The sequence below is a fragment of the Meriones unguiculatus genome, chromosome 1 (genome assembly GCF_030254825.1).
Source record: "Meriones unguiculatus strain TT.TT164.6M chromosome 1, Bangor_MerUng_6.1, whole genome shotgun sequence".
In the NCBI taxonomy this organism is placed as follows: domain Eukaryota; kingdom Metazoa; phylum Chordata; class Mammalia; order Rodentia; family Muridae; genus Meriones; species Meriones unguiculatus.
Genome location: NC_083349.1, coordinates 17,229,894 through 17,299,858, shown reverse-complemented (window position 1 = coordinate 17,299,858; position 69,965 = coordinate 17,229,894). Strand labels below are relative to the sequence as shown.

Genomic DNA, 69,965 nt, shown 5'->3' with positions numbered 1-69,965 from the left:
GTCAAGCCTGGAAGCCAGCAAAGTCCAGCCTCGGGATTACGGAATCATCCAGAGACACCGCTATCACTGAGCACTGCAGGTGCAGGAGGAGGCGTGCCCTTCTCCCCGGACAAGCAGTTCTCCCCCATGTGCATTCTCCAGGCCCCTGACGAAAGCAAGAGATAAAAGTGTTGAGGGGAAGCTGGCCAGGACTGGCCCTATCCCAGTTCCTGAGACAGCAGCCCCCTACCCCGAGGGCCCCACCTCCAAAAGACCTACTTGTTCACAGCAGGTCTTTGTGCCCCGACCTCGTGAGTTCGGGGGTGGGACGGGGTCCTTGGCACGGAACAGCTCTCTGACCACATGGGACTGCACTGACCAAGGTCTCAGCCATGCATAAATGAGGTGCCCGGGCTGCAAGCAACAGGACTCCACTGAGCAGCAGTCAAGTCCTCCACCGCTCCTTCCAAGCTCTGCATGGCTCTCAGGCCACTAAGGACCCAGTGCCCAGGCAGTCTGGACCCAGGTAAGGCCGGGTTGCCTCTGGGGACACATCTTGGGCTTAGCTGGGCTCCTTTATCATACTCACAGGATGGCAGTGCCTGCTGCTCCTGGCCTTAGTCCTAAGCTTTTCCTGGTTGTCTTTTGCAGGGGACTGACCTTCTGGCGGCTGCTGCTGCCGGCAAACAGACTCGCTGGCTGTTCCTTTTTCCTATGCATATACTTCTTTGTGGATCTGGCCTAAAGAGGTATAGTGCATGGGAAAATGGAGCAGTGAGGTCTTCTCTGCCAGAACAACGTCCTTCGTCCTTCACACCTGCTTCCTGAGCTGGCTACTTCTTCCCTCCCGCTGGACCCAGGGCTGGGCTCTTCCCTGTCCGCTCCTGGGCACTGTAAGAGAAGAAGAGCCAAACTGCCTTTCCTGTGCCCTTGAGAGAACAATGCTGCCACAGCAGATCTTAGGGACCAGGGTGGGGGAACTCTGGGGCTGATCCGACTAATTCAAGGTTTTCCAGAAGGTGCCAGAACAGGAGCTGAGGCAGATCCACGTGAGTTTGTGCTTAGGCAGTCCTGGGCTCTGGGGACCTAAGAGGTGGTGGCTGGGCTCAGGGCTTGAGCTTTGACATTTTCTTTACAGGTATGAGATCAGCGTATGAGCACAGTTCCACATTAGTGGGTGGCCTCGGGTCTGATGTTACAGGAGGTATGAGGGCCAGCCAAGGGTTTGGTGGCCTCTGGGTCTAGTCTGCGTGGTTTCTTGTCACCATCATTGCTTTTTTTTATAACGATGAGAGTGAGCTGAAGTTCTAGAGAAGCACCCAGTGGCAGGATGCTTGCCATTGATGAGTGAGATCTTGGGTTTAATTTCTAGATCTGAGGGAAAATGAAAATCAGGAAAGCTGACAAAAATAAAGCGTTTGGACCAAGCTGCTCTGTTATACTGTGCTTTTTTCCCCCTCCATGAATGTGGTCTAAGGGGGGGGGAGAAAGAGGGGTGATCACACTGTGGGGAGCGACACCACTGGTGCCACATTGAGAGTGTCACATCAAGGAAGGTATATCAGAGGTATCACATGGGAGTGTCACAACTGGAGACATCACGCCAAGGGAAGGACATGAGGGAATCACATTCAGGGGATGGACATTGGTTAGTGTCACATTGAGGGAGTCACACTGGATGGTGTCACACTGATGTGAAGGATACTGGGGGCGTATACCATCAAGGGGTGGGGCATCAAGAGAGCACACTGGGAGATCTGATCAAGATGCACAAACAGAAAATGAGGGTTCTTAGGTTCCTTGGGGGAGCTCTGGGGCTGGTACAGGTTGGCCCACTCTTTTAAAGGGAATGCACTCAGCCAGGTAACAGGGACAGAAGAACCTGGGAAACTTGTGAGTATAGGGCAGGGTCTTTATGAACAAGGAACAAGGAACAAGCCTTTGTGGGCTGAGCTACCAAGCCCTTCCACCCCTTGAAGTTTGAACCACTGGTCTTAAAGGTGTGGGACCTTTACCCTGTCAGTTTCAAATTGGGCTCAACAAAGCTCTGTCCAATAGCAACCCCTCCACCCCAATCTACCCCAGACTGTGTGTGCCTCACCTGTTCCTCTTTTTTTTTTTTTTTTTTTTTTTTGAGACAGGGTTTCTCTGTGTAGCCTTGGCTGTCCTGGACTCACTTTGTAGACCATGCTGGCCTTGAACTCACAGAGATCCGCCTGCCTCTGCCTCCTGAAGTGCTGGGATTACAGGCACCTCCTTTCAGAGCCACTGACTGAATACGGGGAAGGGAAAGAGGAGAGGACACTGTTGAAGGGCTTCCCAGTAGAAAAGCTCCTTGCTTTTTTCTTCCCAGATGCTAGCTACCCAGTAGGAGAAAGAGATTGGGGGGGGGGGGGGAGATGATCAGGACAGAGTATGCTAGAATAAGTCCTCACCCACTGAGGGAAGGTGTGGGAACTCTGGCGACCCTCAGGGCTGAGTCCTTACTTGGTATAATAAGCAAACTGTAAAATCCTGGACAGCTCCCTTCCCACCCCCATTCCTCCAGTCAGCTTATCTCTAGACTCCCACAGTCCTCAGGGGCTTTGTTTAGACATCAGTCACTACACATCTCAATGCAGATCTGATATAAGGCAAGGGCTCACTGTAAACATTCCCACAGCACAAGCACCAAGAAAGGGAAGTCTAGGTGTCCCAAGGTTGGCTTGCTGAGAACGCAGAACCTTGGAATAGGCTCCTATTCCCTCTTTCACTGTTTGGTACATGTGGGCGTGGCTCCAAAGGTCAGCTTCACCTGCCTGAAGACTGAGCAGGGTCCTGGGAATGAGCGTCCCCTGCCGCATGTTCCGGTAACTCACAGCCCCGCTGCCCACGTGCAGGCCCTCAGTGTAGGACTGGCAAGGAGAAGTTCGTCCCAGATCAGGGCACACTGGCACAGGTTGGTACCACATTCTTCCCTGCAGGAAGCCAGGGGGCCTTGGCCATTGTGCTCATGGAGGCTGCGGGAAGGTTCTGTCAGCTCTTCCTGCAGAGAGGAGTCTCACGCAGGGAGACTCATACACAAGCCTTAGTCCAGGAAGCCTCAGGTCCTCAGCTTATGCTCTGTTCCAGAAGAGCTGCTGAGTGCTGTTCCTGGCCGCTCACACCATCATGGCCATTGGCTAGGACCTTCTGTTAGAGCGCTTTTAGAGACTCACGTCTAAGCTGATAAACACGACATCTACCTCTCCTTCCATGGCTTTTTCTTACCTGGGAGGCTGATAATTTTTTTTTTTCAGTAGGAAAACCAGTTTGGACAACACTTTTTATTGAATAAATTATCCTTGCAGATTATGGTAAAAATCTTCACACACAGGCCTGGTGTGGTGGCACATACCTTTAATGCCAGCACTCAGGAGACAGAGGCAGGAGGATCTCTGTGAGTTCTAGGCCAGCCTACTTATTAGGTCTATATATTAAGTTTCAGGACAGCCAAGACTACATAGAGAAATCATTTCTTAAAAAATGAAAGCAACAACAAAAAGAGAGCTTTACACTTAACAAGCCCATACTTGGCTTTTGAATCCATATACTCACCTATCAATTACTTTCCAAATTTACCCTTTCAGTGACTCTCAGTGAAAGAATAGCTTTAAAACTTCTTCAGCTAGGCCGGGCAGTGGTGGTGGACACCTTTAATCCCAGCACTCCTGAGGCAGAGGCAGATGGATCCCTGAGTTCAAGGCCAGCCTTATCTTCAGAGAGCCAGAACAGCCAGAACTACACAGAGAAGTTGTCTTGGAAAAACAAACAAACAAACAAACCCCAACATTTCTTCAGCTGAGCTGGGCATAGTGTTGCATGCCTTTGATCTCAGTACTGAGTTTAAAGCCAGTCTGGTCTGCAGATAAAGTTCCAGGACAGTCAGGGACACACAGCAAAACCCTGTCTTGAAAAACCAACAAAACAGGATCAGAGAAATGGCTCAGTGGTTAAGAGTCCTGGCTGTTCTTCCAGAGGACCTGAGTTCATTTCCCGGCACCCATACAGCACCTCACAACCCTCTGTCACTCCAGTTCCAGGGAATCCAACACCCTCACACAGACATAACAATGCACAAAATAAATAAATATGAATACATAAATCATTAAAAAAATCAACAAGCCAAACAAACAAAAACAGCCATAAAATCCCATCCATGGACTGGTAGAGCTATAGGATGAGGTAGCTACCATGTCATGAATATAAAAATGAAGGCATGTCTTTGTAAACTCTGCCAGTGGAAGGCCATAGAATGAAGTGTTTCCTCAATTGTCACAAATCCCAGGGACCCACAGACAAAGCTGATCCCCATGTGTGTACCTGTGGTATGTCAGAGATTATCCTGGAAGCACATGCAGAGGCTTGGGAATTTGACAACTTGACAGAAACCCCAGGAGGAATCAGAAGACAGTGTGAAAGCCTGGAGCCAGGGCAAAGGTGTCTAAGGGTATAGTAGCTGTGAGTCATGGTACCCGGTGGGGGACAGAGAGAAAGCCAAGGGTATATGTTGAAGCCCCCAGAAACTCCCAGTGGGGAGTCCTGAGTTTGAACTTGGCTTCACTATATGATGTTTATCTGCAGAAATAAATAAGCCCAGAGTAGGCATGAAAACCTCAAAATACTTGTGCCTAGGTGAGGTGAGGGGCAATGGTGTAGGGCTCTTGTTTAACCCTAGAGGGGAGGAGGGAACACTGGGTACATGTGTCTTAAATGTGTACACAGGGCGTGTCTCCTAACTCGTAAGGGCCAAAGGCTTGGGGCCTGCAGGTGGTTTGTAGATGAAGAAGGACGGAGTGGCCGAGACGCCAAATTCCCATTAGCTTCCCACCCCTGTTCCATGCATTACTGTCAAATAGTCCGTAAGAAAGGTAAGAAAGTTCTCCTGGTTTCCCAGTTCTCAAATGAAGCAGAGCCCAGAGTTCTTCAGCTCAGATGACCAAGGAACTGAAGATTCAGAAGTATCCTCAAGCAGTTTTGTTTAATGCATCTTATAGTGCTCTTCCTATGTACACAGACAAGGTTCAGACTCATCTGCACCTCAGGTACCCACCGGGGATCTGGGAAGGAAGCCCCTGCTGATTCTGGAAAGACTGTACTGCGGCAATCACCCACTCGTTCAATACTAGAGCGAATCAGTGCAATCGTTGAATGCTGCAATTCTATACAAGTTGTTAAGGAACTGAAGCCACCAAGGCAGCACACAGTAGAGTGAGTTCAGGAGTAAATAAAGCCACCCTTCATGACTTCTGCTGCTGCTAAAGGCTCTGTGCTTCCTGGCATCTGCCTCCAGAGTGTCACCACAGTCCATGTCAGGTTCTGAGTGATCAGGTTGGTCTGGAAGGCTGCTAGGGAAATCTAGAGAGAGATGGTGTTTTGCTGTTTCCCAGTTTTTATTCTGTGGTTGGTAGAAAAAAATCAGTGTTGAGTACTATAACATTCTGAGGTGGCTGCACTTTGGGGATATAATGGGTTTTTAGATGATGTAGCTTACACTGGCTCAGAACTCGAGTCAATCCTTCTGCCTCAGCCTCTTAAATGTTATGATTCTAGGTGTACATCTATCTCCACAGGTGGCTCTAACTGCACTTTTTATGACATGATTCCAACATTTGTAAGTCATTTTCATTTCTTTGTGTGTGTGTGTATGTGTGTTTTGTTTGTTTTTCAAGGTAGGGTTGCTCTGTGTAGCCCTGCCTATCCTAAAACTCACTTTGCAAACCAGGCTGGCCTCAAACCCAGAGATCCACCTATCCTGCCTCCAGAGTGTTAGGATTAAAGACATGTGCTACCACTGTCCAGCTTTTTAGATTTACTTATTTTATGTGCTTGAGTATTTTGCTTGAATGTATTTGCACCGCATGAGTGCCTACAGATAGACATGAGCCAATATGTGGGTGCTGGGAACTGAACCCAGGTCCCCCATAAGAGCAAGTGCTCTTAATGCTGAAGCACCTCTCCAGGCGCTATTTCTTTCTTTCTTTCTTTCTTTCTTTCTTTCTTTCTTTCTTTCTTTCTTTCTTTCCTTTCTTTCTTTCTTTCTTCTTTCTTTCTTTCTTTCTTTCTTTCTTTCTTTCTTTCTTTCTTTCTTTCTTTCTTTTTTCCTTCCTTCCTTTTATGTGTGTGTCTGAGACAGAGTTTCACTGTGTAGCTTTGTCTGTCCTGGAATTCACTCTGCTGACCAGGCTGGCTTTGAACATCTGCCTGTCTCTGCCTTGTAGGTGCTAGGATTAAAGGCGTGCACCATTACCACCCAGTTTGTTTCATTTCTTTTTCTTTTTTCTTCTCTCTTTAGGACCCAGGGATCAAAGTCAAGTTGTTGGGCTTAGAGGCAAGACCCTCACTGAACCCCCTCACTGAGCACCTTCCAGCAGGGTGCACTAGTACCACAGGGGTCACACTGGCAGGAGTGCTGTCAGGAACCCTAAGCCTTCCCAAAGAACCTGCCCTCAGAGATAGCAGGCAGACTACGGGGCCCTAGTTTGGACAAAATGGTGTCTCCTTAAAACCATTACAAGGAAACCTCAGTTTCCACTATGGTAATATCTGAAGACAGGACCTTCAAGATGGTAATTAAAGTTGAAAGAGGTTTGGGGTTGGTTTGCCAATATCAATTTAAGCAGAGTCCTCACTGGAGAGAAACAGCTGGGCAACCAGGGAGAGTCAAGGCCACGGTGAAGTCACAGAGTGGCTGTCAGGCAGCCCCAGAGAGGCCTTGGGAGACTAGGGCTGTGTGCTGAAGGCATCCAGTCTGTGGGGTTTTGTTTTGGCAACCCTGTCAACCAAAAGCACCTCTGTCTAGTTCCGTCTAGTCACCTAGAAGGTTCAGGCTCAGTTGGCAGACAAAAAGAGATGGGAAAGTCTCGCTTTCAGGGAACTAACAGCTGAAAATAGGAAGAAGTCAGCGGAGGAAACTCCCATTAAAAAAAAACAAAACAAAACTCATGTACAAAGCCACACATGGCTCATGCTGGTAATCCCGGCATGCAGGACGTTGAAGAAGAGGGACTATGACAAATTCCCAGCCAGACTTAGCTCAAAAACCACAGAAACAAAGCAAAAACCGAGCTTGCAGGATGGCTCAGAGGGTGACCTGAGTTCCATCCTCAAACCCAGGAGGAGAGAACCTTTTCCATAAAGTTGTCTTCTGACTTCCAGTGGTTGCTGTGCATGGCATGAGTTCTTTGCACATACACGGAACACGATAAAATCACGTTTTGTTCGTTACAGGCTGAGGATGTAATTCAGCTGGTAGAATGCTTACCTAGCATACCTGGATTTGATCCCCAGCACCACATAAAGCAGGCATCACGGAAGCTAACCATCAAGTAACTCGAGCTTGGAAATGGAGACAGTGCGGTTGTCTCCTCGGATGATGGGGTTCCCTAGGGCTCCTCACCCAAACCCAGCCACTTAATGCTCAGAAAAGACTAGTCCATTCCTCAAGAAAACAGGCTTCTGAGGAATCACTAGTCCTTGTGCCCGAAGCTTTAACAAATGAAATCTAAAGTCACCAACGCTGAAATGTACCTGTTGTGTTTATTCATTTTTTAATTGTCGGTGGTCTCCAGGCCCTGCACAGACACCCCCTCCCCCAAGGTTTTTGCCGGGCTGACCTCCCATCAAGCAGAGCCACACGCTTTCTCCCTTTAAAGTCTTTAAGTGGGGTAGGGGTGGTCCCCTTCACTCCGGGGCTGGTCTCCCGGCTTAAGCGCAGTGGTCCTCGCCTTCCCGCCCCTCGCTCCTGCAGCCAACACCCTTCTCCGTTCCCCGCGGCAGTCCCAGACATCTTCTTGCTTCCAAAGCCCTTCAAGGGAACTTGTGAACCCCTATAGGCACCGTCTGCAGGCCCATGAAGCAGCCCCAACACTCCTCCAAGAAGGGAGCGCCGACTCGGAGGAGCCCAGCTGTTAAAGGGGAGCAAGCCGCAAGTTCAAGTGCTTGTCCCGAACAAAAAGACCTGGCAGTTCCCGCCCTCACATCAGGGGCCTCTGGCCCAGCTAGCCTGCTCTTCCACTCACGTGATCAGCTCCTCCTTCCTACCCTCTACCTGCTCCCGCAAGGTATCTCCACTCTCTTCCCCCACCCTTTCCCTACGGATCCTCTACCTCTTTCGCCTTCCACATTTGACTCATCCTCACACTCACCCCTGTGAGTGACCGCTTTCCGCGTCCTTCTTCCTTCTTGCCCCAAACCCGCATTCTGTTTGTGCTCCTAGTGGAGATCAGAAGGGGTGAATGTGGGGGTTGTGTGGACGTCGCCACGTTCTCACTGGGCCAGCCTCGGGAAAGACCCCCTGTGAATGAAGATTTCTAGAGGTTGAGTCCTAGTGCTCAGCTAGGGAGAGGACACCCTCTGTCCGAGCCTCTCAGTCCTTGGAGGGTGGGGGTGGGGCTGAACCCTGAGCCGAGGACTTTTCCCTGTAAGTTTAGGAAGGGGCCTGCAGAAGCCCACCGCCTACGGTTCCCCAGAGCTGTCAGGAGGGCTCGGTGGGAAGGGAATACGTGAACTTGGGGCCAAGTTTGAAAAACGTCCCCACCCACACTTGGAAGCTGTTGGACGGGCCAGCGAGGCCAGGTCCCAGCGGGTGACTAATTCCGAAGACGGCGAGAGGGAACCTGCAGATGCATTGTGCTTGTAATGAGCGCTGCGGGCAGTCAGCCCCCTGCTGGAACTCTTAAGATGAGAGCGCCACCTCCCGGGAGGGATCTAGTTACCGCTTTGTGTCAGTCTTGGCCTGCGTCACTAGCTATGCCGGTGCTAGGAAAGCTTTGGCTGTTAGCTCAGTCCTGGCCGGCCCCTGGCATCCAAGCATCTTGCCAACCCCTCTTAATGCTGGTGCTTAATGCTGGGGGCCCTGGTTACCCGCTGCTCCGGGGCACCCTCATGTCCCTTGCCGTGTGACTTTCGCGTGTGTGACTTCCAGGATGGCATGCTCTTGCTTCGCATAGTACAGAGACAGTCTATGGGTACTGGCATTTAGGATCGGCTCATAGCCTGACAGAAGGGGCCTTTCCGCTCTTCAGATGCTCCCCAGAGATCGAAGTAACAGGAGTGGGTGCTGAAGGTGAATTTGATCTTTAAGGGCTGGGTTGTTGCTTTGAGGCAGATGACTCGTTAAGGAGCCCTGGCCTGTGCTCCTCTGTTTCAGCTTTAGCCTCAGCTTGTACCCTGTGATGGAAAGACTAGAATTTTGTCTTGGAACAAATTTGAATCTAAGGTGCAGAAAACACAGACAGGAATAGAATTATAACCCCAGAGGCACATGTGGGTAGTGCCTTGAGTTAAAGAAAAGTAAAAAAAAATCTGTTCTAGCTTGGTTTGGTACACATCTGTAGTAAGCATTTAGGAGACAGAGACAGGCAGATGTCTGTGAGTTCGAGGCAAGTCTGTTCTATACAGGGAGTTCAAGTACAGCCCAGACTACACAGTGAGATCCTATCTCAAATAAAATAAAATTTAGTTCTGTAGTTATTATACTGGCCACAGTCCAAGGGCTCAGGTGAGTTCTAGAACACTCTGCTTCCCGGGGAATATTGCTTAGCACTACACAGCAAATTACTGTTGCTCTGAGAAAGCCAGACACATCAAAGATTGAGAGACAGTATGGTTTTTTCTTTTGTTTTGTTTGTTTTTAAAAAAGACAGGATTTCTCTATGTAGCTGCAGCTGTCTTGAAACTTTCCCTGAAGACCAGGCTGGCCTCAAACTCATGCAATCCACCTGTCTCTACCTCTTGAGTACTGGCATTAAAGGCATGCACCACTACTGCCTCGCTGACATGGCACATCTTTAAACATGATAAGGTTCAAGATCTCGTCCTGAAAACAAATGACAGAGGTGATGAGTTGCCAGTGGGTACAGGTCAGTCTGAGAAAAGAGAACTCACTTAAGCTTAGGCAGCATATCCCAGGATAGAGTCACACAAAGGGACACACAAAGGGTGCTGTCAGGGTTGAGGAAACCAGAGTAACCAGCTATGAGCTGGGACACAGGAAGCACCAGAGAAGCAGAAGCATGGGGCCAGAGAGGGATATGGAATGTGGGCCTCATCAGATGCTTCGCCAAGCCCTGTTTAAAGGGAGGCCCTGCATGGACAACCATGTAGGTAACTGAACATTGGTGAGAAATGATACAACTGGAGTCAGTCAGTCACAATCAGAACCAATCATGGTAAAACCCTGTTAGCATGGGCAGCCTAAAGAATGAAGGCCGCAAGTGCCCACAGCTTAGCTTGAATGGAAAGGAAATAACTAGACTATGTAACAGGACATTTCCAAGGAAGGTGTAGCCGCCTGAAATCAGGCTGCCAGTAGAGGAAAAGGATTGTGATGCCCACGGCTTGAGGAAAGCCATGAGCTGGCATGGTTATGCTGTGTTACAAATAGAAGATGAAGCTGGATTAACTGGGCATGGAGATGATGCTGAGACATGCCAACAGGTGAACAAGAATAAGATAGCCCCACGGAGGACCTGGAGGTCAGCAGGACCAGCCAGTGACTGACTGGACAGCTAGCTTGAGGATGTTGGGGTGAGAGCTGTGGGGAAGAGGGAGTCTCCATGCCCCCTAAGTTGTACAAAGAGGGAACACAGGTTTTCCAAAAACTTAAGATGTGTTTGTTCTTTTGCTATGCACTAGACCAAAAATCAATGTTTTGGTTGTAAAGCCAATAGTCCCAGGGCTGTGAACGGAGTTGAAGATTCACAAGATGAACAGTCACACATGCCTGACATAATTCAGAGACATTACACATGCTAATTCAGACAGATGAGAGCCAGGAGATGGGAAATTTTGAACTTGAAACTGTAAAAGATTTATTTATGGACTGGTGCTGTTAGGGTAAGAGCTATGTATATCATTTATATTTGCTAATGATTAGGAAGAACAGAGATAGGGACACAGTTCCACTACCTCTATCATAGAAAAAAACAAAACCAAAAAGCAACCAAACCAAAACCCATAAAACCCACAGAGCCATCTACTCCTGGGATAAAGAGCCCCAAACTGACAAGGTCGTTTAAGTATAATAAAACATATAAGTATTTCTTTATCCTGTGGTTCTGAACCACAGGAAGAGCTGACTTTACTGAGGCCCAGATCCCATTAGGCATAAACTTGAGGAAGCATTAGGATGCTGGTACTTTCGGAGCATCCTAATAGATTTTGGGTGGGATGGAAGTCCAGAGAGCATGACCAATGAAGAAGGGAATAGCCTGGTCCTCAGAGTGGAAGGCTCATATACTAAGCCTTTGCCTCAGGGACAGCCCAATCAATAGTAGAAGGCAGCACCCAAAGACTCACCCCAATTTCTTATAGGAGCCTGCTCCCCACTCAGGGTATTAGTCAATACTCAACAACCCGCTTAGGTGCTTGGTTAGGTTACTTGGCTCAGAAACCGGAAAGGCTACCCAATCTGTCCTACCTGGTGTACAGACTCTATATTGACAAGCTACAGCACAGAACTTTCAGGAAGCACAGTTCACTGGGATGAGGGAGAAAATAAAACATTCAATCCTGACAAGGGCATTTCCATAAATGAATAGCTGTAAAATAAGGTGTGAACCTCATATCCTTTGGGGTGGTGACAAATAAATTTAAAGACTTAAGAAACCGTTGGATTATGCTGGGTGTGGTGGCACATGCCTTTAATTCCAGTGCTCCCGAGGCAAAGGCAGGAGGATCTTTGAATTCAAGGCCAGCCTGTTTTACAGATTGAGTTCTAGTACAAACATGGCTAAACAAAAAAGTCCTGTCTCTAAAAACAAACAAACAAAACAACAACAAAGCCAGGTGATGGTGGCCACATGCCTTTAAGACCAGCACTTGGGAGGATCTCTGTGTCTTTGAGGCCAGCCTGGTCTACAGAGTGATTTCCAGGGCAGCCAAGGCTACGCAGAGAAACCCTGTTTCAAAAAACCAAAAAGAAAGAAGCCATTGGGCGGAGTGGTTGGTTTATACCTTTAATACAACACTTGAGAGGCAGGCAGATCTCTGAGAGGTCGGCCTGGTCTACATAGGGAGCTCAAGGCCAACTAGAAATACACAGCAAGACCTCGTTTCAAAACAAAAATCCAGAAACCAGAGCAGGTCAGCTAAAGTATCGGCCCTAGTATCATACACAAAAAAACTAAGCATTTCATATCCCTAAGACAATTAAAAATAGACAAACTCGTCTCCAAGTTTGAAGACTGAGGCAGGTTTTTGATTCATTCCTCCAGTGGTCTCCTTGGGCTCCCAAGTAGCTCAGGCCACTCATGTGAGTCTGTTCCAAGCCCAGGGACCAGCTTTTCCAGGAGCAAGATTCCCACCTTACTGTGAGTACAACTGCTAGGAAACAAAAGCTTTTTTTTTTTTTTTTTGAGACTGGGATTCTCTGGGTACCCTTAGGTGTCCTGGAACTCATTCTGTAGACTGGTCTCAGACCCAGAGATCAGACAGCCTCTGCCTCCTGAGTGCTGGGATTAAAGGTGCAGGCACCACTATCACCCATCCTTGCAAAGGGAAACACTATCTTTGAGACTTGTAGAGCAACCTGGGCTGTATCTGAGGCCCTCACCTCCAGTGTCCCCATCCCATGACTCTGAACTGCCAGGTGTGCTTGCTGGGGAGGCACTGGTTAGCTCATCCAGGTTTTAAGGGAGTTAGGCGATTCTCACCGTAGAGGGGTGTCCTTCCCAAGTTTGTGTCTCACACCAGGGGCCCAATGCCTGGCTGGAGACCCACTCCAGCAGTCAGTACACAAAGGTCTATCTCAAGTCTTCAGGAGGGGGTGGAATTGTAACATTGGGACCACCTGGGCACACTCTTCGGGACTTCCCTTGAACAAGACTGAACCAGTTCTTGGGGTAGCAGTGTAGCCGGATGGGCCCAGAATTTGTAAACCGGAGCAGGCATTGTTATGTTAGTGAATTGCCAGCAGCCGCCTTTTCTCTAACTGCCCCCAGGCCCTCCCCCCACTAGTCCCCGAGCGCCTTGGAATTTCGGCTTTGAAAATTCTATCAGGGAAGCTTGGTTTTGCTATGTCCTATGGGGGTGGAGGTACTCAGGCCCCAGCATCTCTACAGACTAAACACCTACCTCCAGGGCAGGGCAATCCTCCTGGGAGCCATGCTCTTGACATACCCGTTCACAAGGACCAAGAGTACAGTCTGAGTTTGACATAGGGTAGGCTAGGACTTTAGGGGGATACTCCACTCAATAGCGTGAGGCCTGGAGAGAGCCCTACCTCGTCATCCACATTACTGCCCAGCCAGACACTCGGCTTTAGGCACTGCCGACCCCGAACATGGGGCTGCACCTCCAGGCTCTTAGCTTTCTTCCACCCTCTACCCGCAGGGGGTCCGTCCTTACCTAGACGTAGAACCCGAACTTACTCACAGGACTAAGCACAAAACACAATCTTTATTTTAATAAGAACCTAGGTTTGGGGTGGGGGCGGGGGACACTAACCGGGGGGTCGGATCTGGAGGGAAAGACTAGTAACAACAGGCTCTATTGGCGCAGGTCCCCGAGGATGCCTCGCTCGGAAGCCGCACTGCCCAGAATGAAGCCCACGGCCAGGGAGACGGTTTGGTCGAAGGAACCTCGCAGGTGCTCCACGTGCTGGTTCAGAGTCGACAGCTGGTCGCGCAGAGGGCCCAGAACTGTGGAGATGTCGCCCAAGTGCGTCAGGGTCTGCAGCAGTGCAGTGTTCAACGACTGGGGAGCAATCTGCGGGGTCGCACGGTCCTGGGAATGGCCAGGGGGCTCGCTGTGCTCCTCCGAGTCGTGGTCGTGGGTTGGCCGCGGGGAGGTTCCGAGGGCACGGCCCGGCTCTGGAGCCAGAGTGTCGAAGGCCGGGGGAGCCGAGTTGGCAAGACGACGGGGAGCTGCGGACCTCGTCGTGGAGGAGCTGAACCTGAGCGCGGAGGCAGGGTCGGCGTCCCCTGCAGCCAGCTGAAGCGCAGCCCCTGTGAGAGAAACGCGTGTAGTCCGTTTAGTTCGTAGTCCGTGATTTAAAAAAAAAAAAAAAAAAAAAATCCCACCTCGGGATTCCGCCCCGCCCCGGGAGACCCAGACCACTCCTGTCCGCATGGCGGCGCCTACCTGGCTCGACCGGTATGGGTGCCTGCGCTGACACTGTGGGGACAGAGCGCCCGCGGCGCTGGGTTCGCCCCGTAGAGCGGCGGCGGGTCCTGGGCTGCCCGTCGTCGCCCAGCAGCCCCATGAGCTCGCGGATCTGGTCGTCGAAAGGCCCGGACGGCTGGCCTTGGGAGTCTCGGAGTTTGTCCTTGAGGAACTTGTAGCGTCGGCGGCACTGGGCGGGCGTGCGCCGAACTTGCTGACGGGCCAGCGCGGCGGACACGCGGCGGTAGGTGGGCAGGGCCTGCCGGCGGTCGAGCAGCAGCGAGCGCCACATGGCCGGCTGCAGCAGCGTGCCCAGAAGTAGCTCCGTCTCCCGGGCGCTCCAGGGCGTGCGCTGCGCCGAGCCGGGGGACACGGGAGCCCTGGGCGAGCCGGGTTCCGCCATCCCGCCCAGGGTGGCTAAGGCATCAGACGTAGTCACCTGGATGTCCCCCGCCGGCCGCAGCTCGGCGTCGGGGCTAGGAGGTGACGGAGGCGAGAACGGGGCAGGCCTCCGGGGACGAAGCAGCATCCTGAAGCCAGGTGGAGGGGTGCTTGTATTCCGAGGCGTGGCCTCAACAGAGCAGAGAGTTCCTCCAGAGACGCCCACACACGCTCTAAGGACCCCGCGCCGCCCTCTGCGTCTGACCCCGGTCAGATACGACCCTCCCATCGTCTAACCTCCTCGCCCCTCCTCGCTCCGCCCCTCTCTCCTGCCGAGTTCCTCTTGGTTTGTGCCTTGCTTTATCTAGCCCCTAGCTTTTCTAGGGATCCAGGCTCTGGGAACAGTTTTGCTCTGTTACACAAAACAGAACGGGTAAAAGTTCTTCCTTTTTTTAAAAAACAAACAAACAAACATTTGATTAAGGTACAGTATAATAAGACCTATTGAAAAGGACGGGTAAGAATCAGCTTGGCGTTTTTGTTTGTTTGTTTAGTTTCTACACGTGTGCTACGCCCAATAATTACCACTCATAAACAGCAGCCCACAGATACCTCCAGAAACGGAACTCCGGCACCTTTTTTTGTCTGGTGCACGGGCACCTGTTTGCTTGTACGTGCAGTTAATGCTGCCACTCCACTCCTACCTGGCTATGGGCTTTGGAAGATGCTCACGTGTTGTATCTAGCTAACACTGGGATGCCTGTTTCTCTAAGGAGACCACTCGGATACTAGATTTGATACAGCGGCTGCTGGGATTGGAGTCTTAGGCCAAAATACACCACAAAAAGGAATCTCTTTAGTAGAGTAAGATGTAGCTACTGTATCTACTTGATACTATATGTATTCACCATGTAGCTACTCATGAAGATGACAAAACATCACCTCTTCTCCCAAGGTTAAGATCAGGAAAATGGTGCTCAAAGTTAGTCTTAGGCCAACGCAGTAAGACAAGAAAAAGAAATGTCCAGCCACTGGTTACCTGTGGGCTAGCTATACAAGCCCTACTTTGACAGCTATCAGTGAAATTCAAGGAAGTACCCGACTGCCGTCTTACCTCTGGGGCTGTGGTAATCTGCTGTGGGAAGAACTGCTACAGAGCAGCCACAAATATTAGCTGCTGTCTTTTTAGTGATTTGTGACCAGGGGCTTGAACAAAGACCAAGGATCATTGACCACGTCCCTCATGACTAGGGTAGGTCAGGGTTGCCTCTAGCCGGCCATACCAAGCCCAGGACAGTATTCTGAGTTACAACCTGTTGTTTTCCCGGTCTTCATCACCTGGTTCCAGCCCCATGTGAGGCTATCTAGTGGCTCTAGGGCTAGGCAGCTAGCTGGTGGTGTTGGGGCATCTTTGTCCATGCAACACACCATTCGGCCATTTTGAGTTTCTTTTCTGTATGATGGTCTTAGGGTAGTTACACTTCATCTGTGTTGGAAGTTTCCATCAGACACAGTATGGTGTTCAGGACTAGGCTCCTGGCTCAGCACTGGGAGAGGACCTGACAGGTGAGGTTTACTGAGCCTTGAGGGCCATTGACTTTCACTTCTTTTCTCTGCATCACTGCCTTGAGGGCCACTCGCTTTCACTCCTTTTCTCTGCATCACCACCAGGCAGCTAGTTCTATTGTCCTTATGGGAACACCCCTAAGTACCTGCAAGCTTTCATTAGCAACAACAAAAATCCAGTTAAGATGCTTAAGAGCCCCTGGCCTTAAGCCTGTTTCTTCATTCTGTCCTGAATGGGCACATTGAGATACCATTCACTCCCTGTCAGCTTCATGTCTCTGAGACATGGAAGCTCAGGAGGGGACCCAATGGCTGGGCCAAGGGAACCAGCTAGCTCCGTCCTGTCCTCAGGCTGATCAGTAGAAACTGGTTGAGATGAAGAGGTTACAGCAGGTTGCCCCTCCCCTCCCCCCTCTCCTGTTGTCGGTGCTCTGGTAGCATGAGCTGTAGCCATTGAAGTCTTGGTTTTGGAGTGGACAGCTGAATTAGAGGCGAGTCTGCCAGACCTGCTCCCTGTGATAATAAGGTGTGAAGGTCATGCAGAGTGTGGTATGATCTGGATGTCTGGCTTTCAGTCCCAGGCTGGGCTTACGTCCTGTTGAAGCCCTTGGAGATCCTGGGTGAGGTGTCCTTGCCCAGCCAAGAAGGACTTCCTTTAATTTCACAGTAGGTGTTGCTTTTGAAACCTACAAAATGGACCCTATGGCAGTAGCTTGGTAGAAATGACTTTATTTAGAAATCTGTACCTTGTGACATCAGGGCGCCATGCAAACAGTGCTGAAGCCAAAAGCCTGTTCACTTCCCCACGCAATAAGTCAGCACCATTGGGATGCTGGCTTGCGCTGGACACCTCCTGCACTAGATACAAAATCTGAAAATGTAGGCGTTGATCAACAGAGCATAATCCTTATAGAAAAGTCCCCAAACAGTGAGTTGTGAGTGCATCGCCAGGACTTCCAGTCCCGCTTACATCCAGTGTAAGCAGGGGTCTGGAGTCCCCAGCAAATTCAGGTGAGGAAACACATTTCAGCATTAAAAATCCAGCATTTGGTCACAAGTCACAGCTTCCTAGAAATAACCACTAGCTGCTCCACTACAAAATCCCTACTTCTAAAATACAGAACAGTCTTGGTCTTGTTGCAGGCAGGGCATGGGTTGCTGCCAGTTGCCTAAGGCATCTGAACAGAGTTTTTCCCGCCTTCCGCACTCCATCATATTCCCAACCCTCCTGGCCAGACGACCCCCTCCCGCTGAGCCAAAGCACAGCACCAGCTGTTGAGGATCCGGAAATCGAGGTGTCTGATGCCACTGAGGCAGCAAGCTTCACTCACATCTTTGCCTGTCTAACAAAGCGCTAGTGGTGTGCAGAGCCAAGGGAACACAGTGGACGGGTGTGCGCATGCGCAGCTGCTGAAGGCTGGTAGGTAGCCGTTCTCCGGGGCCCAGTGGCAGTAAAGGGACTTTGCTCCCAGAGGCCCCAGGAAGGCGAACCTGCATTGCTGCTGCTGTTAGTTAGTTTGCAGTGTTCTTCCCTCCTCTTTTCCGTGGGGCAGAGGCTCTGCCCAGCATCCCTGTCAACTGCAACTGTTCTAAGCTGGGAACAGGGGCAACAGGCCGTGGGGGAGGGTCAACTGCTGAGGCAGAAGGCCCAGCTGGGATAGAGTCTGTTTCTCCCACTGTCTGGGAGCTGAGAGGACCAGGGGGCACTTGGCAGGATAGGCTGAGAGTGGGGTGGGAGTAGAAACCTGGCCAAGACAGTTTGCCAGAAACCTGGGGCTCCAGTGGAAGGTTCCAGACCCTTTGGAGCTGCTGAGTGCAAAAGACAGTTTTGGTCCTTCTTGCTGAGTGGAAACAAAGACACTGATCAGCAAGCAGCTAAGTTTGGGCTCTTTTGGAGTCAGATGTGGGCATGTGTTGGGCTTTGGAGGGGTCAATGAAAAATTGGTGGGAACCCCAGGTTCAGGGGAAGGTCTGAAGCTCCGGAGGGGAGAGCTGAATCTATTCCCTTTTCATTTCTAAATTTGGTGGGTTTTTTTTTTTGTTTGTTTGTTTGTTTTTTTATTCTGGTAGAAACAGGCCCACTGAAAGCTGTTTCCACCCTGCCTTGGGGATAGGGATAGGCTGAAATTGGCTCAGCCCCTCCCTGTGCATAGCCTCAGGCGAGTCCCCCCGCAGCTTCCGCTTCAGTGCAGGGAAGTAAAAACCTGTCTTCCCCGGGGCACTCAGTGGGTCTGAGCCTCCCTCCGCCAGCAGCCCTGGGGGTTCCTTCCATCAGACCCATCTTGCTCGGTTTGGTCCCTTTTGGAGCTTACACCCTGGTAGAGCGCCTGGCTACTGGAACGTGGCTTTCATTCTCCTAAGTTTGTCTTGAATCTTCCGGGAGTGCTTTTCGCCTGGGATCTGGTGGAAGTTGGCCCTGTTGTCAGCTGCTAAGATGGAAACATCAGCTCCACTAAAACGGGCGATTCTTTGCTTGAGGTGCGCCTGCAGCTTGGGGTCAGGGCTGAATGTGTAGGGGTTTTCCTGGAACGCGTGCACCTGGCTTGCCACCTTGGCGATGTTTCTTTTGTGGGGAAAGAAGAGGTTCATTAGTTTGTACAGGCCACGGGGGAGCCGTGCTCCTTGGCCAGCCAATCTTACTGTCTTCTCCGGAATGGCTCAAACCAGCACCAAAGGTGCGAGTTTTCTGTACTCATTCACAGGAATGTACTTCATGACAGTTCCCTCACCCCACCCCCAACCCCACTTCACAAATAGTCATTAAAAACCTGTGTCAGGTTTTTTCAGTTGAGGTCATGGAAAAACAAAACCTCCCAAAACCATGCTGATTGCTTTAGTTCTGCTTGGGGCTTCTGGCTCTGTACTGGGAACTCTCTTCTTCTTTAACACGCAGGCAGACAGGCCTCTGGTGGTTACTGGGCACTGGGGAACTCAGAAGCTCCTACTCCTGCTTGGGGGACAATAGACCTGCAGACAGGCCTGTCCACCAGAGCTCGACAATAATACTTTCATTGCTTTGGTTCTTTAAAGGACAGTCATATCTGTGCATACAAAGTTGTGGAGAGTGGACAAGAGCTCTTCACCCACTCGTGTGGCATTACCTCCAGGGTTTAATTTCCTTTTTGACGACATGGCTTTTTTTCTTTCTCAACAAGCATGTACTTCTAGTTTATTTTCATTATTATTATTAACTTGGAGGCTATCTAAAGACTGGATTTTAGGGCTGGGAGATAACTCAGTTGGTAAAGTGCTTGCTATACAGCTGTGAGAACCTGAGTTGACCCCTAACATTCGTGTAAGTGAAAAATGCCAGATGTAATGGCAAGTGCTTGCACTCTTAGTGCTGCGGAGATGGAGCTATTCAGTACCCTGGATCTTGCTGGCCCGATAGCCTACTCTACAGAGAGCCTCATGTCCCAGTGAGAACTCCGTCTCAAAAACCAAAGGTGAGTGACTTCTAAGGGATCACACCTTGGGCCCCACATACTTATCTGCACATTAAGTATACACACACAGATGCACACAGATCCCCTGATCTTTCACTGGGCAGGTTGTAGCCACTGTTCCCAAGATCCCCTGGATCTCATCTACCTAGCAAGGCCATTCTCTGTTCATGGTGGACAATGAGAGGAGATGGGAGAGTGGGAGGTGAGAAGAGAGGAAACATACCTACGGTAGGCTGAGGCCATGATGGCCCTGGGCAGAAGAGGCCAAAGAAAATGTGAGGAGCAGATACCAGAGGGGATGTGCTCTTGACTATGCTCACCTGTGGGACCAATTGGGTCCAGCCCCCTTACCTCTGCTGGCTTTGTCTGTGGGCTCCTTTGGTCACAGTGAAGCCCCCTCACCTCAGCTTGCTCCACTCGTGGGCTCTGCTAGGCGGGATGAAGTCTCCTTACCTCAGCTTACTCCACCTGTGGGCTCCATTGGTCATGGTGAAGCCCCCTGTCTCTAGCTGCTGGATGTGCATGGCCAGCAGGTGGGCAGAGGGTAGTGTAGGTTGGGCCCGGAAGCGCCGTCCTTCCATCAGACACAGGCTGTCACTCTTCAGGAATACCTGGGGGATAAACCAGGGAAGTGAAGAGTCCTCCTGGGGCTTGAGAGTTACCTAATACCTCATTGGACATCCAGGCCAAAATAAACCTGAGGTTCCCCGATTGCAGGTCAAAAGCCCAAACCAACATCGTAAGCTTGCTGCCATAGAACACTGATAGCCACAGAAAGCTTTTGCTGTTCAAACAGTCAATTCCTTACTTGTTACTCACCCTTCCCAAATGGAGCCTGCGGGAGCTACTGCAGGACCTGAGTATATGTGTGCCGTGAATCTACATCAGGTCTCGCCTTCCAATCCTTGGCAGCCGAGGCTGGGCCTTGAGCTCAGGGACAGCACAGGCTGTCTACTCTGGGCCCTCTGCCTCAGGCTAATGTCTGTGAGGCTCCTGGTGCCGCACTGGGAAATGCACAATCATTTGTGTTTCTTGAATGTCAACTCACGAGGCCACCTCTGTGCCACGGGGACAGACCTCCTACTTGCTCTGGTCTCGGATCTGTCTGTAGACCAGAATCCCTTCTAAGGGCACCTGTAGCCTAGGCTGGGATGTCAGACCAGTGGGGCTAGGTAAAAGCAAGCAGCCATCTTTGCTCTGCAGGCCTGTGGTGTCTCCCAAGGTAGCCCTGACTAGCCTAGCCTAGAACTTGCTGTGTAGACCAGGCTGGCCTTGAATTCACAGAAACCCGTTTGCTTCTGCTTCTGCTTGTTTTGTTTGTTGGTTGGTTTGTTTTTTTGGGACAGGATTTCTCTGTGTAGCTTTGGCTTTCCTGGACTCACTTTGTAGACCAGGCTGGCTTCGAACTCACAGAGATCCGCCTGCCTCTGCCTCCTTGAGTGCCGGGATTAAAGGCTTAGTCATCACTGGCTTGCCTCTGCTTCTCAAGTTCTGGAATTACAGATGTGTGCCACCATGCCCAGCCTGTGTATCTGAGACTCTCTGTGTATTTGATTATCTCTGTATATTTGATAACTCCCTGTTATCAGATCCCTAAGAAGTATGGAGCAAGTTATTCGGCGGGGGAACCCCTACAAAGAACTGGTACTAACCTCCACAGCTTTCAGCTCTTCCATGACCTCAGCAATCTTCGCGGGCAGGATTCTCCAAGCCTGAGACAGAAGCACAGGTGAGATCCTTGTGGCACTGTGGACTTGCCCATACCCTAAGCCCCCTGGTTTCCATGTGACCCACCGGGGACTGCCTCACGGCCAGGTGCTCCAGACCTCCCAGGATCTGCATGGCTGTTGCAAAGTTCCTCTGTTCATAGCAGGATTTTGCAATCAGCAGGAATTTGGACAGCAAATTCACCTGCAGCTGAAATGAGAAAACAACGCTCAGTGTCTTTAAAGACAAACAGGAAGGGTGCCGCTCAGTGGTAGAGTGCTTTACAAGCACGCACAAGGCAGGAAGCTTGGACCCCAGCACCAACATGACCCAAGTAGACAGAAAAGAGGAAGAAACAGGACAACAGAGACCTGTTGAAATAGCCCATCCTCAAAGCACAGAGCCCCCTGACTGAGTTACTCATTCAAAGAAAGAAGAGGCAGGTATTGGCTGTGAGTAGCTTGGGGGGTATCAGCTGTGATAGCTTTGAGACAGGCCCCATGGGCTCCCAGGACATCATCTGACTATTTCTCCCCAGTGCCTTTGGTTGACTCCACTGTATTGTCTGGGCCAAATTCCATGTTTCAACAAGGTTCTGGGACCATCAGTTTACAGTGATACAGAGACTGTCAGTCTTTGGAAGGCTTTGGCACCACGGTAAGTAGAAAGCAAAGCCATCAGTACATGTATTTTAAAACGTCACAAGCCCACTGGGTGAAAGGATATGTGCAGTCTTACAGATCTTAGGATCATGCATCCCAGCAAGATTTCCTGATCCATAGCTGAATATTGTTCCTTCTAAATGATGCGAGGAGCGGCCACAGCAAAAGCTCCGTCACGGGGATGCTTTGTGTGCTTTTCATCTCTCTAAGCCGGATGCTCAGAGCCTGCGGTGTACATTCTCATGTACCACGTTGCACACCCAGAAGGACTGCTCATGTACTAGGATGCGTCACTGTGGCTTTACCTTTGGGATGGGTGCTTTCCCGCTGTGAGGGGACCTGGGTGCCTGGGATTGGAACATGTCCAAGGACGCTGAGGTCTGTGATGTGACTTCTATCATCTTTTTTAATGGTCCTTGCTCATCACAGTCACATGGACCTTTTTGGAAACCTGACATCTTTTATTTTTGTTTTGTTTTTTCTCTTTCGGACACAGGATCTCTCTTTGTAGTTCTGGCCGTAGTGGAACTTGCTATATAGGTCAGGCTGCCTTGATCTCACAGAGATCTTCTTACCTCTGCCTCCCAAGTGCTAGGATTAAAGGCATACACCACCATACCCAGCCCTTGACACATTTTAATGTCACGCACGATACTCATAGCATCATAGATTACAGCAAACTGAGTAGCCCAAGGCTTCTGTTCCTGTGCCCTGGCAGAAGAGTGGATGGTGAATTTGTATAGCTAGGGTGGGTTTTATGCTGGGGAAGCCCTGATCACTGGGTGTGAGTTATCTTTATGGGTGCCCAATCAGCCATTATGATGCTCAGTCAGTCCTTCTGTTTGTCTGTGTGGGACGATAAGCCATTTGTTCCCACCTTGTACTGACCGAGGGGAATAAGTTAGAGCCTTGTATCACAGTGTTCACTGGGTGAAGGTGCAGACTTTCAAGATTGAGATGATTCTGTCTTGGGAAGCCGTGGACACTGGATCTTCCTGGGTAGGAACCTGGAAGGAGGTACTGACCCGAGGCAGATGACAGTCCCTGTGCTGGCTAGATTTTTGTCAACTCGACACAAACTGTAGCACTCTGAGGAGGAAACCTCGGTTGAGTAAGTGGCTCCACAAGATTGGGCTGTGGGCCAGCCTGTAGAGCATTTTCTTAAGGATGGATGGGAGAGGGTCCAGCCCGTTGTGGGCGGAGCCACTCGTGGGCCAGTGGTTCTGGGATTTGTAAGAAAGCAGGCTGGGAAAGCCAGTGAGCAGTCCCCCTCCCCCCTCAAGGCCTCTTCGTCAGCTCCTGCCTCCAGCTCTGTTCCAGTTCTTGTCCTGATTCCTTCAATTTTGAACAATGATAAGAAAGTATAAGCTAAATAAACCCTTTTCTCTCCAAGTTGCTTTCTGTCATGATATATCATCCCAGCAATAGAGACACAAAGGCGCTCCCTTTTGGGCTGCCAGGTCATGTGTGTGAGCAGTCTGCTTCATCCCCAGTCTAGCTCAAAGCCCATAGGAGTAGAGGGGGGACTGGAATTGGTAACACAAAAGCTGGACCTTGACCAGATATTGAGCAAAGTATGAAAATTCCACAAGCCTACTGAGAGAGCCTGCTGAGAGAGCCTGCAGTGTGGGTCTGCCAGGAAGGAACAGTGGCCCGCAGTTTAGCCAGGAAGGTCACTGCCTTAGTACGAGTCAGGGCAGCTGGGGCCGGCATGTCATCCTGTGAATAGACTCAGGCAAAAGCGGGACAAGATAACATGGTGATAGGCGTGTACTGTGACTGGACTGGGGGTAAGGGACTGCGTGTGAGAGAAACTCAGAGGGGACTGGATACACGGGAGGGATAGTTATGTGTGTGAAGAATTTTGCGTGTGGGGAAATTGTGTATGAGAAGAACTTCGCGTTTAGGAGCCTGTGGGTGTGAAGGACTATTATAAAGAGCTGCTTGAGCGTCAGGGACTGTGATGGACTGTGTGCTAGGAACTGAGGAAATGTGTATGTAAACATATGCATTACTGAGTGAGGACTTTTTGTGTGAGAGGCTGTGTGGTGTGTTTAAGGTTCCGAAGGAGTCTGTATAAGGATTGTGTGTGAAAGGTGGTGTATTTGATGGTTAATCCTGTTGTTGACCTGACTGGCCTGGGAAACGCCCTGCTTTGTAAAGCACACCTCCCTGTTTTGGTTTCCGTTGGCCATTGCATTAGATTATGAGGGCTCTAGTCTAACGAATGGTTTACTCCATGGATGGGTTCAAAATCTGAATGGACTGTGACTGGACTGTGGAAGGATGGGTGTGGTTGAAGAAGTGAGTCTGAAAGGGCAAGTCTTTGAAAGATGTATCTTGTTCTGGCTCCATCTTGTCTCTGCTTTACGTCTTTCCCACCATAACATGAGCTGCTCCATTATGCCGTCCCTACCACGATAGACTGAATTCTCTGGAGCTGTACACAGAACAAATTGCTCCTCCTTCTAACTGGCTTAAGTCAGGCATTCTGTTGTAGTTACAAGAAAGCTGATAGGGCAATGTTTAATGGACTGTGAGTGTGTGAGGAACCATGTCCATGAAGGGAGGTGTGTGTTGCATGTGACCAGTTGCAAAGGGCCAGATATAGGGACTGTGAGTGTGAGGCGCTGTGTGTGTGAGAGGCTGTGAGAGAGACTTGTGTGAGAGGCTGTGTCCATGAGTCAGTCAGCTTCTTTCTCTTTCTCCTTCCCAGCACCCCCTCCCATATGTGACTGTGAGGGACTGTGCATGTAAGGCACTGTGTATGAAGGACTGTGTGTCCGAAGAGCTGAGTGACCGTGTGTATACAGTCTCTTGTACGGCGTGTCCTGATGAAGGTTTCGCACATCCTGTGTTCCAGGTGGTCCACACATCATCCCCGGTGGAAAGAGGTGACAGTATCAAACCAGGCTGTGACCACCGTGTGCACGGAGAGTCGGATGCCTCTGCTGACATTAGTATGCACTTCACCCTTTCCATCTGCCTTGGGTTCACTATGGCACTGAGACACCAAGTGTGGATTCCCTGCCTCCAGAGAAGGGGTTGACTGTGGCCTCACAGCGGTGCTGCTGTGCACCCCTCATTCTGACCCCAGAGCCATGGCGGTGTCTACCTTGGAGGTATGACTGGTTACAATCTCAGCAGCCACCCAGGTGCTGACGTCGTCTGCATTTCTTAAGAGCTGTAGCAGGTACTTGTCCTGGACGTAATTGGGAAGGAATAGACTGCAGGTTTTGGCAGAAAGAGACTCAGAAGAGCTGGCTCTGGAAGAAAAATACAGTGTATGTCACCTGGGGGTATTCGCATGCATCCCGCCAAGCCCTGGGATTGTGGGGCCTCTGTGCAGAGTGGGAGGAGGTTCAGGTGTCCTTCCTTTAGAATAAGAACCAATTGTCTCCCTTCGACCAGGAATGTCCACATAGCCAATAGGGTAACCCTCCTCCCCAACGTCCTCCCACCAACCTTCTAAGCCAAGGATTCCCGGGGCCACCTTCAGCAGTGGACACTCACTTGGGAATGGCTGCACTTTTGTCCATGACACCCAGGGCCCGTGAATTTAGGAAGTGGACAGGGTGGCACTTTTGGAACAATTCCTGCAGGATACACAGAAGCAGATGGTCAGCCCACTGTTTCCCAGGGCCTAATGGCCAAGGCAGTGTCCCAAAGAGGCCTTCAGTACTCTGAAGCCATCTGTGCAACCAGAGATCAACCTGCCAAGTGTGTCATGGATGGACTTCTAGAGTTCCCTATGTGCAGGTCACCTCGGGGCCTGTGACAGTGGCTAGGTGTAATGATGGTGACATGGATCACCCAGAACTGTCATCTGCCTCATGGCATTGGGTTACAGGATGGCGAAGAGCTGGGAAGGACCTGCCTGGGCTCTGGGCTGAGGGCAGGGACAGAGGGAGCAGTTGATCAGTGCCCAGGGCTAAGAAGGACACGAGGAATTAAATTGACAGAGGGCTGCTCAGAGCATGGTGTTCCGTGTGCCCTTTGTAGCTGGAGAGGAGAATCCTCTTGGGCTGGGTCTCCCTGCTTTAAAGACAGAACTTGTGCACCCAGCAACCAGGTCCCACTGCTGACTATCGTTCGGTCCCTCCACAAAGTGTCTGCTGAGGCTTCATAAGCATCAGAGCATTCGTGGTCCCACCCCATGACATTAGCACATGGCCCAAAAGGTCTGGTGTCTCCTTCCTGGCGATGCCAGCTCCCACACACCTGCTGCAGTAGTGTCAACTGGGTGAAGAGCTGGTTGGTGCTGTACTCTGTCAAGAAGTAGGGGCCCTTCTCACTGGCTTTGGCATAGGGGCCGTAGAAGTCTTCGAAGAAGCAGGGTTTAGGCAGGGCCGATGCGATGGTATACTGGCGCTCCTTATGGTGTGGCAGCACTAGCCCATTGCCCCGGGGTAGCCTCCAGGAGAAGCTCTGTAAACAAGACAGGTGCCCACCTCCAGGTTGAGGGGGCCAGACCAGGCAAGGATGGGACACAGTGAGGATGGGACACAGTGAGGATAGGCTGGTCCAACTTAGGACTCTTCAGATGGGCTCAGGCAGAGCCAGAGAGTAAAGTCCTTCCATCCAGGCCTGTCGGCAGGATACCTGTCCTGCTCACTTGGGCAGATCATGGTGCATGCACATTGCTCAGATTTAGGGCTGTCTTCACGTACTGCTGGAAAGACCACTCACTGACCCTAGTGGATTCTTCCACTCAGGCCTCTGCCCTGGGGATCAGGAAAGTGAGTTCAGGGTGTCACAGTAGGACCCCAGCTAGGACAGAGTGAACCCTGCCAGTCATGGCTTTCCTTCCGCAGGGCAGGAAGTGCCAGGCCAGCAGGGAAGTGCCTGGGTCATGAATAAGCAGCACTTAAGTGCATGAGAGTGTGTGCATTTGCCTGTTATTGCACAAGTGCATGTCTGCGTGTGTGTGCATGTATGTCTTGTTTGTGCATGTGTATACGTGTGCACAGCTGTGCATGCATGTGTATGCATGAGCATACTATGTCTTTCAAGATGCATTCCCGTCTAGAGAAACCGTCCCCAGCACAGGTCCCCACCTTCCGGGAGATGCCATCCTCCGAGAACCTCTTGCAGAGGGCATTAAAGGGTCTGGTGTCCTCCTCTGCCTCCTTAGGATCCTCTAGGTCCGCACCTCGAGAGGTGCTGTCAGCCCGCCGCTCAGTGCCCACCTCCAAGAGGCCCAGCAGATGCTCAGCAGTGCCATCTAGGGGCAGGATCTAGGCAGAAGCAAGGGGTGTCACTGCGGTTCCTGGGACAGGGCAGTGGTTTTTCTCTGCCTTGGCCCAGAAGGCAGACCAGGTTGGCCCGTGCAGCAGTCACCTTGGAAGAGATGAAATCCTCAAGCTGTCCCAGCAGCCCCGCATTCCTTATGAAGTCCACGGTGTAACAGTCTTCCACCCAGGCCTGCAGGACGCAGAGGCTCCTCCTGTAGATCTTGGTAAAGGTCGAGGTAGGATCCTGGTGAGCCCTGGAGGCAGATGGCAAGCCTCAGCATAGGTCCCATCTGGGCATGTGCAGGGTGAGGAGTCCAGGGGGAGTCCAAGCAATGACAGGCCAGGTGAGGGCAGACAGAGCACTCCCCTCATGTTCACCACCCCTCTCTTTGGTCCCCAATCTAGTGCTCCTCCTGTCCAATCTGCTGGTCTGGATGCCCTTGGCTCACAGGCATCTTCCCACTTGGACTATCCTTGCTAGGCTGGTGATCTTGGCTCTTTTGTGCTCTTGTTTGGGACTCGGCTATTCCCTAATTTCTTACTGTGGAAGCAGTAAAGGCCCTGCTAGTGTGCTTCCCCAACCTAGCACAAAAACTCCAGCTGCCCTCCCCTGCTGCATTCCTTTACCCATGATCCTTCAGTTCCTCCATCTTGCCCTGACTTCTCCCAGGGATGCTTCTTTTATATCCTAACCCTTGTCAAGGCCCATTCACAGGCTAAACCAGGTGCCCCAGGATCCCACCCTGACTGGTCAGGAGCCCATGCTTGTGGTACCTGGTGAGGGTGCTGCTGATGCGGTCGAGGAGGAAGTGCAGGAAGTCCTGCGGTGTGCAGAAGTACCGAAAAGTGTAGAGAAACTGCTGGACGTAGCCCTCGAGGAAAGCGTCGCTGAGGGTGGAATGTGCAATTGGGCCTTGGGCCTAGGCCAGCTGGGACCCTCCCTGCAACCTTGCCCTGCAGTGAGTGTCCTGAGGGAGTGAGTGAGCGAGCGAGTGAGCGAGCATATGTGGATATGTGTGATGTGTGCAGCTTCTCGGGGTGTGTGTGTGAGATCTGTGTGGGTGAGAACAATGAGAGCATGGGATTATGTTATGTGTGAGATTTCTAAGTATGTGTTGTGTGTGAGAGCTAGGTGTGGCGTGAACAGACTGAGTCTTGTGTGACCTTGTGTGTGAGCATATATGAGCTAGCTGTGTGTTTGTGAGCACATGTAGGGAAGGGTGCTAAGTTCCATGTGAGAGCAGCACACAGGTAAAGACCCTTTGGGGGTGTAAGAGAGAGTTACTGACCTAATTTGAAATTCAAGCCTTTGTGTGAGGCTTGCTGAGGCCCTCCTCACTGTCAGACCATCACAGTGGCTCTCAGTCCAAAGCTCCATGTCCCATGTACTGAGGGCTGGGGAGCCAGACATGTGTACATGCTGCATGAGGTAAGGAGCACTGTGTCTCACAGGGACTTGGTACAGCAGGCAAATGTGTGCATGTCTGTATATATGTGTGTGGTGTGTGTGTGTGTGTGTACGTGTCACATCTCATTGAACATCCTTACACAAAGCAGGTGCTCCGCAGAAAGCCCCATGCAAGGAATGTTAATGGGAGCCCTAAATGTTACTCTTTGACAACCTGGAGAGTATGATATCCACTAACCATTGAGGTGAGGGGTTCTAGCAACAGACCTCTTGTGCAAATGAGTTCCAGGGTAGAAGACATCATACTGAATATCAAGAAAGCTTGGTCACTGGTCTACCTCTGTGAATCTCGAGCCTCTTAAACATGAATGCACTGAAGCCAGGGACTAAGCAGTTCCCCATCCAGCCTGTGGGTGTAGAGGCTGTGCCCATGGGGTACTTAGAGCTAGAAACCCCCCTGTGGATGCTTACTTCACACATTATATGCACCACACAACATACCTCATAATCATAGGATATACATACAATTTACATTATACTCACACCACTAATACACACTCTACACACACATACACACAATCATGTACATCAGATAATATTCCACAGCATATTACATACATGTACATCACCAATCATAGGACATACTACCTCAGAACATCACACATATATGCATATCCATATGCATATCAAATGCATTGCAGGAGCCAGGGCTTTCATAGATGGAAGTTTGTCTAAGCGTTCTTCTAACGCTACTTGCTAATCAGATCTGAAGCCTTTTGCTCCAAGAAGACTCCAAAAGTTGTGTCAGGACTATGGATGTGACAATGGCTTTTCTGGCTCTGGACCTAGGCATAGGACTAGCCATCAAGGTGAGGAGAACTTCGGGGAGCTTGAATTATCTAGAGCCACGGCAAGGCTGGGGTTCTACGGGAGGGAGGCATGGTGAGTGGTGCTGGAGGGAGAAGGGAGGGGAGAGATGAGATTCCATTTCCAAGTCCCATGAATGGCCCTGTGAGTGCCGGTGAGTATGAGCAGCATAGGTGAGTAGATTTGAGGATACTTCCCGAAGTAGTGGCAAGCACTGCAGCACCTACATCTCAGGCTGTCACCAGAGCAGTGTTCGTACTCAGAGAGGCAGAGGCCATAGGAATACTAAAGACAGTGCTCTGTGCTCATTACAGCACATTTTGATTAGTGATTTGGACACAGATGTTATCTTGGAGGCTCTTGCAGATGGAATGTTAACCCCTCAACCTACTCCAGGAACTCCCACAGTACTGCCTGGCCACACGCAGTGACCCAGTACCAGGGCCGGGGGGGGGGGGTCTCATGGTGATTGCAACAGACAGGTTAGCAGCCTGGCCATGCATCAGGTGGAAGCCCATGTCAGACTGAGTTCTAGCACGTCTTTAACTAGCTGCACAACCCACGTCAGACAGAGCTCTCCTTGCTTTTCTCCCTTTTGTTCTCAAAATCTTGTGCCCCTCCCCGGGAGCCTGAGACGTCCTTCAGGGGCACCTGACACACCTGGAGTAGAGGTAGGCCATGAGTCCCAGCGGTGTGCCAGCCTGTAGGATGCGGGCCTTCTTCTGCCGCCCGCTGCATGGGTGCTTGTTCACGTTGTAGAAGATGAGGGAAGAAGACTCATCCAGGGGGCTGAAATCCAGTGTGTCACAGGGGGATGCAGCAATGTTCACAATCACCGGCAGAGCGCAGGGCTCCAGCCCCCAGCGCTCTGCGTACATGACCTGTGGGGGAAGGGAAGTGAATGATGGCCGACCCCTGGGTGCCTGTCTATGCGTCACTCTGCTACTGACCCAGGGACGGCAGGGTTTCTCAGTACTCTGAACCCTTACACAGGGCCTGTGTGCATGACCTAATGTCTCTTGACACATAGAACAACTGAAGGAAAACCTGTCTGAGGGCCAGGACTCATTCTGGAAGCGGAGTGGGTGGGATGGAAAGCTACTTGCCTGGAGGTACTTCTTGACCAGGCCCAGGAAATGCACCTTGGACTTCATCTCATCTAGCTGTCCTCGCAGTTTAGACAACATGGTCCTTACCTCGGAGCCTGTGTGCAGAGCAGAGTCAGCACATGGTCCCCCAGGGCACGAAACAGCTCATTTGTGGCTGGTAGCTAGCTGTATGCTGTTACCTTTGTTCCGCTTTTCCTTCTGTAAGAGTTTCTGGTAAAACTTTAGGGTCTTCCTGTAGTTTCTTTTCTCGATCATGAGCTGCTGCTCCAGCTCCTAAGAAGAAGCACACAGTGTGTGAAGCCAGAGTAACTGTGGCATCAGGTACCCCTTGTCTTCTATAAAGATGCAGACACAGGAGGTACACTTGCCTAGTGAGCTGCCTGAGCGGCCACAGGAAGAACAAGTATGTGTTGAGGGGGGAGCCATTTGGTTGCCATAAGAAGGGCAAAGGAAATGGATGAGGGAGCACCTCAGGAGTGGGCCCCAGGGGTTCATCTTGAAACCAGTATCTGATCCCTCAAGGATGCCAGACCCCACCAGTGCCCATGGGTTGCCTGCTGAAAGGAGAGGCGCAGTGATGGTCCTTATGCTCCATCACCCTAAGACAGCAGTTCTCAACGTGTGGGTCATGACTCCACTGGGAGCTGAACCACCCTTTCACAGGGGTTACACATCAGATATCCTGTATATCAGGTATTTAAATTACAATTGATAACAGTAGCAACATTACAGTTGGGAAGTAACAATGACATACTTTTATGGTAGGAGGCCACCACAACATGAGGAACCGTATTAAAAGGCCACAGCTTTAGGGAGGCTGAGAAGTGCTGTCCTAGGGGCCTAGCTTGATTTCTGAAACTTGCCCAGTCTTAGGATGTGTCTGTCTCCTGAGGTATCCTTCCCCTCACCACCAGGTTGGTCCCACCTGGCTGCTTCTGGAGAGTTCTCTAGACTCCAACTCAGAAGGACCAGGGCCAAGCCTCTTTTTGGCTTCCTGCTCTCAGGGATCAGCTGTACAGTCAGGGTCTACAGAGACAGAGGCTTATTCAGTAAGCAGGGACAGGCCCCATATGTGTAGCCTAAAAGGCCCCTCTACTGTCTCCAGCCTCCATAGCTAGTACTGGGCTCAGGGTAGGCTGCCTTCCTTCTGTGGCCACAGGGAGCCCCATGTCCAGGGTCCTCACCTTGCCAGAGGGACACATAGAGGGCAGTATGGACAAGGGGCTTGGGTACGTGATTGCCATGTCCCTACACCTCACAAGAATGAGCTGCAGCTCTGATGATTGTTGCCCGTTTGAACACACAAGTTGACTATCTCTAAAACATAGGGGAATCTATTCCAGGGCTGGATACCTTCCCAAAATGGTCGCCTTCTGTTTGTTAGCCACTCTCTTTTGTTTTCTTCTTTCTCTCCTCTTTGAAACAGGGTTTATTTCTCTTAGGCTGATATACAACTCACTCTGTAGTTGATCAATTCCTTGAACTCGCAGTCTTCCCATCTTAGCTTCTGTATGCTTGAATTACAGGTGTGTACCACATGCTTGGCTGGGCCCCTCCCTCCCTTCCTTCCTTCCTTCCTTCCTTCCTTCCTTCCTTCCTTCCTTCCTTCTTCCTTCCTTTCTTCTTCTCTCCCTCCCTCCTTTCCTTTCCTTCCCTTTCAAGGTTTATTTTGGTTTAGTGTTCCAGGAGCTATGTCAATCCCAGCAGGGAAGGTTTGATGGCGAGGATAGGATATAGCTGTCATATTGCATCCACAGTCAGGAAGCACACAGGGATGGATACTGTGTCTTTCTTTTGAAGTTATGCTTAAAAGACCAGCCATGTGAATTTCTTTCATGTGCATGTGAGCCCCAAGTCTTACTTCGGAAACCTACTAACTGGAGGGGCTGTATGACAGGGTTTACCTCAGCTTTTCCTGGAGGCTGTGCTACCCAGGCTCTGGGCAGCTGTGGAGGGTACAGAACAGAATGTAGCTGCTCTGCGGTCTCACTGTGAAGCCGGGAAGCTTAGGACCTCTGGGTCCTGCTCCACCTCACTCCAGACAGGGTGTAAATCCACTCATCCGGTGCTTACCCTCACCTGGTAAATGGTGTGAATCCACAGAAAGAAACTGGAGAAAACTGACTTGAACTATACAAGCTCTCCATTCACGGCCAGTACTTGATGAAGAAGCCAGCTAGATGCTTCTCCAGCTGTCCCAAACTGCCTGGACACTGCTTTCCCATGTCAGGTCCCAGGAGAGAGTCTGAGTTCTAGCATCAGACAAGGCCTCAAATCTGGTTTCCACAGGTTGGACTGCCAGCCAGTTTTTCCTTGTGGATAGGGATTAGAGCCAGGCTTGGGATACACTATGAACTACCTGCCCTGAATTACCTGGGTTTTTCATAGGGGACCACTGGACATCTGAGGATGTCCAGATTAGCAAAGCTAACTAAAATGAAAATGCTAATTCCTCAGTCATGTGGTCCACTGTTTGCGTAATCAGCAGCTACCAGTGGCTGGTGTCTCTCCCAGGGACAGCACATATTTAGAGTATCTGGTCAATGAGGGGCTATGAAGATTCAGAGCAGGCAGTGAGCGTGTTACAAGCTGTGATCTGCTGTCTGTTGGTTTGAATGAGGCCTGAGATCTGGGGGTCTCCACAGCTGTCCACCGAACACTCTTGTGGCCCTGCTGGGGACTGTCTGGGAGCACTGAGGCATTAGAAAACCCGAGGAGGCTCTTATGAACTCATTAGAGTCACTGTCAATAAACTTGGATTGTAGTGAGCCTTGACATTGGTCAGCACCAGTCTGCTCAATACTGAACGGCAATTAGATTCTTTGAGTACTGTTTTAAATGATTTTAGAGAAGTATACATGATCTAAAATTCATGTAAGCCATAGGATGGTGGAGAAGAAAATGCAGATGTAGGCCTTCCTGTGACCTCATCCCCTGGCAGATGCCCAGGCTGACTCCGTCACAAGATCTATGTTAAGTACGAAAAGCGGTAGTTGAGTTTCTGCCTACAATCAGATCTGATCCTGAATTTGTTATTAAATTTAGAAGCATTGATTTCTTGGGGGAGACGGGGGAAAATGATACAAGGGATAATTTAAACAGGAGGGATACAGGGTTTAGTTGGATAAAGGCTGATGAATATAGATTGGATGTACATATATCAACAACCAAAAGGAAGCAAAGTCACCACAAACTGTAGATGAAAAGAAGACAAAGATGAACTGAACTAGAGCAACCCCCTAAACGCCAAAAGCAAAGCCTGTTTGATGAGCAGGAGAAGCAAGGCCTAGGCCTAGGCCAGAATGCTGGAGCAGCAGGGCCACCTGTCTGAGGTGTGGACAGAACTGCAGAGATGTATATGCGTAATTTGTAGCCATGCTCAGGCTACTGACCTCCACTCTCTCCTCCCAGCAGCGGTCCTGCCTGCTGTTGGAGTTCTTTTGTATACTATGCTGGCCAGCCTTGCCTGCTAAATTAAGGACTCCTTTCTTCCTACTGACCAGAGAAGAGCCTTGGTGTTACCTGCCAAAGGAATGTTTGCTAGTTTACACTGACCCCGAGTCCAGCCTGAACTTGCTGCGGGCATGATAATTCTAGTGTTTTGTTTGTTTGTTTGTTTGTTTTTTCCCCTCACCTGGGGTCAAGACCCCTTTTGGAAGAGATGGCTACACCTGCAGCCATCTGCAGTAGACTTCACCCAACACTTACAATACTCACAAACAGAGACCAAGTGACCCCTGAGTACGGTCACCTGGGAGCCACAGACACAGCTAATGGGAAAGAAAAGTCACGCCCTGCCTCCCCGCTGTGGGAACATGTGCCCACAGTGTAGAGCCTCTAATAAGGGATAAAGGGAGTTGGACCACCAGAGTGGTAGAGTACAGAGAAGGGGCACAGCCTGGATAGGGTGTCAAGAGTCCTGTCATTGGGCCTAGGCGGCCTGGAAGCCTTGCTGATCAAAAGCATCATTGTTTGTGGTGCTCCTAAGGCTACAAATGCCCTCCCAACCTGGACTGGGTAGATTCCCTGGACTCACTGGACTCTGGGCTTCCAGTTCTGTGTGCCCATTGGCCTTCTGCCTCTCCAGATCCTTCACATAGTTGTAGACGTCGGCACCAAAGCAGTCAGCTTCATAAAAGGCACTGGACCAGCCAGGGCTGCAGTTCTGGAAATCAGCTGCACCCAGGGCCACAGCTGGACCACCGTCCTCAGACCTAGCCACCGGGGCCACTGTGTCTGAGGCAGTGCTGGTTGGCTCCTGGCTTGGGCCTGGCTGTCCATCCACTTCGGCCTCTGGTTGCTGCTCTCGTGTGGCTTTTATTGACTTCTGAGATCGAAATCCAACCTCAAAGTTTCCCTGAGAGAGCGTGTCGGACTCTATATCTGATAGTGCCTTGGGCGAGCAGGGACCCCCACTACCCCAGGCCGTGGCTGGCTTCTCCTTGCCTTGAAAGAAAGACAATGGTCAGTGGGTAACATCTCCACCTTCAGCTGTGGAGGAAACCCAGACACACGCATGAAGGACCCCAGCTAACCATGGCTCTTTGTGCTAGGTGGAACCGAAAGGGGACTCCAGGAACAGTGAGGTGCTTGTGAAAAGACAGTCTTAGCCAAGACCAGGTCCCCCAAATACTCACCCTGTTTCAAAGCTCTCTGGGACCTGGACTCTCTCCTCCCCCAGAACTGATCCCAACCAGGACCTGTTCCCTGTGGCCCCATCTGCTCTTCTGGGGCATTGAAAAATCAAACCTAGCTCAGTCATACACACACATTCTACATACAGACCTGTCAGGATACTTGGAACTCTGTCAGCGCCAGAAGCTTCTCTCTGTGCCCGCAGCCTTCTGGCTCCTTGGCCATCAGGAGGAGCAGGTAGACTTCGTGCCCAAGGCATGATCACCTGCTCCTTGATTTACTTACACAGTGAGAAAGCCACCACCGCGGTCTTATCACCGTCAGTAGACAGACCCAGGTGATCACAGCTCTGCGCTTATCCCTAGAGACCCCCACATGGCTGGCTGGCCTCTCTTTCTCAAACTGCTTATTGAGGTTTTTGTTTGTTTTTGAGGACAGGGTCTCTCTGTAAGTAGTCCTAGCTGTTTTGGAGCTTGTTATGTAGAGCAGGCTGTCCTTGAACTCACAGAGATCATCTTGCCCCTGCCTCCCAAGCACTAGGGTTAAACGTGTGCACTGCTAGGCTCAGCTCTTTGAGCTTTAAGTTTATCTGGGGGTTCTGGCTAACAATCTAGAAGGCCAGCTCTGGCATTTAAGTGGCTTCTACTTGCAGAGGAGCCGTAAGTGTCAGCATCATGCTGGCTAATGAAAGGATGGGAAACTGTCCCCTGATAACCCTGAGGGCTGGGCTTCTTAGCTGTCTCCCAGCACAGGACTGTCCTTGACAGCAGAGGTCTTCCTGCAGCTGTCCAGGGGACCCCGCTGAGAATAATAGTTCTTGCCTGACCTCACGATGCAGGCCATGTCTCTTACCGAGTCCATGCAGTGAGGGCCTTTTGCTGGACAGCGAGCATCTGCTGGGTGAGTGTTCTGGCTGGGCTCCAGACTCCTCAGAAGTGCTGGTAAAGGGAACATCAGTCAGTGCCCCGCCCCCATGCACATTTGGATGAAGCCTCAGATCTGTGTAGAGAGATCCCAGCCTGGAGCATCACTTGAGCACACTGAGTAGGATGGGACCCTGTCATCTCCCTGGTGTCAGAACATCCTGGGTAGTGGCTCCACAGTGCCCTACTGGAAGGGGATTGGGTGTAGTCGAGAGATCCTTTACAGAGCTATAGAAATGCTGTTGGGTGCAGGGTCAGCAAAGTGTACTTCCCTGTAGTTATTTATTTATTTGACTTTGTTTTTTTAGAGTATGTGGCCTTGTCTGACCTGGAACTCAATATGCAAACCACACCCGCCTCAAATGATGATGATGCTCCTGCTTCTGTCTTCCAAGTACTAGAATGACAAATGTATGCCACCATGCCTGGCTGCCTATTGCAATTTTTACTGTTAAAAAGTGTAAGAACTGCCAGTCGCCAGTGGTTTCCCCCACTTCGTGCCCCCTGTCCCTAACTGTGAACACCAGCAACAATCACAAGCAACACCACAGAGTTGCCCTGGGCTGTTCTGGAGCTGCCAATGGGAATGAGAATGGCTGTAGGCACTGAGCCAACAGGGTTTGCCGGCTTGGTTGGTCTGCCCGGAACTCTGGAGGGGAAAGTCTGGACCCAGATACGTACCTCTCAGAGGGTGAGCCTGACCCATTGACCACCTTGAAGAGGTTCTGCAGCAATTGCTCATCCCAGTACAGATCACAGAACTTCTCAGATATGGCGCCACAGAAGGTGGCGAAGGTGAGGTCTTTCAAGGCGTAAATATACTCCCCTGGTTTACAAAGGATAGGTCAATCAGGTTATGCACGGGTTCCCGTGCATTGGATCACTGGGAGGTGGTCTCAGGGCTTCAGGGCTGGAGGGGTCTGGTCTCCAAGGCTCTCTTCCTGTATGATGTAAGCAGGAAGCTGCCCTTGTTTGTCCTGACTGACCTCAGCATGACAAATGTGTGGACCCCTGAGTCCCCTTCATACTGATGCTCTCTGGACTGGATCTGCCTCCCTCAACCTCTCCCTTGCCTTGGACTTCCAGGGGTGCCCCATGCTTTCATACCCATGATCAGTGCCTCTAGCCCATTGTCCATGTAGCCATCAAAGGCAAATTCCTCCTGGATGAGGCGCATGGCTTCCTGCAGGGAGGGGCAGGCTGTCATCTTAGGTGGGGATGAGGTATCCACACTGGATGGACAGAGCTTGCGGTCTGCTGGCCGAGGCTTCTCAGGATGACCATCTGGGTCCCTAGGGATGCCTGTACTTGTTGCAGCCTTGCTCCTGGGTGGCTTACATGGGTGTTGAGGGCCTGGGCTGGCTGAGGTGGTCCCTGGGGGCAGAGTGGTGCCTAGTGGTCCCTGAGCATTGGGCCTGTGCTCGGGGGGCAGGGGAGAGGCAGAAGAGCTGGGTGTCCCTGATGTTCCTTTTTGCTGGGTAGCCAGAGCAGGGCTGTGTGGATAGGAGCACTCCTTGGCTGAGCTCTGGGGCACTGGGTCACCAGCAGGACTCAATGGAGTTGCTCCCTGCAGCTCTGGATCAGGTGGCAGCTGGGCAGATGTCTTCAGGTCAGTGTCCTCAACAAGCTCCTGGGCTGCCTGCTTTCTGGTTCCCTCCCTATCCAGCTGCTCACTTCCAAAGTCCTTGGGCTCCTCATTTGGCTCTGAGAACAAGGCAAGCTGGTCTCTGTTGAGAGAGACAGAGAACTCAGGAGGAAGGGGGAACCTGTGCCTGGGGCCACTGCTAGCAGGAGCGGGGACGCTCACCTGGCAACACTGGTGTCTTGAGCTAGGACTATGGGCTTAAAGTGAGTGGCCTCAGAGGTGAAGGCTTCTGGCAGCTCGCAGGCTTCTTTGCAGCAGGGGGGTAGGCCAGGCACAGGCTCTGGGACAGCGACAAGTTCGGTATCATTGCTGACCTGCAGGAAGCCTAGGGGAATCAGATAGTTGGGGGACAGGAGAGAAGGAGCAGTGAGTGGGGGGATCAGTGAATACCTTTGAGTGACCCCACACTTAAGGTCCCACAGGTGGGCACCCCAGATGCCCACAGATTGCTTCCATGCCAAGCTTAGCCCAGGGGCTTAAAGGTACGTGTGACAGTGCCTGGGAAGAACTGCTGTGAGGAGACAGGGCCATTAGCTGGGAGGCTGAGATGCTGCTAAGGTGTGTGTGTGTGTGTGTGTGTGTGTGTTCTCCCTTGAGAGGGAAGCCAGTAGGAGGTGTTGCTTGCAGATGATGATGTAGACTGGGGAAGGAAGGTTAGGCCTGGCTGTACAGAGGGCACCTTCAGGTGCTTCCCTCCCTCAGAGAGGGAAGAAAAGGCTTAGGCCAAGAGCGGCCCACATGCTTGAGTTTATCGTTCTGCTGTGGTTAAGGGGTACAGGAACCAATGAGTAGGAAGGCTTGGGGAGACCCACCTGGGCTACTCTCAGGAGCAGGCTCCATGGGAGGTTTCAGTTCTACCACTGAGAAGGCATTTTGGAGACCAATGGTCTCTTCCTCTGGGTGAACCTGGGGTGAAAGGTCATAAACGGTCAGTTAGGGCCAACGGGGGCTGAGGAGGTACAGTGTGGATATGTGCTTTACAGCCACCAAACACAGCTTCCAGGCTAGCTCAAGGATCTTTCTGTGGCTTGGGGGAGCTGGCACAGACAGATAAATTCACAGCCATGGAGGCCCCGTTAGTGAAGTTGCGAAGGGCTTCTAGGGAATGTGAAGACTGTAGAGAAGCAATCTCCAGAGCCTGCTGGAGAGCCCAGTGTCCCTGCTCACTGCTACCCTCAGTGGAAGGTGGCTGGTCACTGCCTCTTCCCTAGATTCTCTCTAAGTGTACAGGAGACAAGCAGGGCCCTGTGGGTGCCAGTGGCAGCATGAAGGAATCTGTAAATTTTGGGGAACATCGCTTGCCTTGCAGATGGATGCCCGCAGATGGGCTAGAATCTTGCTGCTGTCCATGCCTCGCTGAAGGAGGTAGTTGCTGCACACCTGAAATGAAGAAGATAGTCCAGGATAGTCCAGCAGGGCAGGCATTGGCTCTGCTGCACCTGCCCCATTTCTCCTGATATTGCAGATGTTAGTTCACAGGTTGATGCACTAGCTCACTAGCTTGCTTGGCCACCTATGATGTCATTAGTCACTGCCCACAGGAGTCCAGGATAAAGTGACCCCTGCTCTTACCTGTCTCTCCCTTGCTCTCTTGCTCCTCTCTTACTCTCTACCCTCTCTCTGTTGGGGCACTTCCCTACCACCCCATCTCTGTCTCTCTGCCCTCATGGCTCACTGAGACCCTAACTCTCTTCTGCTTCCCTCCCCCTGAATAAACTCATTTAAGATCGGCTGTGGGCATGGAATTTTTATATAAATACTAACAGCAGGGAATGTTTGCGACTGAGACCCTCGTGCATTTCTGCAAATCCTAGTCCTGGGCAGCCTGGTGTCTGGATTTCCTGTCACAGCTGTGAATAAAACTGGAGTCTCACATAACAGGGCTCCAGTGGGGCTGCCTGGTATTGGGGAGTTGAGAGGTGGGGCGCTGGGAAGGAAGGTGTGATCATAGAGCCACAGCTGGATCAGGATCGTGTACAAGATGTGGCCATCCTTAACGTGTCACAGATAGAGGAATTCTGTAGTTAATGATGGTTAACATTAGCTTCAGCATCAAAGGCCACTGTCCCTCACCTTAACCCTTGAGACTGTTGAGTAGGCCACGCCATAGTGCAGTTACCTTGATGGCCTCGGCTGCAGAGGGCCGTTCTGAGGCATGGCGTCTGGCCATGTCCAGAAGGAGTGTCTTGAGCCTGCGTGGTAGGGCCAGTTTGTGGTCTCGGGGTACGCTGAACTTGGCTGCTGTCCACAGAACTGCAGCCACACAGTACACAGAGGCCTGGAGGATGGGGAGACAGAAGAGCAAGCAGTAGTAACACTGGGGCCGGGGGAGCTCACCCCAAGGCACAGTAGCCTGCCCACAGCCTGGAGCCCCACCTTGGCTAGATATGGGGAGCCCAGAGTCATAGCCTGGAAGATTTATGTGTTTAACAGAGCCAGGACCCTCCCCGATCTTGTTTGGGTTTTAGACACTGGGGCAGACCACAGAAGGACTTGCTGTCTTCTTCCTCTTGGGGACAAAAACTCAAGAGTTTGAGAACCAGTTGCTCATGTTCCACCCAGATCAGTTGGGACTCTCTCCCAGCTAACAGTGTGCTGCCAGATGGCCAGTGGCTCTCCCAGGTGACAGCAGTCACTCTGTATCTCAGGTGGATGGGTGTATAGCATGGGGTTTAAAGTGCTCTCTCTGTCAGGCCAGTAGCTCACACAGAATGCTTCCCGTAGATTTTCCTCAGCTGCCTCATCTGTAACACCCCTTGGCAAATGCATGTTCCTCAATTTTGCCTGGGATATTTCCTCTGATCTTAATAAGAAAGGTCAAAGCAAAGCACAATAGTGGTATGCACTTTAATCCCAGCATTTTGGGAGGCCGAGGCCAGCCTGGGTTACCCTATTTCAAAAAATCAGACAAAACCAAAACACTGGGTGGAGGAAGATTACTATTTCAAGCTCCTGGCACCCAGTGAAGAGAATGTTTTGCTAACTGATTATTGGTCAGTTTTACCATTGCTGTGACCAACACCTGAGAAAAACAAAATAAAAGCCCACTATACACCCTGATGTCTTCTCTGCAGCTTAGGCTTTACTCTCACAGCTTTAAGCGTTATCAGGGACTTGCCTGAGTTTAACTTGCTTTCCTTTGAAATTTTTCCTTTGAGTCTCCAAGGCCCTGTAACTCCTGTGCTCTCTGCAAAACACAGCATACTGTGGATGATGCCGCAGGCCCTGTCAGCTGGAGCCCAACTCACTTGGACCATGGCTGTGGTGATCTCTGAGTGTTTGGAAAGTTGAGTCCCAGGAAAACATTTTTTTTTTCTAGGCTGATTTTTGCAAGCAAGTCACCTCGGAACACTTTTTAACCAGAAAGGTCTTACAAAAGCCTTTGCAATCGATTTGTGTGGGTGGAGTCCTGCCAATTCCTGAGGTTCCCTCCAGACTTGTTCCCCATTGTCTCAGCTCAAAGTGTTTGGCTTCTTCTTAATGGTTGTACACTCTTCACCAATCTCTTTTCTTGGCTCCAACTTTCCAGATGCTTCTGTTTAGGGGCAAGAGTCTCAAATCTTACTACTCTACTTTTTGATCCCGTCACTGTAAATTCTAGCAACAAGCCCTCAGCAATAATGCGGAAACCTAAACAATACTGTCTAGAAATTTCCTCCATAAAAGTATTCAGTCCATTACTTCAGGGGTGTTTTGAATAGGTTTGACTGGTGTAGATTCGTATGTCTGAATGCTTAGCCACAGGGAGTGGCACTATTACGAGGTGTGGCATTGGAGGAAGTGCCTTCAGTGGGTAGGCAGCTTTGAGGTCTTCTATGCTCAGGTTCCGCCCACTGTGGAGTCTAATCTCAGGTCTGCCCTCAGGAAAGATGGAAAACTCTCAGCTACATCAGGTACAGTGGCATACACCTGTCACCCCAGCACTCCAGCACTCCGGGAGGAGGCAGGCAAATCTCCATGATTTTGCGGCCAGCCTGATCTACAAAGCGAGTCCGGGGCAGCCAAGGCAATACAGAGAAGCCCTGTCTTGGAAAAACCAAAACCAAACCAAAACAAAACAGCAATAACGACAACAAAACACTCTCAGCTTCTCCAGCACCAAGTCTGCCCGCCCGATAACTTGCTTCCGGCCACAATGATAAACCTCTGAAACTAAGCCAGCCACAATCAAATGTTTTCCTCTATAAGCGTTGCCTTGGCCGTGGCGTCTCTTCAGAGCAATAGAGCCCGAAGACAGCTTCTAAATTCAGTCTTACCCCTTTGACCGTGAAAAAGCAGGCTGTTTACTAGTGTCTGCTTGCACGGTGGGCCAGGATCGGCATTTTCCGTAGTCTGCATACTGCCCTCGGTATCCGGTTAGCCTCTCCCACTGTTTAAGTATTTCCTCCACAGACATTTATAACCAAATGAAGCTGTTATCTGATACCCTGGAGCTGGAGTTACTGGAAGAGCCACCTGCTGTGGCTGCTGGGAATAAACCTCGGACACCCTGTGAGAGTCGCAAGTTCTGAGCCCCCTGGGTGATCTCTCCAGCCCAGGAGAAAAAAACAAAAACAAAAACCCCAAAAAACTTCTTATTACTGTGTGTGGCCACAGTGTGTGTGTGTGTGTGTGTGTAAGCCAGAGGACAGCTCTGGTGTCAGTTCTCTCCACGGAATCCCCGGAATCCAGGGCTTGAACTCAGACCTGCTAGGCTTATTCAGCAAGCGCGCCATCTTGCCGGCCCCGTCTTTCCAGTTTAGTACGTACAGCACCACTACTTCAGTTCTCTCTCTTTCCCGAGAGCATCTTGACACAAGGTGTTTTGCAGGGGGTGAAAGGTCTCCACTTCTAAGACCATGCAAGGGAGCTAGCTGCCATTTGAACTGTTTCCTTTGTACATAGAAAAACTTTCTCTCTCTCTTTTTTTTTTCCTCTCTTGATCTTCAGCTTTCAGAGGTTTACTATAATTTGGCTTTGATTTCTTTTAGGTTTATCCTTTTTTTCTCTCTCTTTTTGGTTTCTTGAATGTGTAAGGCTTGTGTGCCATAATGGAATATTTTTTATTTGTTACTTAATTACTCTTCTGCCTTTCCCAGATTTTTTTTTTTAATTTATCTTACATATTAGTGCTGTATCTTCAGGTCACGTGCATGCCAGAAGAGGACATTAGATCCCAATATAGATGGTTGTGAGCCACCATGTGGTTGCTGGGAGTTGAACTCAGGACGTCTGGAATAGCAAACAGTGCTCTTAACCGCTGAGCCATCTCTCCAGCCCCCTAATTCTAGTTTTGTGATGACATGAATTGATTTTCTAGGGCAAGCTTCTCAGGCATGTTCAATTTTTTGTTTTCATTGCTTTTACTTGTTCAGATGTCTTTGGTTCTAGCTCCCCTGCAGCTGTCGTGGGTGGCTCCTCAGCCAGCATCAGCAGACAAGGCCAGCGCACCTCTGTCGCTCTCAGGGTCTCTAGCCACATGGACGCCACATGCACTGTGCAAGCAGAAGTAGCCGGTAGGCCATCTGAAGTCACTTCGTTCCTCCCTGGTCCTTTGGCTAGGAAGCCTGGTTCAGAGAGGCTCCTTTTGCCTGTGCCGAGTTTCCCAGGAGTCACTTCTCTAGCAGCAGGGTCCAGCAGATGAGATTGAAAAACCATTGGGCTTGTTCTGCCTTTTCTGGTATCACCTCTCTCCTTCACTCTTTCCGTACCCCCCCTACTTTGCCCCGCCCTTACAGTTCCCAGGATCTGGCCCCTGCCCTGCTGGCTCAACCGGGAGGATCAACTAACCTGGTTCTTAGCGAGGCTGTTGCACCAGGTTCTGAGTGTAACTGTTAATTTGGAGTTTATAAAAAGCCTATCGCCCCGTTAGTGGCGGAGTGGTCTAGGCCCTCGGACTGGTGCGTGTGCCGCCCAGGGTTCCAAGGCACACCCATGATTCTCGAGGACAGCAGTGAATGCTGCTATGCCACACTCCCTCCCATGAGGTGAATGCCACGTTTAGGCCATCTGACCCCGAGACTGAATGGGCAGAGGGTGTGGACAGCACAAGAGGTGATACAGTTACCTTCTCTGTCACCAGCTTCTCCTCTGACACCTCAGGAGCCAGGAAGAGAGAGTTGTAGGAGCCTAGAAGAGCAACCACAATTTGGTTTTCCTTCCCACTTTGACAAGCAGCTCTAGTTCTCTGCACCCTAGGGTGACCCGTGTGTACCATTGGCAGGGGGTGGTCCGAAGAACACAGTCCCATCCTCGGCCACCAGCACGTTGTCCAGGCACAGGCGGGCTGCAACAGAGCAGATCAAGGATGCAGCTGCATGTTGGCAGCTCCCTCGCCAACACCAGGGGACTCCAGGCCACACAGAGACACCAGAGAGACCTGTCAAGACTGGACAGGCACTGGAGGGCTGGCCCTTCCATCCAATAGTTGCCTGGGAACATTGTTGGGATACATCACCCTCATTAATTTAAGAATAAACAGGAGGATGGGTAGGGACACAGCCCACGTTGCTGGGGGCCCCTGGGAATGGCTGCATGAGGGAGGTTGGGCTCTTCAAATTCTCCAGACTCATGGCTGAGGGGCAGCTTAACAGCAGACAGTCCCTGGGCAATATTTCTCTGAGGGTCCTCTCAGAGGCTGCCTTCATGGCTGCCATGGGACACTTTGAGAGCACAGATGAACCATCCACTTATCTGGCTATCTATCAGGCGTAAACATGCAGGGTCACAAGCTAGGGCAACGTTCATCAGGGCCCTTGCCTCACCTTCCAAGACTAGGTTTCACTTCCTGGTGGAAGTGCCCTTCCTTTAAGGGTGGGAGGTGTCATTGGCTCTAGGACCATACTGCAGGCAATTGTCTCTACTGTCCCTATTTTGTGCCAAGACCCAGGTGCTGCTTCCCCTGGGTTTGCTGCTGGGTAAAACTGGGCCATTGCCCCTGGCTCCCAGCATTGATTTTGCCACACTCACGTCTCTCTCCCCCAGTTTTGGACCCAGGGCTCAGGCAAAGAAGGGTGACCCATCACCTGGGTGCTCCGTGTGTGTCTGTAGAGTGCTGAGGCAGGAGAGGCATAGGGCCCACAGCTCGTATTCCCTGAAGGGTCGGCCTAGCTTGGACAGAAGATCCTGTAGGGACAGGCTCTGTGGGAGAGAAGGGTCAGGTAAGAACACTCTGTCTGCTTGGGGCCAAGAAAGGGTTTCCATGGAGAGTGCCAGGTAAACAGTGCCTCAGTTTCTGCATGCGGTACCCCCTATGCAAGGGACTGGACAAGTTCTCCAAATTAAAAAATGAGTGTGGCTGAGTGCATGGAGAAACTGGAGTCCTCACCCATGAAATGGTACAGCTGCCATGGGAAGAGATGGTAGTTCCTCAGAGAACGTACAGAGCATCACCTTAAGAGCCAACAGTTTCATTTCTGGGTACCCATACAATCTGAAAGGAAACTGGAGTAGCCAGGTGTCCACCCTGGTTCAAGGCCTTTCACCATTCACTAGATCCAAAAAGGGGAAGCAGCTCAAATATCCGTGGATGAATGAATGGATAATGAAATGCAGCCCAGGGGCTGGAGGGATGGCTCAGTGGTAAAGATCACTCGATGCTCTTGTAAAAGACCTGAGTTCAATTCCTAGCACCCAAACAGTAGCTCACAACCATCTGTAACTCCAGTTCCATGGACTTTGATGCCTTTTCTGGCTTCCATGGGCACCAGGCATGCACACGGTGCATGGTTACACATGCAGGCAAAACATTCATACACATAAATTAAAATAAAGGTTAAAAAAAAAGGAAAAAAATGTGGTCTATCCATGGGACAGCATATTACAGTATTGCTCAACCTTTAAAAGGAAGAGTGTTTTTACTTCCATGTGCTTGTGCGTTAAAATACATAGTGTAAAACTTAATGTTTTAACCATTTCTAAGGGCATGGACCAAGACAATAAGAACATTCAGGAGCTGGGTATGGTGGCACACACCTGCAATCCCAGCATTTGAGAGGTGGAGGCAGGAGGACCAAGAACTCAAACTCATTCTTGGCTCCATAGTGAGTTCCAAGACTCTTTAGGCACCATGAGACAAGAAAAAGGAAGAGGAGGGGAAGAGGAGGGAACACTGCAGTGTTGGTTATTGATGAATCCTGAGGACATTACGCTGAGTGAAACAAGCTAGACAATAGAACAGAAGGTTTTTGATTTCACAAGTGAGCCTGTATCTGTAAAGGCAAAAAAAAAAAGTATAGCAAGTGGTTGGTGAGGCTGGAGAGGAATGTAGGGAAGTCAGTGTTGCTGGAGGCAGAGCTCAGGCGTAGAAAACGGAAAACCTCTGGAGATAGCAGGTTGTGAATGTCCTTAAGACACTGGGCCATGCACTTAGAGATGGTTAAAATGGTAAATGTTGTGTTTACATGCATTTTAACCCATCTTCAAGTAAAAAGAATTAATGGAGCCTAGGAGATAGTTCCTGCCCGTGGAGGCCACCTGAAGGTCTGAAAACAAGGCTACCACAGAAATGCACATGTTAGCAGGAGCCTTCAGAGGCCATCCCCTCACTATCCACTGCTCCTGTGCACAGAAAGGGCTGACATGTTCAGCCTTTGCTCACCAACACATCTGTACTGCTTTTGGTGGCACCCTGTATCCTCATGTGGGAGCAGTGAGCCTTGAACCTGAGGCGAGGACTCCCAGCTCTGGGCCATCCTTACGTGGGAGTCTGAGGTTTGGAGGCTCCTGGGCTTACTCTACTTGAGGCAGGTTGACCAGATGGCGAAGGTGAAAGCTGGATCCACTGGTCTGCTCTGCTCTAGTCTAAGCTAGTGACCTCAACTCTTTCCTTTAGCAGTATATTTCCTACTACAGGCTACCCAGCCACCGGTGCCTCTACTTATCCATCTAGAAGATGGTGCTGTGAGGTCCCTGTGGGGAAATCTCAAGATGGCAGCAGAGAATATGTGTGTATCCCAGGCTCGGACAATGCAGAGCATCTACAGCAGTGTCCCTACGCCAGACATCTCTTAAAGTCACCACATCTGCCTCACGCTCTCTCCTTTGGGGCAACAGAGTGTGGTGGGAAATGGGGCCGATGGTAGACATCAGCAGGAGGATGCCTAGGCAGATAGACATATCCTGGGCCAATGGCTCTGGTGTCCTTACCCTGAGAAGTATGTGCGGACACAGAGCTTTGAGGAACCCATTGAGCAGCCAAAGGGGGAACACACTTACTGTTGTGGTCTGTACCTGGCCTGCAGACCTTTGCACTAGAATTTCATCCCATTGTGAAATAGGAAGCTCCTGGAACCTAACCTGAAATAAGGCTTGGAAAGTGATTGGGCCCTGAAGTAGCACTATAAGGAAAGATAATTAACCACAGGGATATACCTATACATGGTGGGAGGGATGCAGGGATGGGGGCTGAGTGCTGAGGAAACTGGTGCTTTCTAGAGGTGAACACCTAGAAAGGCCACAGGGAACCCATGCCTGGGGGTGACATCCGGTACCTTCCTCAATTTGCACCCTTCAAAAATAAGAAGCTCCCCCCACACCCAAGAACTGTTACTTATTGGCCAAGAGTGAAGGCAGGGAAGGGCAGATCCTGTGTGAGCTATACATTAAGGCTAAGGAGACAGCCTTTCACCTGCTCCTTCATTACATACCTGTTCTGTCGTTGTACTTCCAAGCTGTCTGGACCCTTCTGGAATCCCCTCTTCACTCCTAGGTATTTGGCCTTCATGGTCTGAATCCCCAGGGTCTGCAGGGTAGGGCAAAGGTTTGTATTCTACAGGTCCCTGGCTAGGAGATGAGGCCTCCAGCTGTCCCGAGGCTCCCGGACTCCTGTGTGGATTGCGACCTGCGCTTGGTACCCTATCCAGCTGGGCTCCAGGCTCCTGCTCTGGCCAAAGTCTGCTTTTGGATTGTGTCTTGAAGCCAGAAAGGCCATTTTTCCCTTCCAGGAAGAGTTTCCTGGGGTCTGGGGGGAAGAACTCAGATATGGTCAGCTGGTTTCTCGAGCTGGTCAGTGACAGGCAGAGGGTGCTGGCCTCTGGGCTTTCCTGCAGTAGCCTGGGAAAAGTCTGAGCCTTTTTCAGTCGGCTTCGCCTGAGGATGTCTCTGTCCAGTTCGCCCAGGGGGCACTTGGCATCCAGAACAAGGTTGGCCAGCCCTTCCTGTCCTGGTCTCTCACCATTTCTCATGGGGGCTGACAGCAATGGTTTGGGGGATGGGGCACTGGGACCCTGACTGGCCTCCTGCTCTGCGTCTCTGGAGGCAGGAGGCTGGAGTAGGCCCCTTGGTGAGGACAGAGCCTCTGGATCAGTGCTGAGGTCTCCTGGCATCTTCTTGGGCCCCACATTTCTTGGAGCAGGTCTTCCCCTCCAGGTGTTCTCACTGAGGTCTGAGCAGAAGGTAGGATATGGTTACTGCAGGGAAGCTTGGAACAGGAGTCTGTGTTGGGGATTGGTGCCCTGAAAGCAGTCTCTGACTCTGTCATCATCATAGACTGCCCCCCCCAACCCCAAAGTCTCACAGGGCAGGCTTACCTAGCCTGTGCTCCCAGATTCCCAGGCCTCCCCTTAGCATAGGTTCCAGATGCCTCCAGGATCTATAGTCACATAACCCAGCCAGTTAAAGTCTCTGAATGGAGGCTTTTGGGTCTCCTCCGCTGAGCTTCCCAGGGGATCAGCCCTCACCCATCTAATTACCTTATCCCAAAGCTCCCAGTTTTCTATTATGATTACACACAAGCCACTCCCTAAGGGGAGAAACGGAATCTGGTGGCAGCCATAGGGCATGTATTCTTTTACATACGCGGCATGCAGCATGGTCTTGCACACATGCTATGGCACACAGCCTAGCACACACACCGTGGCACGCAGTTTTGTGTACATGCCACGGCGACCCTGCTGCCCGCTTTACTCAGCATCTTGTCTACGGCTCCGCACTCAGGAGTTATACTCTGCCGTTGCTGGGCTGAAGCTGTCAGTCACCAACAGTGCTGCTTGCTAGTCAGGGAAGGACCTTCTAGCCACTCTGAGGATTGGGGTGGCTGCCGAGGCCAGCACGGTCCTGACACTACGGTAAGTTCCAGATGTGCAGCAAGAGATTTGCACGCAGAGGAGTGAGTACACCACACAAGGCTGGCTGGAGTCACTAAACCTGAGTCTGAAAATTCCAGTGTGCGCCTGACATGCACGTGTGCGCATGGATATATAAACCAGCGTGCACACTTATACTGGAGTGTGTAGTGTAAACGGGCATTTGTGTATTTGCATATGAAGTGGCCTAAACATGTGAGTGTGTTTGCATGGGACACACGAGCTGGATTTGAACAAGTGTGTGACTGTGAGTGTGGCATTTATTTATTATTTGGGTTTTGAGACAGGATTTCTCTGTGTAGCCTGGGTTGCCCTGTACTCCCTTTGTAGACCAGGCTGGCCTTGAACTCACAGCCATCCACTTGCCTCTGCCTCCCTGAGTGAATGTGGCATTTGTATGGCGTATGAGAACATATGAACATGAGTAAGAGTGCGCGTTTCCGTCTGTGCCTATGGTGTGCATACTTCTGTGTGGGTCTGTATAGATGCACATGTGTCTCTGTGCACACGTATGAACGTGCGTGTTTACATGTGGGTGATGGCGCTTACCCTGGAATGCTCCGAAGGACTCAATGGAGAGCACTCTCCTTCCAATGGCTGAGAGACTGCGGCACAGGCGGCATGAGGACACGGGCTGCGTCTTCTCCTCACACAGTGCAATGATGCTCTGCAGGTGCCACGGTGCCTCTCAGGTGTGCGGCTCCCCAGGGAGGCCTCGCCCCCTGAGACCCCCCAACCGTACAGCTCTGGGATAGCACGCGTCACCCCCAGATCAGGCCACCTGATTCCACATGCACTTTCTGGTCTTAAAAAACAAAACCACAAAACAAAACAAAACAAAACAAAACAAAACAAGAAACCAAGGGACATCCTGGCAGGAAAGAAGACTCTGTTTTGTCCCTGATAACTTTCATTACAAAAAAAAAAAAAAAAAAAAAGGCCTCTTTTTCAACAAAGTGCAGTGCCTCCGGATTCTAGCCAAGGAATCTCAGTGAGGTTGCAGGGTCCGGGTCTGTGCTGCCTGTACCTGGGCAGCATGCATGCCCAGCTGGGAGCATACCTCCAGGTCTGGCCGGTCCCTGGGGTCTTCTGCCTGCATCTGACTCAGCAGTCCCTCCAGGTCAGGGCTCAGCTTGGGCTCCAGCTCCGGTTCTGCCACGTACTCCAGGGCAGCCTTCAGTGTGGCCCCCAGGGAGTAGATGTGAGCCTGTGGTACCAGGGAGTGTTAGTTAGTACCTGCCCTGCAAGGGGCTGCTTTCCCCAGGAAAGACTCTGGGCTGAGCAGTCCAGCAAGGCATAGAAACCCTGTTCTCGCCAGTGGCCTATTTTGCCTTAGGCGGCCTGCACAAACAGGATGCGAGCAGGAGGAAAGATGAGTTTGCTTTCGGTTTGAAAGCGCACACTGTCCTGTGTACAGGAGAGTGCGGGTGGGCTCTGCATGAGGCTGGGACACCAGGTGTGTGAAAGGCCTCCATGGGAGTGGGGGAGGGGAAGCCAATTTATTCAAGATGGACTCCCTTCCTTCTTTATCTGTTCACAAAATGAAATCACTACATGAAGTCAGAATCTTTCTTTTTACTTTTAATTCACTAATAACCATCTAAATTTAAGGGGCACAATGAGATGTCCCCATGTATGTTCAATGTGTTAACTTACTTGATTTTCCTATTAAAAATCCTGCTGTCTTAATCACTGGGATTCCTGTGGGTTTTGTTGCTCTTATAAGTGACACACTTAAGTTATATTTCTAGCTGGAAACTGTTGATACAAAGGAACCCATTTATTTTGCTCTCTATGTTGCTTTCATACATTGGAGGTCTTTTGTTCTCTTAGGCCTGGGTCCTCTGTGCACCTGCCTTGGATTTACCCCATGCTGTGTTCACTCTGCTCAGGGTCTTTGTCTGCTGCACTGTCAGCCAGTGCAGAGATCCTGACTGCCCCTTGTAACGGACCAACATTGCCTTTAGAGTCCTGATTGTCCCCTTACATTCTACGAGGGGAATATGAGTGAGGAGAGGGGACTGCAGACTCGCCCTCTCCTGTCCAGTGAATATCAGCCTCCTTGTCCTTTAAGTACTTCCTCACCACCCTGACTCCTCCCCGGATCCTCGTTTCCCTTGAACTCATCCTTCAGTCTGTAGCCTGAAGTCTACCTGCTAGCAGAGGCCTCCTGCCAGCCCCTTGACGAATCCTTATTTCATTTCATCTTGCTCTCATCGTCATGGTGATTTTGTGTGGACTGTGGTCTCAAGCAAATGATAGGTGACAGGACTGAGCCATCGTGCCTGGTACCACGGGAGCCCATCAGAATGACAAGGGCAAGAAAAACCTTTGTATGTGGAGGAGGGGATATTGCAGAGGCGGCGGAGTAGGGTGGGGAAATTGTTAATTGCCGGAAGCCAGTCAGGCTGTGGGAGTTTTGGACAAAGGGGGCTGACCATGCTCAGTTCTGAGAAGACTGGCTACCACAAGCCTAGGGGATTCTAGAGCCTGTGTTGGGGGAGTTGGTCTCACAGTGCAAGCAAACGTGGCTAGCTAGATGATGTTGGAACACAGAGGGTCCAGGGTAAATGCACTGGTGTTGGAAGGTTTCAGAAAAGGTGTACCTGAGCCAGAGCGAGGCTGTCCAGGACACACGCTGGGACTCTGTGCTCCTGCCACTGTTAGGATCATCTAAACCGTTGAGCGCCCCGGCAAGCTCCAGCAAAGGCCTCCAGAGTAAAGCCAGTCTGGGGCAGTGCTAAGACCCTGGGCTCCATGGCTCTCACTAGGGCCGTATGTCCCAGGGTGGACATGGGAGCGCTTCCCAGTGCACATAGAGGCTTTCTGTGTTAAGGGTACGGTAGAGAGGACTGACCGTTCTTATGGAACATAGGAAAGTCCCTGATGGTCCAGGGAACTGAAGAAGCTCAGACCCTCTCTGATATACAGTTTCTCCCCCACCCCTCTCCAGCCTCCTGTCTCCACCCTGGTGGTGAGCCACTCCGTGTGCACTGCAATTAACCCACAAGAACCCCCCCCCCCACATTGCTTCTCCCCCCCGGGAGCAAAGGATCCTCTCAGGCTCTGTGGCTACTTGCTCTGCAGCTGTGGGAACACACTGCCCTCTACAGGAAGAGCCCCATTCACTAGTTCCTAGAGGCAGATTTCAAACCATTTTATTTACCGGGGTAAATAAATAAATCAGACAAAATGCATGCCACAGAAGATCCAGACAAATGGATGAATGAGCCTGAGCTATATGGAAAAGGCTTTCGTCCCGATCAAGGAACACAAGGATTTGCAGAACAAAGGAAGCCTGCGCGCGCTCTATCCAGCAGGTATGTGTGGACAGTGCTTCAGCCACAGCCTAGCTGAGCCAGAAAGTCAAAGAAAAAAAAAAAAAAAAAAGACAAAGATGCACTAAAAAGTCCCAGTGTGTTCAGAAATAAGAAACAATGACAGAGAGTGAATGCTTTCCAGTGACTACACTCTCATGACAGCCCTCACAATTCGGGGCAGAGGAGTCAGCCTCCAGCAGCCCTGCTGAGTCCAGCCACAGGAAGCAGAAGAGGGTGATATCAACATTTCTGTTGGACAGCCACCCTGGGGATGGTGGTACCAGTTTCTCATTGTGATGACTCCATTTGGATACCGACTGCAGAGATGTCAGCTTTTGAAAAGTTACAGGGCTGTATCCTTGTTACATTTGTGCCTTCTGTGTATATGTCTTCGTAAAAGGGAAACCCCACCTATTCACCTAGCTGAATAACTCATGTACCGTACCCCGCACCCCCCAAGTGCACAGAAGGAAATGTGGTGTGACAAAGATCACATGCTGAGGGAGATTCACAGCGGGAAATACTGGCTCTAAGAAGATGAAGATAGATGAGCCGAGTTTCCCACTGAAGTAGGAAAAAAAAAAAAAAAGAAAGATACAGCCATTGAACTCAAAGCAAACAAAAGAAAAGAGAATAAGAAACAAGAACCAGAGGCAAAGATAGAATCAGAAATAAGAACCCATAGCAAAGGACACCGAGAGACTCCCCCAAGGACCAGAAGATGCAGAGGTCGCTCTGAAAGAACTACTTAGGTAAACAGCCCCCTGGGGAGCCTGGCAGGAGAAAGAAAGAGAATGCAAAGAAGAATGGTCCAGTGTACAGAAACAGGAAATTTTGCAGACATCACCAAGACGCAAAGGGCATCACCTGCAGCACATTAGGTGCATGTTTCTTCTGCCGTAGTTAAAAAAAGGAAGAAAAACAACCTTTGGTAGCACAAACAAGGCCAGTGCTACAACTGTTAAAAATTGATGGCACTTAGAAATCATTCACAAAGGAAACCGTTGTCCTTTTCAGTGAGTCTTCCCAGACTTTCAAGGCATAGATCATCCCATTCTTGTACAAACAAAGCAAAGAGACAAGCCCAGAGCAATCCTGAAACTAGCTCTGCTCAGAACCATTTGTAGGGTAGAAAGGTACCAGCTGCCCATAAAAAACCTGGGAGAGCCTCAATAAGTGCTCATCAGACTGATCTGACACTTGGCTAGCCTAGGTTTTCTTAAAGTGGGAAAGAGGGGTGATAATACTAGGGCATAAAAATGTACACATTAACATCTCAGTGAAGGAAATTATATGATCGTTTCAAGGGGACAGAAGAGATATTTCATAATTTGAAATACCTATTCACGGGAAACCTTGATAAGCACAGAACAGATAGGAACTCCTGTGGCCAAGGCCAGTGCTATCCAGATGGTCAGATCAGGGTAATCAGCTCCCCAAGGCAGGATGAGTGATCTCTGCACTTCCACCATAGACTAGATGCTGTCCTCACTGAGGACTGGAATGGAAATAAGCTTTGTCCTTGGAGGAGACAGTATGAAACACAGCTGATTTAATCAGTTAAAGAGAAAAAAAATGAAAAGAACCTCTAAGTTGCTAGAAATAGTAGCAAGGTTCTGAAAGATGGTTTGATATTAAAGTGGATAAAGTTAACAAAGGAACATAAAATTGAAAGTTAAACCAAACCAAACCATGTTTTTTTTTTTTTTTTTTTTTTTTTTTTTTTTTTTTTTTTCAGAGCTGAGGACCGAACCCAGGGCCTTGCACTTGCTAGGCCAGCGCTCTACCACTGAGCTAAATCCCCAACCCCCAAACTATGTTTTTTAGGATGGGTTCAGAACCTGTTATTTTTCTCTAAAGACAGGGTCTCACTGTGTAGCTCTGGCTATCCTGGAACTCACTCTGTACACGAGGTTAGCGTGTGCCACCATACCTGACTTGATAGGTTCTTAGGAGTAAATGTAATACATGATATCCAAGACCTGGACAGTAACAGCCTTAAACCGTTCCTAGGAGATGTCAGGAGAGACAACAATGGGCTGAGACTATAGCATGTACAGTTACAGTGCTTGCCTAGCACACACAGATCCCCAGCTCTGCAAAACCCAAACATACTGGTGGATGCTTGTAATCCAGACACTTGGGAGGTGGAGGCAGGAGGATCATAAATTCAAGGTCATCTTTGGATACATACTGAGTTTGAGGCCAACCTGGATTACTTGAGATCTTGTCTAAAAAGATAAAAAAGGAGAAGTAGAAGGGAGAGAAGAAGGAAGAGTTGAAGGAGGAAGAGGAGGAGGAAGAAAAAAAAACCAAAATGAATAAGTATAAAATGGGTTGACGCTAGAGAGGTGGCTTAGAGGTTAAGAGCACTGGCTGCTCTTCCAAAGGTCCTGAGTTCAATCCCCAGCAACCACATGGTGGCTCACAACCATCTATAATTAGATCTGGTGCCCTCTTCTGGTGTGCAGGTGTACCTGCAGGCAGAACACTGTACACATAATAAATAAATCTTTAAAAAAAAGAAAAACTAAGATGTCTTAGAGAAGAACATAACAACAGAACATAACAACATGAACTCTATCCAGACTGATTCAGTACGTAGGTCAGTCTAGTCATCATGCTGATAGAGCTTTGATGGAGCTCAGTAAACAGACTTTACACAGACTACAAGGTGGAGGCTGGCATGTAAGTGGCCCTGCAGGCATGCTCTCCACCAGGCCACAGGGCTTGCCAGAAAGTGGGTAGTTAAGAGAATAGGACTGGAGCTCGCACATGAGTGAATGAACATGGCCCAGTGTAGGATGGACATCTGAAAGCTGACTGCCTTTGCCTGGACCCTGATGGATGGTTAAGTTGTCTGTGTATTGCAACTAGCCAATAAACAGAGCTGGGAAAATGGCTAGCCATGCACAGAAAAAGATAAGAGTTATATCATACTGGGTGAAAAAAATCAAGTGCCATGTTAAGTAGTCTGATTTTATTACATTACTGTATGTGGGAATGTTATATCGTAGCATCAGTGTGTATCAGAACATCACCCTGTACACTGAAAACATAAACTTTGGTCTGTCAGCCACAGTTTAGTGAAGCTAAGGAAACTAGCCTCTGATGGGCTCACTAGATCTTTGAAACTCTTGGTGGAGAATGACAGTGAACTTGACACCAGCCTCAGTGAGCTGAAAGGAGGGGACCTCAACTGAGAAAAGGGCATTTCCTTAGTTAGTGACTGATGGGGGAGGGCCCAGCCCATCATAAATGATGCCATTCTTGGGACAGTGGGCATGGGTTCTATAAGGAAGGGGGCTGAGAAAGCCATAAAGAGCAAACCAGTAATAAGCACCCTTCCCTGCCTCTGCATCAGCTCCCGCCTCCTGGTTCCTGCCCTGTTTGCTTTCCTGTCCTGCCTTCCTTTAGCGACAGACTGGGATGTGGAAGTGTAAGTCAAATAAATTCTTTCTTCCTCAAGTTGCTTTGATCATGGTGCTCTATCACAGCAACAGTAAGCCTAACTAAGACACATGAGCAATGCAGTCAGACCCCATTTCAGACAAAACAAAACAAAGAAACCCCTTCTGTCAGTGGACACTGGTAGGCATTGGATCCCTTGGGTTTGGAGCTAAGCACGGTTTGAGCCACTTTGTGGGTGCTGGGAACCAACTTGAATCCTTTGCAAGAGTACTTTTAACCACTGAGCCATCTCTCCAAAGACATATTTTCTTTCTTTCTTTATTTGTTAATTTTACCTCCCAGTTGCAACCCCACTCCCTCCTTTCCTCCCAGTCCCACCCTCTCCAGAGGTATTTTTTAAGGGCAGTGAATGCCCAGCCCATAGGTTTTTCTGGTTCCTCCCAGAAGTCACTGGTGAGGCTGGGAGGCTATGTGATTTGACATTGCAATGAGTGAACCCAATACCAACCCTGACAGAGATGTCCAAGGCTACTACTACTCCCAAACACCCACATGTCTTGCAGTAGCCACCAATGATGAAGGTGGGGGCCCCAAAGGCAGCCCCCACTGGGGACAGCTTACACAGGACTATGGTAAGAAAGGTAACCCCAAAGATGAAGAGGGCAAGGCTTGGTGAGTCACCACTTACTAGTACTCACCTCAAAGGTGTTTCCTGTCAGGTCAAACTCTGGGGGTACAAAGGCACCCTCGGGGTCATCTTGGAGAAGAAAAGAGAAGGCATTCTGATCGCGCCCTTTGGTGAAGAAAGATCCCCACTCCCCAGAGCTCAGACCCTGGGAGCCTCCTGGGACAGCCAGGCAGAGGATGCCTCCCCCAGAGCCTCTGTCTTTTTATTCAGGCTGATGCCCCTAAGGAAGGCTATAAGTGTCTGAGGCAATGATACACCACACTTGAACCATAAAAAGTTCCAAAGTGGAAGGAGAAAAGACATTTCTTTTGGATTCTTTGAAGAAGGTAATCTGGCTTTTTGGAAAAAAAAAAAAATCAAATTTGCCCTTCAGGGGCCTAATGGGTGGTCAGCGTACCTGGCCAGGTAAGTATGACCTTTACGTTCCCTGCACCTACTTCCTGTGGGCCAGGAGTGCCAGCTATGGGGAGACAGTGACCCAGGCATCCTCTTATGATGTATGATAGAGCTCAGAACCATGGCTGAGCACTCTCTGAGGGAGGGTATGGCAGTCTTAGGATAGTGGGTTCACAGGGGCCACCCAAACTCAACATCCAGCTTGGCTTTCTTCCTTAGCGTCCCTGGACCAAGGATCCCATCAGAGTCCAAAGGAAACCCAGGGTTTGGCCCCTCCCTTATGTCCTCAGCCACTTGGTGCTCACATCCAACTTCAAGGGTACCTCTTCTGTGCTGCCCTGGGTACCCCCCCCACCGAGTTCCCTCCTTTTCCTTACCACTGAGCTGCTCCATGAAGCACACATTTCCACTGGTGTTGAAGGCCAGGGTGTCAGGTGTGATGCACAGGGTCTGGAAGATGGCTGCGTGAGCGACACTCCGCATGGACAGGCTGCATTCTAGGCACACAGCCCAGGCCTCCTGTTCACTGAGGCCTCTGTCCCGTAGGGAGAGGATGTCGGCCAGAGACACATTTTCCTGCCAAGACAGACTTGGTGTGAACCCACAGAGGGCTGCCCCAGGAAGAACCTAGGGAAACAGACTTCACTTACAGTCAGGAAAAGGGTCTTGGGTCAGGCCCCTTTCCGACAGAGTAATCCTGCTATCATAACCATGAAGCATTCGGTGAAGCCACCAGCGCTGCACAGAACAGGCACACACGCTCACACATACCTGTCTCCACATACGCACACTCACGCTTAGTAAAAACACTCCCGTACAATAATACACACCCACACTTACAAACACAGCCACGGTGGCCCACACATGCTCACACACACTTGGACCCACTCGTATTAGTTATCATAGATTGCAAGGCTCTTGCCTGTCAGGTCCCTGTCATCTCCTATGTTCATGTGTTTGCGTACCACCCACTGACAGGTGTGTGTGGGTGTTTCTTTGGGAACTGAACTGGGGGCTGGTGTTGGCAAAGGATGTGGATACCCCTTGCCGGGGGTAGTAAGGTGGTGAAGAAGGGGCAGAGCCTTGGCTTCTCCAGCCGTGGCTGTGGCCCTGGGACACAGCCTGCTCAAGTACAGGCAAACGACAGTCCTTACATTTTCTGCCTCTAGCTGACACTGTGAGGCATCCCCACAAGCACACATCTCAGATGAGAAGACAGGGTGCTGAAATGTTTCAACCAAACAAGCAACCAAGCAACCAGCCAAATGGGTGAAATCAAGAGCAGGATTCTCAAGCGGCTGGCCTGAACCTTTAGGTTCCCTGTGGGCGTTAGACCCTGCATATGCACAGGCCATTTGATTCTTGGAGTCCAAGATGGGGCTCGGTGAGGTCACTTGGATGCACAGGGTCTGGAAGGTGGCTGCATTCTAGGCACACAGCCCAGGCCTCCTGCTCACTGAGGCCTCTGTCCCACAGGGAGAGGATGTCAGCCAGAGACACCTTTTCTCTGTGACAGAAGCTCCTGACTGTTAGGCTATTTTTCTAACCAGGGCTCAAGCCTGTGGTTCTTGGTAGTACCAATGACTCCTCAGAATTCGGGATCACCCAAGCACCCAAGCTCCCAGTGATGTCCACTGGCCCTGGCTGAAAAGGCACACACATACACTGCACACACACACACACACACACACACACACACACACACACAACCACCCCTCCACACTTTCACACAAGAATGTGCCTGCACAGTGCACAACATGCTAGTACATGCATGTTTACGCAAACCTACAGAGACACATGCGTGAGGTAGTATGTAACCTCATAGACCCTCCTCTGGGGGCTGTGCCATTTAGGAGAAATGAAGCCAGCTCACGATGTGAGTCTGAGTCAGTCCCAGTCCCACGGCAGGGCCTGCCGGCACCCCGCTGTTGCTGCTCACGCTGGCCAGCCGGCCTGCCTGCTCACAGCCATCACAGGATGTGCCGCCAGCAGAAGGCAACCCTGCCAGACATGCTGCTTGGCCATCCTGCAGCCTACATCACTGCCTCCTACTCAGGTCTGGTAGGAAGATGCTCCTGACTGTGGGGAGCCTGGTCAGACCTCAGAGCATCTGAAGACCTGCAGCCCCCAGTTTATATTTGCGGTAGGGGTATATGACTTGGGAAAGCAGAAGCCCAGGGTTATTTGTATGATTCTAGGATGAACCCCGTGGACCCTGAGTCATTGCTTCCGGCTGTGGCCAAGGCCTTCCCCAAGGACAGGATTATGAGCCCTTCCACACATGACAACCTCAGGTCAGAGTTGGCTTACATGGCTGCAGACCCTGATGGTGCCCCACACTGAGTGCTGAAGGACCCAAGTCTTGAATTCTGGACTCTGGAGTCACCTGCCTCTAGGATCTACAGCTGCTCCAGTTTTGTCAGGTAGAAGAAAGGACTGTCTTTTGCCCAAATCTATGCCACTGGAGGGAGGCAGGGAAAAGCTTTGGCTAAAGGGCTGGGGACAAAGATGACAGACCAGGAGGGACTCAAACATCATTCACCAGCTCACCCACCTCAGGCTATGCCCCCACCTCCATTCCAGTAGATTCTCTTGGTCACCTCCTTGCATGGGAGCCAACCCTGTCTGTCTTCATTGGTTTCTTCAACAGGCTGCCTGGAGATATGGTAGCCCAGTTTATTGGCCAAACAGCTCAGTTCCCAGTGAAATATGTTCAGCGTGCCACAGGGCTCTGACTTCGGCAGACGTGATCTGCTGGGAGCCCATGAGCAGTAAGACGCTCATCCCTGTAGATGTGGGTCTGCCTGGCATTCCCACGCCAAGCGCTCTAGGGGTCTCCCGTAGGCCCACACATTGTGAGCTCTAAGCTTGCAGTCTTTTACATCTCTTGCCAGCACGGTCTGATCTCCAGCCAAGTCTGTGGTTCCACTTGCCCTATATAGGCTCAGGACCTTGGTGGGTGAGAGGTTCCTTCACAATCCAGCCTGCCTCTCACCATCCTTATCAGGGTGGCTTGTGGGAATGGGGGGTCACCCACGGAATTTCTCTACAGGCAGGAAGACCAGTCCTCTGCTTGCAGTGGGCTGGTGCACAGTCAACTTGATCTTGGTTGGGAGGGATGAGACCGTGGGGGGTGACTGGGGCCTGCGCTCCAGGGAGACACGCTTCAGCTGAGGCCTGAGCTTCAGAGGGCAAGCCCTTATCTGGTTACTTCAGGGTACCCTGCTTGAGGGTACTGAAGGGCTCCCCTTCCCCTAGACAGACCTGAAGCTGGGTTATTGGGACTCTAGGGGTCATTGTGCACATTTTAAGTACATTTATAACCAATTAACCTTTCAGCTTATCATAACAGGACCTGCCAACGTGAAACTCCGACCGATGCTGGCAGCATTCGTTGGCAGCCTCAGTTTACGAGCAGCCAAACCCCAGCAGGGAGGCAAGAGCTTGCAAGGTGCTCTGTGGGCTGTGTCTGCCCCCAAGGGCCCACCCAGCTGGCTCAGGGTTCCTTTCTGGTTTCAGGCTGCCTTCTGCTCAGAGCCTGTTTCGAAACATATTATATGGACCTTAACGGCAGAGTGGGAAAAACTCCTTTCTAATGGGAGAATCTCTGCTGTGGGTCCCTGTTCATCTTCAGTCCCAGGAGGTTCTGAGAGGTGTTCTGTTGGCTTGGGAACAGTGAGAACTCTCTGCTGACACCCAATGGTACCACCTTCATCACCAAACCAGTACTGCTCTGCATTCCTGAGGCCGATTTCATCACCTACCTCCTGCTCAGCACTGCTGGACCCCCAACCACAGCCACTTGGTGAGTGCCTGCCTTCCCAGCAGCTATGGTTCTGTTTAGAGCCAATCTTACTATTTTGTCTGTGACTCCACCTTCCATGTCCAGAAATACTCATATTCCATGGTGAATCCAGGAAAAGCCATCTCCTCCAAGAAGTCCACCTTGCATAATTCTTGGTCACAGCATCTCTACTGCGCATCCAGGGTTTTCTTGTTTCAGTCTAAGAGATCAGGGGACACAGTGTGGCTTCAGCCTCCACCACCTAGTGGGACATGCTGGTCCATCCATGGTGAGCTCTAAGTGTCCAGTGGGTTTTCTCATAGGTACATGGCCTGCTCATGTGCTATGCTTCCCTGGAGAAGTTGCTGGGATGCAGGTGCTGGTCTCCTCATCACAAGAAAATGCCAAGATGTTTTTTGAAAGGCACTTCCTACTCCCACCACAGAGGAAGGACCTGTTGGCATGGACCATGTCCGGTGTCATCTCTGGCAGTCACGGTAAGGCCTTCAGTGAGAGTGTTTAGCACTCTGCTAGCTAGCAAGAGGTTAGACAGCGTGTTCTCAAGCCTTTGGGATTTTCCTTGGGCCATGAGAGGGTAGAGAGATTCAGGGTCCTCTGGAGGCTCTGTAGGATTCTATTTCTGATTGTAGGGGAGAGAATTCTGATGTCCTATATGTATGTATCCTGGATCTGGCCTCACCTCATCTGCCCAAGAGCCGTCATTGTCTGGGTCAAACTGACCCCAAGGTGATTTTCCAGCACAGAGCTTCAGGATAGGAGGCAACCTAACTCTTTGCTACCCTACTCTGGATGGCTTTCATTTGCAGCCAGATACAGAAGGCTGTGCCAGGCACAGAGTCATGTGACCTTGATGTACATGAATTTAAAGACCTTAATGGATACTGAGTTGGCCGCAGGAAGCCTAAAATCTAATCTCTCATATATTCTTAGACTTGGGACTCTGTTGGCACTAGTCCAGGCCCCACAGACTCTTCTCCTATTTTACAGACTAAATTGTTGTTCAGTTTTCTTGTGGCACAGGGTGTTGAATCCAGAGCCCTGTGTATGCTAGGCAAGCACTCTACAATTGAGCTCTATTACCAGCCCCCCGCTTTTTATAGGAGTTAAAGTAGGGTTCCTGCTCAGAGAAGGGACTCACCTGAACTTCCCACTAAATGCCACTGAAACAGGGGAATTCCAGTTCACACAAAGGGACTCACCACAGTCAGAGGATGGATACCTCATGCCTTGTGTGTATGAAAACTCTCCAACCCAGAGGGACCAAGGACGTTCCTAATGCTGAAGGGGTCAGGCAGACTAGACAGATGGCACTCTGGGTGAAAGGCTCAGCCTCAACCTGTGGACTCAGGGGCTGTGGATGTAGTGGTACCACTGCCCCAAAAGCCAGGGTCAGGGTGAGCCCTCCAAGCTCAGTGGCTGATACAAAGAGGCACAGAGGTCCTCAGATCTGCTTCTGGTGATGACCATGAGCCGAGGCTCCCACCGATACCTGGAACATGGCCTGTTCTCCAGCAGTTCTGAAGGCCGTGGGCTGAGGGCACCCTTTCTTTCCCATCAAAGCCAGGAGATGTCCAAAGGTTTATTTATTCCCTGGCCTCTCCTCTCTGCAGCCTTAAATTGCACCGAATCCAGGCCACTTGGGGGTGGGAATGGAGGGGTAAGCAACAACCCCAGCTCTACTCAGAGGGCCCTGGTGGTGGGGCAGGCAGGAGCAATGGATTTTTTTTTTTCTTCTTTTAAATCCCTTCAGAGCCCACTCCTCCAGGTAAGGGGAATGGAAGAGCTGTCAAGGCTAAACAGGCTTATTGCTTCAGGACAGTTCCGGTCAACTTTCTCTTATCAGCTTGCCAGGCCAGCTGCAAAGGAGGGTCTCAAGTACCAGTGTATTTAAGGGGCTAAAAAAATGGTGGATTCTTCCCAGGGACTCCAGAGCCTGGCTAGGAAGGGTTTCCCCAAAGATCCTGTATTCTTGAGGGAGGTCAAGATTCCCCTGGGATCATTTTTTGGGGGTGCTTTGCCATGCTTTTCCAAAGAGTGGAGTTTGTGTATGCCCATTGTCTGGGGGTCTGGGGGTCTGGGGATCTGGGGACCTGGGGGCGGGGCACCTCGCTTCTCTAACCAAGCCAGTTCTGGACTAGAAGCTCTCAGGGGACTTGGGGGAAAGAGAGTTCCCAGAGCAGGAGGCACCCTCAATGCTGGGAAGGGATCTCAGCATTCCTAAGCTCATCTGCCTTAGCACCTGGCCAGCTGTGGAGGGAGGTCAGGAGTGTTCCTATTGTCCCTACCTGCCAGGATCCCCACCCCCCAATCTGTTCAAGGATTAAAACCAAGAACCCACTCCTCCAGCAGCCAACTTTGCAGGAACAGTCTCATTGCTGTCCCATCTAGCATTCTAGCTATTCTGTGGCAGGTAAGGTTGAGGACAGGAGCCCCTAGCAGTGGCAACCCAAGGGGGGCCAGAATCTATGCAGCAGGAGAGCTGTGTTCTCCCCACTCCCTTTCCCCACTCCTTCTCAGGGGCAGGTGGGCTTCTGGGACGGGCTCACCTCATCCTCCGGCAGGGTGGGGAGCGGCTCGAAGTCGTAGAAGTCCAGGTCCTTGCCATCTTCCTCGTAGAAGCCCCTGGAGGCTGGGTCCATGGCCTGCATCTTGGCGCTCAGCAGGGCCTGCGCGCAGGTTGGAACTCCGGCCCTGGACAACACTCAGGTCTGGGATCCCTTCCCCAGTACCTTTCCTCTGGGTCAGATCCCCTCTCTGGCCGGTCCTTTCCCGGGCAGATCACCTCCAAGCTGGCCGCCGCCTCTGAGCCTGCCTGGCTGAGCTGGGCACCGCCAGCTACGCGCGCCTGGCCGCCATGGCAACGCGCCCGCTGCCTGCCGCAGTGTCGCCAAACGGTGGCGCGGGGACGCCTGGGGCGGGGCCGGGGGTGGTGCCCTGAGGGCCGCGGTCACTGGCGGGCTGGCGGGCCGGGGCGACTTTGGGCTCCGCAGATGTCTTCAACTACGTCAGCCTCCGGGGTGCACCCTGCGCCTGCCTGCGCTGTCCGTGACAGTTCGGGGCGGAGCCACTCTGCGCAGCGGCCGCCCGGGGGGTCTGTACCCACCTGGGCGCACGGTGGGTAGCAGGACTGAGCCCACCCACACCACACACGACCCCAAGACTTTTTCAGTTCCCGCCCACCAACCTCAGAGGCGGGGTTGTGCAGTCGCCTCCAATGTAGGTACTAGGTTCCTCTTGGCTCACGCCCCATGACGGGCAGGGAGTCAGGTGTTTTCCCCAAGCACAGCAAAGGACTAGGTGGCTCTCCCAAACTTGGCAAAAGGCAATCATGGATTCCCTTCCACAGGCGAGTGTTTTGATTTCTGACAGTCTTTACAACCTTAGCAAGCAGAACTATGGGCCACAGCTCCTGAAGAACATTGCAGGTCAGATTGGGCCCTGGTGTTGCTGGCCCTATCCCCAAAGCCTAGCCTGACCAGGCACAATAGCAGACACTTTAATATGTGCTACCTGAGTGAAGGAGGGTGTGCTTGTAACTGGTCACGTGAAGTCCAAGGGTAGAGTGCAGGCAGGAACGCTGATTCTCAATAGCCTACCCTTATGGCTTCCAATTACTGGCCATTCATGGGCTTGTAGCCAGAGCAGGTGATGGAGGGTGCTGGAAACTTGAGTTGGGGAAAAGACATCTCACAGGTGTGCTGCCCCAGCCTGCTCACTCTTCGGGCAACGTTTGGGGTCAGAAGAAGGACAGTTGTAGCCAGCAGACCCCGTTCCAAACTCCGGGATCGGGCTGCAGCAGCCTGACCTGGAGTCTAGATAAATGAGCTGAGCCCTGGGCTTCAGGCGTTTGCTTTGGGGCTGGGAAGCCGTCTCCTCCTTTGTTCAAGCTTTGCTGCTTCTCCCTCGCCCCCTCTCCTCCAGCTTGTGGTGCCCTGGCCTGAGCTCTTCCAGCCTCTACTCCCAGCCTTTCTTCTCCCCAGCCTGTTCTTCAACAAAACTCCCTCCTGCTGCTGCTCCCTCAGTCTGCGCTCACTTCTCTGTAGTCTGTTGCGCCCTCAGCTTGGGCTCTGCCAGCCATGCTCTCTCCCCAGCCTGTGCTCCATACAACATGTGCTCCCAAGTTGTGCTCCCTGCAGCCTTTGCTGCCTTCAGCCTGCGCTCCCCAAGCCTGTGCTCCTCAAATCTGTGCTGCCCAAGCTCAAGCTTTCCAGCCTGTGTCCTCTTCATAGTTAGTGCTCCCTGCAGCTCATGCTTTCCCCACAGCTGCTGTTCCCCAGCTCGTGCTCCCCCTTTCCCAGGAATCCATGCTCTCTTGAGGAACCTAGGTAGGTGTGACCACAAAGAGAAGGCTCCAGGGCCTGGTGGTGGCCAAGGTGGGACTTCATCAGGTGGTTTCACAGTTGTCCTTGAACTCTAGGTTTAAGGAAAAGACTGACCATCAACCGGAAGGGAGCAGAGGTATCCCAAGACTTATGGGGTGACCACACTGTACCAGTCCTGGCTCTAACGACACACCATCTACTTCAGGAAAAAAAGTGTATCCAACTTGGGTGAAATTTGAATACAGAGGCGGGCTCAGCTCTGGCTTCAACAGTGGAATCAACTCACCAGGCCCTTTCCTTCTAGGTTGGATAACACTATGGCTCCTTCATAGGGCCGGGGCATGAACACTGGGGTCTTTGGACGGCTTGGGCCTACTGTCTCTCTTTTAACCACTGGCTACTTTCCCGAAGGTTTGTGGTGTTCGGCCCTTATCAGCTAGACATTTCAGTAGTCTCATTGAACAGCTGCCCACATAGGTGCAGTTACAGTGAGTTTTACTGCGAGGGGAGGATATGGTATTGGCCCTGGTTCTTGGCACTTTTCGCATTGTAGGTACTTACGAAGGTTGTGTGAGGGTGCAATGCTGGAGGGCAGAGCACACTGAGAATGGGTACGCCACATTATCAGCTGATGGAGCAGCACAGATGGTAGTTGAATGTCCGAGGGGCCTCTGGAGCTTCACTCCAGGAATAGAGCATAGGGACGGCTTCCCCATGTCGCTCCCTGCTCATGCGGAGCAGCTAACATATGCTTGGCATTTTCCACCTAAGGCTTATCCCAGACAGTCAGACCTCTTTAAAAGTGATGACTGTACATCAGGTCCCTGGTCCAAGCACTCTGGCTTTCTGGCAGTGGATTTCTTCTTCTTTTGGCTGGTTTGCTCATTTTTTTTTTAATCCATCCTTCCACCCTTCCTGCTGGACTGTCCTGCTGCATGGAGAGCTCTTCCCACTTCTGTCATTGGTCAGAGGTGTTCTCCCTGCCTGGGGGATGCCTCCTCTGGCTTTCTCCTGATCTAACCTCCACCAGGCACCAGGAACCTTGACCTCTTCTTCAGAGATTTTTTGCTCCATATTGGTTATAGTCAGACACAATCTCTCTCCACAGCACAAATGCTGCCTTTGCTTCATGGCACTGGTCAGCACTCAGCTTGAGCAGCTATATGCGGCGGCAGGTGGAACGGGAGTTTTAAAACTTGGCTCACATTTTTTTTTCCTGATAGGACTTTTGACAAGCTGCCAAATCACATTTACATTTTGAAGCCAATATTTATTCTTTTTTAAATAATAAAAATGCAAAGAATATCATCTCTGTTGTGGGGTAAATACTGGATATTCTGAAACAAAACTGTTAGTCATTCTTATAAACATATGCCCGAATCTAAATTCCAAAGAAGCTTTGGTACCCACCATCATTCATGCGAAAATTCTATAATCACACTCTTTTCCTTTACTCCAGGCTCATTTCAGGCACCTAGTTTTGCCCAGAAGGTGATTTTACTGTCATGTTTCTGTTCCTAAAATTTTTAATTGATACCTTATCCTAATTTGCTGATTCCCTTTGCATTTTCATTTTGGTTCATCAGTGAACATAGACCCACATGACAATATGTCAGCCACGTGTTGCTAGGTGGCTCCAGGGCACAGCCTGCACTTTCTCCTCTGTGACACACACAAGGAAGGGACATATCAGTTCAAGGTGCTGGGTGGCCTTTAGATTTGAGGGTGTGTGAGCAAACATTTGGGAGCCGTCTTTGGTTTATTTCTCATTGCACATATGCACTCACTGTGGCTAAGTCTGTATTTATGAACTGGCAGATCATCATGACACATATATTAAATTTCATAATCTCCTCCCAAGAATGCCCAATGGATTGGACATAATTTATTGGTAATAGTCCTTTGCTCTTGGCTGTCTCATTTTGATTTTTGTTGCACTATGTGTGTGCTTTGTGTCTGTTGCTTCACTTTTGTTAACTTCCATTGGCATCTTTGTCTGTCAAACAGCACCACCCTGTCCCCATAACAGCAGAAATCTCTCTACACAAAACTCATTCTTCCTCCTATGTTTCTTAAAAGAATGTCTTGGCCAGGGGCTGGGTAGATTACTCAACAGAACTTTTGCAGAGAGTCTGAGTTTGCTTCCCAGCATCCACACTGGCCAGAACAATCACTCCAGTTCTTGGGAATATGCTGCTCTTTTCTGGCTTTTACAGACACTGCACACATGTGGCATACTTAAATGCATACAGTACACAAAACAAAGCAAAAACTCTTTGATCACACTTACATATTCAGAATTAGATACATGCTTTGGCAACATGGGAAGCTACTGGATTGCAGTGGGTCTGATTACCTACAAATCTTTCTTTAAAAATACCATTGTTATGGTGCCGTGTGTGCATGATGGTGTGTGTAGGTTTGCGTGCTATGACAATGCCAGAACAACTTTGCATACTTGGTCTTTTCCTTCCACCTTTATGTGGGTTCCAGCAGGTACTTTGACTCACTGAATCATCTCACCAGCCCTCACTTTTTTTTTTTTTTTTTTTAAAGACAGGATCTCACTATGCAGTCTTGGCTGTCCTTAGACTCACTTTGTAGACTAGGCTGTCCTTGAACTCATGGAAATCCACCTCCCTCTCCCTTTTTAGTCTTGGGATTAAAGGTGTGCGATTCCTCGACTGGCTATAAATTTTTACTAGTCTTCTGGGTTAGTCTCCCTGTGTGATCAAATTCTTCTTATGTCCTTTTGATTGCATTTTGTAGATTCCTGTGCAGGTATTTGTGTGTCTTTGACTACGTTTATTGCTCCTATTTGATATTTTGTGGTATTATTGAAAATGGGATCCATGTAAAAGACCTTTAAGTGGATGCCTAACAAATACAAGGCCCTGGGTTTGATCCACAGTACTAGAAAAAAAAAAGGTAAAAAACAACAAACAATAAACAAACAAAAAACCAAAACCTATAGAGCAAATTATGTTTTTTTGACCTGTGGCTAGCAACTTTGCTAAGCTTTTTTTTTTTTTTTTTTTGAGACAGGGTTTCTCTGGGTAGCCCTGACTATCCTGGAACTTGCTCTGTAGGCCAGACTCAGAGATCTGTCTGCTTCTACCTCCCCAGCGCTGAGACTAAAGATGTGTGCCACCATGCCTGGCTGCTAAGCCTATTTATTAATTTTGATCTATAGATTGCCGTGATTTCCTATGCAAGAAATCGTATCGTCAGAGAATAGGAGGTTTTGGGTTGCTCACCAGTAATCCTCACCATGTGTCTCTTTTTCTACAGTTCCTGTCAAGACCTCCTGTGCAATAATTGAAGAGAAGTGGTAATAACAGTCTTTGTTGAGTTCCCAGAGTGAAAGTAGACAAGATTTCTATTTTGCCAGAAAGTATATTTTTATTGTGGAGTTACAGGAACTCCATTCAGCTCTTTAAGTTCCTTTCTATCACTGACTTGCTTAATGCATTGAAGAAAAAAAAAGGGGGTTATTTATTTTTAAGTTTTCTGTGTGTGAGAATTTTTGCCTGCATGTGTTTCTACGCACCACATGTATTCCTGGAGCTTACAGAGGCCGGAAGAGGTTGTCAGAGTCCCTAGGACTGGAGTTTATCACAGTTGTGTGCTGTTATGTGGGTACTGGAAATTGAACCTGCATCCTTTGGAAGAGCAGCCAGTACTCTTAATTCCCGGTTCATCTCTCCAGCCCCCACTAATGTATTTAAAAATCATAAATAGACATTGAATTTCATCAATGTGTGTATTGTGCCCATTAAGAAGATTATGTTTTTTTTCCTTTGGTCTGTTAATGTTTTGGGTTATAGTGAAAAATGCTTACTGTTAGACTAATTATATATTTTTGGAAAAAAAATCCACATGATTAAGACATGTTATCTTTCCCAGTATTGCTGGGTTTGGTTGAATAATATTTTGTGTAGGCTTTTTGTACTTGTTTTTGTTGGCCTATATTTTATATTTTTATAATGTCCTTGTCAGATTTAATTAGAAAATTATGCTTACTCATGAGTGGTTGGATGAATTCCTTCTTTTTATGTTCTTTGGAAAAGTTCTTGTAAACTCATATTATTTTTATCTCTAATAGTTGGTAGAATTATTTGATGAAGCCATCTGGACACTTGGACTAACACATTATTTTCCTTAATGAAAAAGTTTCAAATTGTGCTGTCATTTCTTGAATTTCTTGAATATAAACTCTTTATATTTCTTAAGATAATTTTGTTATATTCTTTCTTAGGAATTCTTCTGTTTTATTCAACTATTTAAACTTTTTGTTATCTGGTTATATGTACTATGCAGTCTCTGTGTCTCCAACCCCTCGTCTTTCATCTGTAGGATCTGTAGTGATAGCCCCTGTGACTCTTAGCTTGTGCTTCTTTGTTTCTTTGTTTCCTTTGCTTCTTTCTTTCTTTCTTTTCTTCTTTTCGACACAGGGTTTCTTTGTATAGCCTTGGTTGTCCTGGACTCACTTTGTAGACAAGGCTGGTCAAAATCACAGAGATTTGCCTGTCTCTGCCTCCAGAGTGCTGGGATCAAAGGCGTGCGCCACCATGCCTGGCTCACTTCTTTCTTTCTCCATCAGATTTGCCAGGGTAATTTAAACTGACCAATTAATTAATTTTTTCCAAGTCAGATTCTTACCAAGTAGCCCTGAATGTCCTGGAACTCACTGTGTAGACCACGCTGGCATCAAATTCACAGGGATCTGTCTTCTTCAGCCTCCTGATGCAGGGGTTAAAGACATGTGCCAACAACACCTAGTTTAACTAATATTTTTAAAAGACTATATAACATATATCTAGCTTTCTATTTTATACTCTTCCTTATTATTTGATTTCTCCTAATTTTGGATAATTATTGTTTTAGAAATTATTTTTTTTAATTTATTTATTTTTTTTATGTATATGAGTGTTCTATCTGCATTTACACCTGCCAGAAGAAAGAATCAGTTTACATTATAGATGGTTCTGAGCCACCATGTGGTTGCTGGGAATTGAACTCATGACCTTTGGAAGAGCAGACAGTGCTCTTAACCACTGAGCCATCTCTCCAGGCCACCAAAATAGCCTTTTTTTTTTTTTTCCCCCAGAGCTGAGGACCAAACCCAGGGCCTTGCGCTTGCTAGGCAAGCGCTCTACCACTGAGCTAAATCCCCAACCCCTTAGAAATTCTTTAAACATTAAAAAGTAGTTTTATTTTTATTTATGTGTACATGTGAGCCTGAGTGTATGTGAGCCGTCTGTACATAGGCGC

At 50.2% G+C, this 69,965-nt stretch overlaps 2 protein-coding genes across 2 annotated transcripts; both read right to left on the bottom strand.

The window, feature by feature from the left end:
- Window positions 1-13,390: 13,390 nt before the first annotated feature.
- On the bottom strand, window positions 13,391-16,631 carry Utf1 (undifferentiated embryonic cell transcription factor 1). Its single transcript, XM_060381900.1, has 2 exons — window positions 14,083-16,631; window positions 13,391-13,946 (listed from the first exon to the last, which is right to left on the bottom strand). Exons 1-2 carry the CDS (start codon window positions 14,771-14,773, stop codon window positions 13,489-13,491), a joined length of 1,149 nt encoding a protein of 382 aa, XP_060237883.1. The 5' UTR covers window positions 14,774-16,631; the 3' UTR covers window positions 13,391-13,488.
- Window positions 16,632-18,079: 1,448 nt separating this feature from the next.
- Window positions 18,080-63,470, bottom strand: Kndc1 (kinase non-catalytic C-lobe domain containing 1). The gene is made up of 30 exons (XM_021637822.2): window positions 62,916-63,470; window positions 56,942-57,140; window positions 56,179-56,237; window positions 49,810-49,956; window positions 49,299-49,416; window positions 47,313-48,049; window positions 44,691-44,805; window positions 43,880-43,951; window positions 43,733-43,794; window positions 39,806-39,964; window positions 38,989-39,066; window positions 38,499-38,592; window positions 37,849-38,011; window positions 37,149-37,768; window positions 36,723-36,867; window positions 35,971-36,056; window positions 34,520-34,929; window positions 30,663-30,756; window positions 30,481-30,578; window positions 30,035-30,255; window positions 27,874-27,987; window positions 27,206-27,353; window positions 26,923-27,102; window positions 26,087-26,293; window positions 25,379-25,461; window positions 24,981-25,131; window positions 21,291-21,413; window positions 21,149-21,208; window positions 19,950-20,107; window positions 18,080-18,613 (listed from the first exon to the last, which is right to left on the bottom strand). The coding sequence occupies exons 1-30, from the start codon at window positions 63,015-63,017 to the stop codon at window positions 18,382-18,384; spliced, it is 5,235 nt and encodes a 1,744-aa protein (XP_021493497.1). The 5' UTR covers window positions 63,018-63,470; the 3' UTR covers window positions 18,080-18,381.
- Window positions 63,471-69,965: the final 6,495 nt, after the last annotated feature.

Bases quoted from the DNA above. Each gene is read 5' to 3' on its own strand.
- Utf1 (XM_060381900.1), bottom strand. From the start codon at position 14,773: ATGGGAGGGTCGTATCTGACCGGGGTCAGACGCAGAGGGCGGCGCGGG. The intron at 13,947-14,082 runs GTAGGCGCCGCC...TTTCTCTCACAG, and splicing joins ACCCATACCGGTCGAGCCAG to GGGCTGCGCTTCAGCTGGCT.
- Kndc1 (XM_021637822.2), bottom strand. From the start codon at position 63,017: ATGCAGGCCATGGACCCAGCCTCCAGGGGCTTCTACGAGGAAGATGGC. The intron at 36,868-37,148 runs GTATGAAAGCAT...TTTGTAAACCAG, and splicing joins GCTAGAGGCACTGATCATGG to GGGAGTATATTTACGCCTTG. The intron at 18,614-19,949 runs GTAAGGAGACTT...TCCCCACAAAAG, and splicing joins CACAGGTGGAGTAAGCTGAG to AAACATCGCCAAGGTGGCAA.